The sequence below is a fragment of the Lactuca saligna genome, chromosome 2, assembly GCF_052625555.1.
Source record: "Lactuca saligna cultivar CGN05327 chromosome 2, ASM5262555v1, whole genome shotgun sequence".
NCBI classification, from domain to species: Eukaryota; Viridiplantae; Streptophyta; class Magnoliopsida; order Asterales; family Asteraceae; genus Lactuca; species Lactuca saligna.
The window spans coordinates 168616475-168688563 of record NC_136418.1 but is presented as its reverse complement, the minus strand read 5'-3'; the positions used below and the strand labels follow the sequence as shown (position 1 = coordinate 168688563).

The 72089-nt window shown below is 36.2% G+C and overlaps 5 protein-coding genes across 5 annotated transcripts; 3 read left to right on the top strand and 2 right to left on the bottom strand.

The window, feature by feature from the left end:
• Positions 1-7689: 7689 nt before the first annotated feature.
• Positions 7690-8616, top strand: LOC145032685 (protein S40-4-like). The gene has a single exon (XM_078981576.1). The coding sequence runs from the start codon at positions 7810-7812 to the stop codon at positions 8347-8349; it is 540 nt and encodes a 179-aa protein (XP_078837702.1). The 5' UTR covers positions 7690-7809; the 3' UTR covers positions 8350-8616.
• A 29972-nt stretch (positions 8617-38588) lies between these two features.
• LOC145032683 (acyl-CoA-binding domain protein) lies at positions 38589-40033 on the top strand. Its single transcript, XM_078981575.1, has 4 exons — positions 38589-38972; positions 39213-39324; positions 39449-39514; positions 39590-40033. The coding sequence occupies exons 1-4, from the start codon at positions 38848-38850 to the stop codon at positions 39674-39676; spliced, it is 390 nt and encodes a 129-aa protein (XP_078837701.1). The 5' UTR covers positions 38589-38847; the 3' UTR covers positions 39677-40033.
• Positions 40034-47561: 7528 nt separating this feature from the next.
• Positions 47562-49101, bottom strand: LOC145032682 (CASP-like protein 5A2). The gene is made up of 3 exons (XM_078981574.1): positions 48580-49101; positions 47935-48067; positions 47562-47849 (listed from the first exon to the last, which is right to left on the bottom strand). Exons 1-3 carry the CDS (start codon positions 48792-48794, stop codon positions 47658-47660), a joined length of 540 nt encoding a protein of 179 aa, XP_078837700.1. The 5' UTR covers positions 48795-49101; the 3' UTR covers positions 47562-47657.
• Positions 49102-51014: 1913 nt separating this feature from the next.
• On the top strand, positions 51015-53772 carry LOC145032681 (Phototropic-responsive NPH3 family protein). Its single transcript, XM_078981573.1, has 4 exons — positions 51015-51248; positions 51754-51823; positions 51887-53107; positions 53192-53772. Exons 1-4 carry the CDS (start codon positions 51190-51192, stop codon positions 53591-53593), a joined length of 1752 nt encoding a protein of 583 aa, XP_078837699.1. The 5' UTR covers positions 51015-51189; the 3' UTR covers positions 53594-53772.
• Positions 53773-55108: 1336 nt separating this feature from the next.
• LOC145030358 (uncharacterized) lies at positions 55109-56909 on the bottom strand. Its single transcript, XM_078978734.1, has 4 exons — positions 56667-56909; positions 55994-56156; positions 55362-55909; positions 55109-55291 (listed from the first exon to the last, which is right to left on the bottom strand). The coding sequence occupies exons 1-4, from the start codon at positions 56907-56909 to the stop codon at positions 55109-55111; spliced, it is 1137 nt and encodes a 378-aa protein (XP_078834860.1).
• Positions 56910-72089: the final 15180 nt, after the last annotated feature.

The window sequence follows — 72089 nt, the reverse complement described above, 5'->3', positions numbered from 1 at the left end:
TCTTCTCTTAAATTTTTATCGATTTGTGTAATTACGAACTCCTGCTTTTCATGGTCTCTAATAAGGCTATGGTTAGTAACCCATTCACATAATTTATCATGTGATTGTTGTACACACTCGCGTTATTGGCTAATTCACAAATTCTCTTTACATTGTCTACTACTTGAATTAGTGCAAAAATTGTGTTGGTTAATAAATGTATGATGAATGCATATAAAGCGCTTGATAAAATGCTTAAGTCATAAAATCCATGAAAAATAGAAATTTTAAGGTAGGTTTCTTAATGTTTTTACTTACCCTCATCTTCTTCTTCTATGGGTTTTCCTTCTTGATTATATTGTGACTTCTTTGTCTCAACCTCTACATGTTGACCATGATGTTTGATGTTATGGATATTTGTAAACTCAAACGGAAGAAGATAAACCAGGTGATCATCTTTGTAAGTTTCTTATTCAACCAAATATTGTCTGGAGTAGGCATGATATCCTTCAAATTTGCACCATTTTTTTCTCTGTAATCTTTGTTAACTTCATCTTCTCTACTTTATAAATCATATTCTTTATGGTACCATATACAATATAGTGGTGTTTTTAACTGTTATATGATGATGGAATTTCATTTTGATTGATAAAGTTCTTTTTTCATTGTTTGATTGTTAATATATACAATATGGAACTCTTGCTTTAACTAATATGATTATTGCTCAAATTTATTATTTCATTGGAAGTATATGGGAAGTTATGTATTTTTGTGGGTTTTTGGTTTGAGTCGGATCTAATTTTACCCTACTGGTAAAACTTTTCGTAATATATTTCAATTTATTTGGGCTAAATGCAAGAAAAAGCAATATACTTTCTGTTTGACTCTATTTTATATGTGGTTTAATATTTTATGTAATGCCTTGTTCCTGGTACGCATCAGTTCAATTAATTTTATTTTTGTAAAAGCTACTCGACACGTTGGTAGCCCTAACTCGTCAAGTAGATGCCATAAAAGACTATGCATGGGAGGAAAGCTCGGAACTTTATATATCCAACAGATGTTAGAACCCTAGATTTAGGGTTGTATTCCTGGGTTTGATATTCTATGGCCTTTTGGACAAGATCCATGTCTTATAGGAATTAGGGTTTTGTCTAAACCCTTTTAGAAGAGTTATGGACGGGTAAAGTTGGAAACTTTACCCTTAGAAAGGCCTTTTTAGTAGACAAACAAACTAAGAACCTTAGATCTAGAAGATAGGGGATTAATTTGTTAAGATGGCCAAACAGACAAAACGACTCGCCGAGTCCATAGGGGGACTCGACGAGTCGTATCGTGTTGTCCCGATTTCAGTTAATAGAACTCGATGAGTCTGTTGTGGGACTCGAGTGAGTGGATGAGCCAAGTTGCGACTGAATAGCTCGATAGAACTCGGCGAGTCAAAAGGTTGACTCGGTGAGTTGGTCAACCCAGAGTGTTGGCTTTGACCAGAGTGCTGACTTTTGACCATAATATGGACTTTGACCAGGGGTATAATGGTCATTTTACCCTAAGAAGAGTTATTAGTTTTTGATTATGTGTTATTATGGAATTTATAGTCGGAAAGTCGCTGGTGCAGCAGATAGGGATTCCTCACTTAGGTTTTCAGCAGTCATTCATAGTAGGTGAGTTTCCCTTCAGTAGGAACGGGTCGAAGGCACTAATGCCACCCCGTTTATGTATGTTAGTATATGCTGTAAACACGACGATCATTCGTCATCGAAACGATGTGACATTTTGCCACCCTTTAGCCTTGTTGGATGGGACTGTAGCTAACAGTCGGAGTGTGGGAGTGTCTGACCCGTATAGATTTATACACACAATGTCCGCTCTCCTTCGAGGAGACTCTGGTTACAAAAATGTGACACAGCAAGTGTATTGTTGTGTCATGAAGTAGGATCTCACATTATTGTTATCTTGTTTTATATATTATATACGGTCCTTTTGAAATTGTATATGTTCATTGTGAAATTGTATATGTTCCTTTTGTATAGTATTCTTCTTATACTTGTATGTGTATATATATATGTTCTCTAAACTATACCTATTATAGTTTACTAGTATGTTTGTTTAGTAATTGACTTGTAGAAAAGACGTAATTACTCAGTTTTGTATAATTAAGTTAAGTATAACTTTAAAGGAAAGGTTTAATAATCCTATATGTGTTTAGCATGTATAATTATGAGTTAATCGATAGTCGGACTAGTGTATCCTACCCTAATCCCACAACCAAACAAGGAACAAGAGTCAAGGTTATTAACAATAGTCCTAAGTCTATCAAGCATACTTATATATATATATATATATATATATATATATATATATATATATATATATATATATGAATATGAATTTGAAGGTAAAAGAGTTTTATAAGTAATTTAAAAACGGTTTCGAAATGAAGTTTAACAGTGTTTGAAAAAAAATAAAGTTCTTTTGTTTGTAAGAATTTAAATGTATAACAAAATACAATTCAATTGTATTTCACCTTATGTGGATGTTTTGTTTGAAAACCTGAATAGGAGTGCTATACACACGGATGAAGTCCCGTAGCACAAACGGAACCTAAACATCATATAATGATACATATAAGCATGATATTAGTGTATATAACAAGTAACATGCTAGGATAAACAACCCTTGGACTAGGAAACACTTGAAATGAAGTGTTACAATCACGTGTGATATGTTTAGGGGAGTTCACAGCCATAGAACATATGGTGTGTTCAAGGCCATGTATGCACTTATGAAGGTTTCACGGTCTTATGAAGGGATCACGACCGTGAACAATTAAAGCTCATGAAGATGGTGATGAAAGTGATGAATTTAGGGTGTAATCAAATGAGGTCTTAAGCATAAACAAGTATAGATGTGTTACTAACCTTTTTGGGGACGATATAAGAGTTTTTGGTGGATGGTACTTGAGAGAGTTTGAGAGAGTTTGCGGCTAAGGGGAAAGAGATGAAGAAAAATTTAGTGATCTTATATATATAAGGGAAGAGATCATGGCCATAAGAGAGTTCACGGCCGTGAACTAGGCTTGCGACTGTGAACCTCAAGTGTCTGGTTCTCTGTTCGGGTGCAACCTTCTGATCTCGAGCTAATACTCCCTAACACTCATTACTTAAGTGTACTAGTCTCAAAAGCCTAAGAATGATCCTTAACATAGCTAGATGGTAGCAGAAACAAGGCTGAACGTTTGATGGATTTTGTTGATTTACAGGATAGAAACATTCGGGTTGTCACAGGATGCCGTAATCTAACTACCAATAATTTGAAGGTAGGTAAATGGCGATTTACCTATTTACACCATGAAAAATGAAAAAGACAATTTAGTTTTAAATGACTTGGTATTAGAAAAAATATGGAAAACAATGATTATCAGTTTTCCAAAAAAATTCCAATTCTTTGTAATTTTAAAAAACGAAAATTTTTCATTATCATGAAAAAATTAGAAAAATAGACGAACTAAATGTGTTTTCAAAATTTTCATTTTTCTTGAAATTTTTTTCCGGAAAACGACCTATTTTCCGCAACTAAAAAAACCCTAAATTTTGTTAAGAAAAACATATTTTTTTTAAATAAATTCCAATATTTAAATTTCGTTAAGAAAAACAGATTTCGAACATATTTTTTGTTAGAAAAAACATGTTTTAAAATTGATATATTCAAACATGAAAGTAATTTTGGCTTTCTTGGGAAAAGATAGTTATTTTCGTGAGTTTATTTATAGAAAGTGGTAGTTTATGTTATTATACTTGCTGTATTTTGTGAGTCTAACATCAAACCTTTGTCAAAGTAATTTCAAAATAAAATTTAATACAAGGACGAACATATGATTTTATAATTTTAGTAGTGTCACAATAATAGAAAAATACTCAAAAAAATTTAAAAACTTTTACACTTGGTTTGGAAAAATCAAACATTGTCGGTGTCACTACGAAACACTATAGTAAAACCGCCACTGTATGGTACTTTTTTTGTGCTAAACTGCTAATGATCAATCATAAAGAAATATTACACAAAAATGTATTATACCATTTTGGTCATATGATTAACCCATAATTTGATATCAATGAATTTGGCTACTCTTACGTAAAATTTAGAAAGGTGCGAAGAACTCAGGCCTCTTTCTTTTTTCAATCGTTAGAAAAAGGAGCTAATTTGATATCAATGAATTTGGCTTATCTTATGTAAAATTTAGAAAAGAAAAAGTTTTTTTTTTTTTTTTTCGTTTATGTTAACTAATATTTAAAAATAAATAAATAAAATAAAAAAGAAAAAAAAAGAGATCCGGCTTCTCCGGTGCTCGTTTAACTCGTCGGTGAACCTAAGGGTTGGTGGAAGTGGATAAGATCTAAGTTGAATTTATTACGTCTCAATTTCAATTTCTATAAGAAAATAAATTAGATTAACCAGTCAAAAATATTAAACAAAAAAAATTGCAGCGCGTGTTTTGATTTTATCCTTCGAGTGCGAAAAATATTAGATCTGTATTAATTTTTATCCAGGAAATTCGCAATTTTGTAAGAGGATATTTAACCTCGCTTAATAAAAATATCACAATACTTTTATATAGTTTACAATTGTGAAAACAGAAAGATTTATAAAATATATGTTTATGCTTTATTAATCTTTTTTATTAGTTCATTATTATATATACTAATTACAATTGCAAAGATGAATAGTATATTATTTGGCTTTCAAACTTTGCAACAACACGTTTCTATATTAATAAGTTTGGTCCAGCATTTAACCATAAGACTTTTATATATTGGCAGGAGTCTTTCGTATATTGTCAGGTTTGATCCATAGAATTTTAGATTTCAACTTTGGTTAAAAAAAATTCACATAGATAGGTTTGACCTATTATAGACTTTCATATTTACACATTTTGCTCACATGCAAAGCGAAGGTAAGATCATTATAGGTGTATCTAATTTACATTAAATTACCTAAGATAATTAGATACGTTTGAACAAAAATGAGATATAATAACAAGTTAACAACCTGATAAAATCACATGAATCCTTCTTAAACTAAATTTGAATAAAAAATTATATAGTTTTTTTTATGAATTATGATAGTATAAGTATACTATTAAAAAATATTTTCATAAAATGTGATAGATAAAAATGCAAAGCTTTAAATGCAAATTTATTTATGTTGTCATGACAATATAATGAATTATAGTGATAATTATATATTTGTATTTTAGAGTATTATTAGTTTTTGTTGTTATCAAAGGATTTGTAGTGTATTTAGTACGTGTTGATGACATGTGCATTTCCTACCATAGGTTGTGGATACAAGTTTTGTTATAGATAAAAATGTAGTTTTGGAATAAAATTGTGTGGTGATTGTTAGCTATTCTAAAAAAATGAGTTTTTGTTATTAACAATAACTTCAAAGGGTGGAACTGTAATAACCTAAATGTTGAGGGTTTAAATTTCCATAAACATGGGATTATCAAGGAACTAATATATATAGTTCCTAATGTTTCATCCATGCAATCGTGGTTCATGTTTATTAATAAACTAGCTCAAAACATATGTATAATACAGCTATCACATTAAAATAATATAGATAATAATACTAATATAATCAATAATCATTAATTAACTATTAGCAACAAATTTTTTATACGAAAAATTCACATACAAATTAGTTTAAATTATTAGTATTTTTTATATTTATTAAATCAGTTATTTATATTATTTTAACTCATTTTATTATTCAATATATTTATTTTATTTAGTTAAATCATTAATATGCAATTTTCTTTTTAATTATTCAATGCTATTAAACTTATAGTTAATTCAAATCGTTGGAAGGCAATATTTACTAGTTTATAACTAACATGATAATATTTACGGATCAGTTGCACAAAACAACAAATTGATTTCATAATTCATATATTTTACAAAATAAACCATTATTTCATTATAGTTTTTATAAATTGTAAATTTCTGACACTGCAGTTCAAATTTTGGTTATTTTTTAGAGTAGCCCCACTTCTTTTCTTATTAATTGATTTGTGGTGAGAAATTGTTATTAGGTTTTGCATTAAGATATTAGATTTTATTGTACAAGTCAACAAAAGCATATTCCTTAATGTAGCAACTTCATCACTGAAGTTGGTTTAAGGATAAAATAGTGTACGCTTATATTTAAGAAGAGCGTAACAATAATTCTTTTTTCCCTCTTATCCAATTTCATCCCACACTCATTTGACCCATTCCACAACCTTTTTTTTTTTTTTTTTTTTTTTTTTTTTCAATTAAGATGTACAAATGTATAACAGAGAGAGGAGAAAGTGAAAGATGAGGGTTGAATACTCATTCATTTTTCTTGTTTTTTTACAGCACCACATTTTGTCATTGATTATTTTTATATAAACAAAAATCATTAATGCTATGAAAACTGGATAATTATTAAAAATTAATCAAAACAAAATTATCATTTATCCGACTAATCTGTTACTAATCCAGACCCTCTAAACGATACAGACCTTATATGGTCATACACCTCACACATCCTTAAAAACGGACCTGACCACAAACATAAAAGCAGTGTTCCCACCCACACCTCCCTCCTCACCTTACCCATTCAGTCGACTCGTAGAACACATACAACCCATAATTTGGTTTCATAAAATTAAAGTATCAGACAGACGGAATAATTTAAAGATAAGTGGGACCAATAATGATGTCACTTCCGATTTATAGCATAATTTAGTCGATCCAAGCTCTCCATTATTGATCACCATAAAGGGTCCACCGTAAGCTGAAGACACACGTCTACACTATTCCTCCCCACCATAACATCCAATCCTTCTATGTGATGTGAAAATAAAATGATACACAAATTTACTTATTTACATCAATTATGCATTTATGCAACTTCACCCCCCCTGTGGTTTAGTATAACTACATAATACCCACTTATAATCTCTTAACATTCCAGCCTCTATTTTTTTAAGAGACCAATATTCCTTTTAAAGTTCAAAGTTTACAACTCTCTTTTATTGAAATAGAAAACTTGTTTTTTCTTTTTTATATCCCATCATGTACTTTGGTTTTATAAGACAATATGAATGTAACATCACAACAAGGATGATGACACAATGTATAAGTATAGGCTCCACCATACCATACCATATGGATAAGATTTCATCATCCATCAACCATCTAAAAACCAAATATAAAATGGATGTTTTTAATTCTTTTATAGTCAGTATTCTTAATCAGTATTAATATTGCTAACAAAAAAGTACAAACAAACACAAGAATTAACGTACTAAAGAAAAAAAGTTTTGTTGTCATTTTCTCATAATATCCGCTCTTTTAGTTTGTAGAATTACATGTCAAAGTTGTTCATATAGGGCTTAAGTCAAAGTTGCATGTCATGAATTCCAATAGTGGTATTATATGTAACTATAACAAAACTATCAGGATGATTAATGTAAGTTCCAATATATATATATATATATATATATATATATATATATATATATATATATATATATATATATATATATATATATATATATATATATATATATATATATATATATATATATATATTTTCATATCAGCCCTCACAATATAGAATATTTACAAAACCAAACACAAGGCTTATCCATCACACCATTATATATATAGATTGGCTGACCCATCAACAACCACCTAAGGCCAACCAATCAATCTTTCATACCCACTATTTTTTCCCAGAAAACATAAAGAAACAACACCCTCTTTTAGATTAATTCTTCTAACAATTTTCTCTGAAATGGCAACAAGAAAATTCCACCACCACCACCATGATCAAAGGCCAAAATTCCTTTATCTCGGTGGTGGTGGTGGCGGTGGTGACCGGAGAATCAATGGAGTTGATGCCGAGGGTTTTGAGATGAACGAATCCGACCTGTGGAGCACCGGAGTTGAAGATCATGCAAACGAGCCTCAAAACCTCATCTCACGAAGATCGAAGTTTCCATTGAAAACTCATCATCAAAGAAAAGTACCCATGACGACAGCAAAGTCATTACCGGTCAATGTACCGGACTGGTCAAAGATTTTGAGAGATGAGTACAAGCATGATGATCATGGGAGGAGAGAGAATGATTATGATCATGATCATGTGGGGTTCGATGTTGATGATGATGATGATGAAGAAGAAGATGAAAGGTTGCCTCCCCATGAGTATTTAGCAAGAACTAGGATTGCTTCGTTTTCTGTTCATGAAGGTCTTGGAAGAACACTAAAAGGCAGAGATTTGAGTAGGGTTAGAAATGCGATTTGGAAGCAAACCGGTTTTGAACAAGATTAGTACGTACACTCTGACACATTTGGGTCCACTTAACCAAGTTATGATCGAGCTTAAACTACGTACACACGTGAAGAAGAAAAAAGATGTTTGTTCAGAACTTAATTGCTTAGAGTGTAAAAACGTTGAAGACGAATGTGTCATGTTTAGTGAAAAGAGGTATAAAATGACATCTAGTCAATAATCAGGTTAACATTAACCGATCATTTGTAAGTCTAACATTATGGATCTATCTTACTCGTAAATCACAAAGTCATATTTCATTTTGTATCTTGTTATCTTATTTTGTAATATTTAAGACCTAATAATTATATATATAGTTATTAGTTCCTTCATAAGGTTTTCGAACCCATGATCATACATTTGATTTTTTATTTATTTATTTATTTTTTCAAATTAGAAATAGAAATGCGTAGTTAGTTAACAAAACAGTCAAAAGCATTGGTCTAATCTCTAATATGTGTAGTCAATGAAAAACACGTATTTGTTGCATTTTGGTTAGCCGCATTTCGGATCCCCGTTACTAATGAACATACAAATTTAATTGCATAATATACAAGTCATATATACTTTATTTAATCTAGAAAATTATTCAATGACAATAAATGATTTACTTTATTTAATTCGTCTATATCGTTGAGAAAAAGCTTGATAAATAAGATGTCTATCCATTGTCAAATCAACTACTTTGAAACCAAAACGAGTAGCCAACTGTTTACCTTTTTTTTTTTTTAATTTTTATAAAACTTATGTGCTTATATTATAATTTTATTTAAATATATAAGGAAGTAAAAAATTTTTGAATTTTTATGGTAGTCCATTCGATTTCTGTTATCTTTAATAAAACTATTTTTATATTCAGATGTATATTATCAATTCATCATCTTGAACGTACTTTTCGTTTAGTATAAAAAGACAATGACTGTATAAATTCTAACAACAAAACTATTCAATGTATACACTTTAAGAAACTCTGTCGTGTAGTATACAGTATACTCATGAAATATGAAGTTGGAGTATCTATAAAACTACACTTCGTCTAATTTAATGCTCCAAAAACTATAAATTGTTTCTTATTATATATATATATATATATATATATATATATATATATATATATATATATATATATATATATATATATAAGTTGGTATATGATTGGCGAATAAGTAATTTTGACTTTAATGTACGCAATGGGGGGCTTTTAATTGATTTTGTGGAGTGGAACCCACCTTTTGGGATTTTTATAGGCTACTAACTAAAAAGATGGATAATTAATTCAAGAACAAAACAAGTTTTTTATATAGTCTTATCGTTATCATGTTGTATATATTATATTATTGTCTATGAGATGTCAACAAATGATAATAAAAGTGAAAAATGATGGATATGGGATGCCAACAAACGGTGGTAAAATTAATTGGGATGTGCTTTAAAAGTTTTTTTTAGTTGAAAACGATTTAAGATCAAAAGGGATATTGATGGGGTAATCGAAGTAAAATAAACAATGCATAGAAAGGAAGATCAATTAAAAAGATATAAAAAAGTCTGCGTCATGGAGAAATAAAATATTATTATTTAATAAAAAATTAATTATTACTTTTCTAAAAAAAATAAAAAGTTTTTTTATATACAATAATCGAAATATCTACATATACAATGTAAAAAAACATCCTGATTTTTTAGATAAGGTTTGTAGTGTTGGAGTTGATCAGGGAGGTGTTTGAAGTTAAGCTTCTTTGGGTGTGGTAGGTAAGAAAGATGCACTCCATCTAAATTAACCCTTCAAGTAAAAGTCATTTATACCCTTCATTTGCAAGTCTCTTTCCATTTATCTGCATTATTTTAAAATTAATTTTCTTCTTCTAGTTTTGTTTAATAGCAAGCATGTCTTTGTGTTTTAGTAAATTATTGCTTTACCTAAAATCACGAGTTTGGTTTAATTCGTGTGAAAATTTTCAGGAACTGTCACCAACTTTGCTTTTTTCGATATTGGTCCCTGTTAATACAACATGACATTGTTATTTTTATATGATTTTTCAAAATAAAAATCATTATCTATTTAATTTGATATAGCTATTTGTAGACCCACCACCCCAACCATTGTCGTACATTCACCATTCTACCATCTCACACCTTCCATCACCATTTTAAGTCATTATTGATAATACATTCAGTTTTATAAAGTTTGATGGGTTATAGGGTTGCCTAAACAATAGGTAGGCATAACGACTACCAAGACATCAAAATGGTAGGGGCATATTATGTTTACCACTTCTCATATTAACTTTTTTAGGATTAAAGAAATTATGATTGCGAAGCATCAAATATTTAGAGTGTAACACATCAAATATTTAGAGTGTAACACCCGTTTTCCCGTTTGGACTAGTCAAAGACTTAAGGATGTCACGAATAAGATTTTGAGGAAAAAGTGTTATGTCACGACGTGGCGGGTTGATTACTACGTCGTGACCAGAGCATTTAAACGAAGAGTCTGGCTGGCTAATGGTCACGATGTGGCGATGTGGGGGGCACGACGTGACAGTTGTTGCAGCTTAACCCCAAGATTTTAAGGATTTCTTTCATAGTTAAAGGCATTATCTCATGGATTTGGGCATTCTTTTCAGCCTCCACGCCACACCCCCCCCCCCCCCAACTCGAAATCCTATCCCTCACTTCAGTGCTCTTGATGTTTATGTGATCATCTTGATGTTTTAAGCTTTGAAATTCATCTTGAGAAAAAAGGCGGTGTGCTTGTTGGTTGAAAGGCAGTATCTACTTCAGATCTTGCATCTCCTGCTTCTTGTGGAGCTTTGGAAGGTATAAAGCTTCCACCTTTATCATTATTGCTACTCTTTTTCATGCCTTGAGGTCCTTTTAATCCTTTGAAGGGATGTTCTTGGAGTTTTAAGTAACTCCAGAACCTTAGACTTGCTTTGTGACCATTTCTAGGCTTAATCTGATGGAAAAGGTGTTAGTTCATGGTTTCCTTTGACCCATGCACTGGTTTTGGTCATTGTAAGGACTTAATGGACTTAGGGTTGTAGATCATGTTTTGTGGTGAGTTAATCAAACATTTTTTTTCCAAAACATCAAGACAAATCAGAGTATCAGTACATCTCTCAAAACATAAAAGTCCATGGGATGATGTAAATTATCATGCAATCGCTTTCACTCGAATTTTTTTTCCAAAACATCAAGACAAATCAGAGTATCAGTACATCTCTCAAAACATAAAAGTCCATGGGATGATGTGAATTATCATGCAATCGCTTACACTCGATCCTCAGAAGTACCTGAAACATTAAAATTCACAACTGTAAGCCAAAGCTTAGCGAGTTCCCCTAAAATATCACACACACTCACACACACAACAAATATAAACACAATGCATGTAAGCATGAGCATTAAGTGTGCCTAGACCGCCTCGCATGGCTTACAATATGCATGGACTGCTCTCCCGAGCCTAGAGTCTACTGGCCTGCCTTGCAAGGCCTACAGAAGTTGGACCGCTCACCTTGGGCCTACAATATCAACTGGACTGCCTACGCCCCTTGGCCTTCATCACACATCAGGACTGCCTTACCCAATCCCAACTTGTTGACATATACATATATAAAATTAGAGTCAAACGCAGGTAATTACGAAATTCTACACGCCTAACATATCGCTAAGGCATAAAAAATCTTATACACATGGATACATAACAAAATCAGGTGGGTCGGCCTTGGTGCCTTACACCCAAAAAGCATAGTAAGAAGACTCACCTCACAAACTAGCAGGAAGTATAACAGCTCCTCTGAGATCAAGATCGACACCACGAGTCACCTATAAGACAAAAGGAAACTCAACCTCAACCTAAAGTCCATACCATAAGTTGAACAAAAATTCAACTAAGTCAAAAATCCAACCCCCATAGTCAACGGTCAAGTCAAAGCCTAAATACTCATTTCAGAGAGTCGCCATGCCATGGCCTCGTAAGGACAAAATAACCGAGATCTCCCTAGTTTCCACGTTGTGGCTGCCTAAAGCTCATAACATAAGAACTGGTTTGAATAGCTTAATGAATTAAGTTGTTTTTTTTTTTTCAGATCCAAGAGCTCCTAAGCTCAGATTTAATCCTACCTAACATCTTGATGGATAAAGTTGGAACTTTATCCATTAAGACATCCTAATAAGTCAAGATCTCAAACCCTAAATCCTTATTGGGGCTTATCTAGGGTTTCCTTGGTGCACTATATAAAGGCCCTTAAGCCTTGCAAATTTTGATCACTCCTTCCTCAAGAGAAATCTGAAATTTCACTTCCCCTTTCTATTCCTCTTCTTTATTACGGTCTTGGGTGTGAACCACTAGAGGCATGACAATTATGGTGCTTACTTCCAAAAGATCAAAAGGTATGATTTTCTTTTTTCTATCTGAATTTTGAAAATACTTAGGTTACCTTAGGGTTCTTATTTGATGTTCATAGTTGTAGATTCAATTAGAGAAAACATAAATCCTTATTAGAGTTGCATGCACACTTAAGAGTTTAATTTTATTTGTTTTGCATAAAACCCATCAGTGGTATCATAGCATTAGGTTTGTTTTCTGTTGAATTGCAATAATACATGAATTGATCAAATTAGGGTTTATGGCAATTAAAACCTCTGGAGTAGGGTTTCGAAATTAGAGTTTCTTAGGTCCTATGTTTCGAAATTTTGGTAAGGGATGAAACCCTTACCTTGCCCCTACAAGTTTTTGATTTTAGAGAAGGGTTCCTTGTCCCTCAAGATTTCGAAAATAAGGTAAGGATTGAAATCCTTACCTTCCTCCCGAAGCATCAAATTTTTGAAAATTGGTTAGTATGGATAGGGTTTTCTTATTTTTGGTAATTATTAATTTATCTGATTAAATAGGATAATTATAAAATTGTATAATCCCTACCCATATTTTCGAAAATAATATACTAAAATGTTTAATTAATAGAAAATTATCAAATCATTTGGTTTATTTTTAAATTTAAAATGAATTTTTTTAATTTTTCAAAATTTGATATATAAACCTAGTATTTTGAAAAGTTTTAAAATACACATTATATTATATGTAAAATTAAAATTTTAATAATTGTTATATGTATAAGATTAACTCAGTTAAACAGCTAGTACGCCCCATTCACGAAGCTAGTCTATAATGAGTTTAAGGAAACTGCCTATAAAATGGTAGTTGAATGGGTGTCCACTCTCACCCAACGCTTCTTTAATTAGTGGAGGGTCGTTAGTGTAGCATCCCAACTTCCAAGTATGAGATTTATTCCTTGAAAGGAAAATTCCCCTTGGAACTTGTTGAGTTGATGGCCTCAACTCGACGTTTTGAAGACTCTTGGGTCGTGTATATTTTTGGACTAACTCAACGAGTTGGTGAGGGAAAACTCGACGAGTTGGTGGCTGATTAAGAAACCTTAATTTGTAGGGTGTTTCACCCTATTTAAAGGCCTTATACCCTACGGGTGGCCTCCTTACCCATCTCCCCTGTCCAGAAACCCTAGTCTCGTGCATTCTCTCCCATATTTGAGTGTGTGTGAGCTTGAAGAGTGTTTTCTTGGTGTTATTTTGAAGGATCTTGAGGTTGGAAGTGTCTAGATTGAAGGGAAGGTTTCAGATCCAGAAACTCTTGGAGTATTGCAGTCTTTTTGAGGTAAAAAGTTGTCAACTTGCTTATCTATTTCTTAGATTTCTTCCTTGGAAGTTTATTGTCATATTTGGCTCATTTGTGGGATTGTTCATGGGTTGAGTATTTCATGAAGTTGTCACTTCAGATCTGTACGTTTTGTGGCCTCTTTGGACTTAAAGTTTCAAGCTTTATCAAGTCCTAGGCCTCTTTCATGCTTTAGGTTCCTTATTAAGCCTTCTTTGAGTTTTGGAGCGTCTTTGTGTCATGCATGGATGTAAAGTTAGCAAATTTATGTGGGTTTCCAACCCTTGGGTATCAGATCTACATTTTTAAGCATTAGATTCGATAAGAAGGGGTTGAATGTGTTAAGACTGGGAAAACTTATCGATTTGTCCTGACAACTCGACGAGCTGGCTCGTGTTTTTCCGCTTCTCTGGATACTGTAGGAACTCGACGAATTGGGTCAACAGGGACTGTTGACCATGACTATTGACTTTGAATTTGACCATAGTTGACCAAGTTTGACTCTGAGGGCATTTTGGCTATTTTGTGGTATTTATAGAAATTGTCACATGGTGGTTGTAGGCATTTGATTCCGTAGCTGAGTTTTGGAGTTGGATTTTACCGGTTCAGCATTACTTGTGAGGTGAGTGTTCCTCACTGTACTTGTTGGGTCGAAGGCACCAAGACCGGCCCTTTTGGATTGTTATCTTGATTATTGCATGATTGAGTATTGTGGTGATCTGTTAGATCTGTATCCTGATAATAGGATGATGCTATACTTAGTGATCTATAAGATCTATCTATTTGTCTGACTGACTGGTTATATGTTTAATTGTTATGTATGTGTCGACATGTTATGTGTGATTGGGTTGAGGCGGGTTTGCTTTGTGTTGAAGGCCAACGAACCCAGGGCATTCCAGACAGAGTGAAGGCCAGTGGGGTGTACTAGTCAGGCCAAAGGCCCGAAGAACTTTCTAGATAGGCTGAAGGCCCGAGGTGGCATACCAGTCATGTTGTAGGTTCTCTGAACGTACCAGATAGACTGTAGGTCGGTGAGGCGTTCCAGTCAGATTGAAGGCTCTGAGTACATGTTGTTTGTGATATTATTATGGTTTTTGTATTGTGATTGGTATTTTAGGGGAACTCACTAAGCTTGGGGCTTATAGTTTTGGATTATGTTTCAGGTACTTCAGAGGATCACGGGAAGGTGAAGGCATGATCGTGCACCTCCTCATATTTGTTTCATGATTTCTGGGATTTCTTTGATGTTGAACTTATTTTGAAAACAATTTGTAATAAATGATGCTTTTGGATTTATTTAAAAGTTTTGAAATTTTCAAAAATTTCATGGATGTTACAGTTAGCCGAATGGGTTTGATATGACAAAATTAATTCTCATTAATATGTATAATGAATTAAAAAGTAACTAAACCTTTTATTAAAATTACAAATCTTAGTTACTTTAGGAAAATGTGAATTTGTATGCTAACCCATACAATTGCACATTGCACTTTGTAAGTCGTTAGTGGAGTGTGTGTGGTTAACCGACACACTAATGGGGACTAATAAAGAGTGGCAATGGGTGTTTCTAAAACTATCATTGATTAGCGGAACGCTTCTATCTAACCGGCACATTGAAACGAGATGATAAATACCATCAAGAGTGCCAAGATAATTTGCATGGTTATTCACATCTTTGTTTGTGATCCTCAGTATCCCAGTCACAAATGGAAGAGCATAACCAAGATGAAACATGTCATTGAATAGTTTCAACGATCTCAAAAGATCTAGGAATTTCATTAAAACTTAATTCATCCAATTTTCATTTTCTTATGGTGAAATTGGTAAATTGTCATTTACCTACCATTTCATAATTTACAATTACATTATTGCATCACTTTTATAAGTTGTGAATTATTTAGTTGGATCCTAGCCTTAATATTTCATTTTGGGTGTTATATTGAGCATTATTCTTATCTAAATAAACCTATCTTCTTTTATAGATTTCTACTCCAAATGATGCTTCTGGTTCCTCCTCCTCCAACCACAAATTTTCCTTGTTGAACATTGGTCCAATGTGCAATTGGATGACACCAACTACAATGAATGGATGTAGAACATAAAGAAGGCCCTTCATTTTTAGGACAAGGAATATGTCCTCGAGATACCATTGGATGAGATCGATGAAGAGAATGCCACTCCTGAAGAAATGGTCGCCTACAAGAAACACTACAACAATGCAACAAAAGTTGATTGCATCATGGTGGCCACAATGACTCTTGAATTGCAAAGATACTACGACTATTATTGGCCGTACGAGATGAGCAAGGATCTTATGGAAAAGTACCATAAGCGAGCTCGTCAGGCAAAGTATGAGGTGGTAAATCCCGTCATAGCTAGCAAGATGAAAGAGGGAGAATCTGTTAGCAACCATGTTCAGAGAATGTAATGATACGTGGACAAGCTTGTCATGCTAAATGTGAATTTTGGTTAAGAGTTAGCAATCGACATAGTGTTGAACTCCTTTCCAAGTTGTTATGATCACTTCATTTTGACCTATCATTTAAACAACAATGAAATTACTTTTTCTCAATTACACAACTTCATGTGAATAACTAAAGTAGGGATGAAAGGAAAAGGTGTTGCCTACACTCCTGCTTGTGCTCCCATTTTTATTGGATGAGGTGTTCAAGCCCATAACTATAATTGGGAAGTACTTGACCTGATAGTTGCATGGTCCTTTTAGGTTGCCTTCACCACAACAATATGATATGACGAGTTGTGGAGAAAGAGGTTAATTAATGATTTATTAATATATTATAAGAATAAAATATTAATTGAGAAATCATATTATTTAATTAGTATTGATCATAAATTAATTTGGAATTAATTTAGTGATCAAAAGAGACTGATTAAATGCACGGGGACTGATATTGCAAATCACTGATAGTTGCAATTGGGCAGGTGGATCACCTTGGAATAAGGTTGGACGAAATATATGGAAAGCCCATAGAGAATTCGTCTAAGGAATATTCTAGAAGGTATCCATGGACTGCTTAAGGCTTAAGCTGTCAAATTAGGGTTTCCACCTAAAACCCTAGCAACCACAAGTATAAATAGACCCCATGGCTATGCATTCGTAGAGATCCCTAGCCAATTTTAGTAGCCTCATTATCTCTCTCTTTTTCATCCATTGCAAGTTGGTGTTTGTGACTCCATTAGAGGTGTAACAATTGAGGCACTAAGCTCTTGAAGGTCAAGATCAACCAATCAACAAGGAAAAGATATTCTTCTAACTTTGGTTTAGTTATTGATTTCGAAAATATGTAGGCTAGATTAGGGTTTTGCTTTGGAAAATTATCATGCATGTATAACTTGAGAAAAACCTAGATCCAAAGCAATTAGGGTTGTATGTACACCATAGGAATGTTGTAATGCTCAAAACTCATCAGTGGTATCAGAGACTGGTTGTTTTTCTGTTATATTTGATGCACTTTTAATATTTTCAAAGCTGGAAAATTTTCGATTTTGGTCTCTGACTGGTGGACTCGACGAGTTGGTTTGTCAGATGGCAAAATTTTCAGATTTCAAACCTAAATTAGATTAAGATCATTACCTTAAGTTGTTTTAACTATTAAAATTCGAATTTTCTATTATGGTAATGATTATCCTGATCTAACTGAAAGATAGTTGTCAAACTTTAAGATAATTACAATATTATGTGATAAATTAATTATTTGTAAAATTTGATTTGAATTTTTTTACCACATAAATGAATTAGGTCAAATTTCATGATAAGGATAAAATTATATGATTTATTTGATTATTTTAAAATTTGATCTAGAAGTTTTGAAAAGTTTTAAAATTTGCCCTCAAGTTTTGGAATTTAAAATTTGATTAAAAATTTTAATTTTGAAAATATTAAATTCTAAAACCCTATTGTTTTTAAAAGTTTAAAAACAACCCGTATACTATTATAATATTAAATGATTAATATGTAAATATATGTATAGTATGAGTCAGTCTTACTGTTAGTAAGTCTCATTCACGAAGCTGGTCTATAAGGGGTGTTTAAGGAAGCGGTCTATAAAATGACTATCATTGGGTATCCAATCTTACCCACCACACTCTTGACTAATGGAGGGTCTTTAGCTGAATGGGTAGGATAGGACATTAATTCCTCATTAATGAGTATAATGAAAGATTATAAAGTAACTAAAGGATTTTTATAAATTCCCAATCTTGGTTACTTTAGGAAAAATGTGAAAATGATGTTATTCTATGAAATTGCACTTTGCACCTTGCCAAGTCGTTAGTAGAGTATGTGTGGTTAACCGGCACACTAACTTGGACTAACAAGGGTGGCAAAAGGTAGCTCGAGAATTATTATAGATCAATGGAGCTTGTGTGGTTAACTGACACATTGATTAGGTGGTAAAAGACTAGATAGTGCCAAGCTAATTTGCATGGTTATTCATACTTTGTTTGTGATCCTCGGTATCTCAGTCACAAACTTGAAGGGCATAATCAAGATTAAACATGCCATTGAAAAGTTCAATGAATCTCGAAAGAAACTAGGAATTTCATTTCATTTAAAACCTAATTCTTCATTTCATTTTTCGTGGTGGAATTGGTAAATTATCATTTACATACCTTCAAATAATTTTCAATCGGATTACGACATCCCTCTTCCGAATTGTGACTTATTGTGCTGGGTCCTAGCCTTAATATTTCATTTGGTTTTATATTAAGGATTCTCTATCTAATCTAAACTTTTTCTTTTTCTTTTTCAAATGTATGGCTCAAACAATGCTTCTGGATCGAACTCCAACTCCTCAAGCTCCTTCTCTCTCATGAACATTTGTGTGAGGATCACTTTCGATGGGTACAACTTCAATGATTGGATCTGCAACATTCGGATGGCCTTGCGTTTTGAAGAGAAGGAATACATTCTCGATAAACAACTTAACGAGATCGATGAATCAAAATCTACTCATGAAGAGATAGCTGAGTATAGGACTCACGAGAAAGACGCGACAAAGGTGTCGTGTATAATGGTAGCCACTATGACTCATGAGCTGTAGCGGTTCTACGAGGACTATTGGCTTTACAAAATGTGCCAGGATTTGATGGAAAAGTACCATCAAAGTGTCTATCAAGAAAGGTACAAGATTGTTGCCGCATTAGTCACAACCAAGATGAAAGATGGAGAGACCATCACGAGCCACTTGCAAAGGATGCAAAGGTATGTGGATCGATTGCTCAAGTTGAATGTCAACTTTGATGAAGAACTGGTGATTGATATCATTCTCCTCTCTTTACCTCCTTGTTATGATTAGTTAAAGATGACTTATCATATGAACAAGGAGGAAGTTACCTTGAGCAAGCTTCAAGGGTTGTTGAGAACTGCTAAAAGTGGGTTGAAAGGCAAAGTTGTCGCATCCAATCCTACTGTTGTTGCCCCAATCTTGGCCATTGGACATGAGAAGGGGGAAGAAGAGGAAATCTCCCTCTAAGAATCACAAGGGAAAGTCTCTTGATGGATCTTCTTCAAATGGATCCAAAGGAAAAGGTGTTTCTGCTGCTCCTTCATCTTATTCGAAAGAAGCAGAGTGCTTCTACTGTCACGACAAAGGGCATTGGAAATGAAGTTTTCCAAAATACTTGCAAAACATCAAGGATGGGAAGATAAAGCCCATATTCGCAGATATTTAAACTATTCAATCTAATAACTCATAACATGCTAATTCTTGGGTCCTTGATACAGGATGTGGTTTTCACCTTTGTTCTGATTTGCAGGGGCTAAAAAGTAGTAGGGATGTGGAGCATGGGAAGATGAATCTGATAATGGGGAATAGGAAATCGTCGCCTGTCACCAAGATCAATAATTATTCTTTAGTGCTTAGTAGTGGGTTAGGGATAGGTTTAAATGATTGTTGCTACTCGTTAGAAATGACGAGCAATATTATTTCTTTTCATGGTTTGTATAAACAAGGTTTTAGATTTTCGTTTAACAATGAAATTGGTTCTATTAATGCTTTCTATAATGTTACTTTTTATTTTGAAGCATTGCCTTGTAATGGTGTATATGAAATTGTGATGGTTGTTGATAACTTAGGAAATATTATGTTGCATATCGACTCATCTAATGGTTTAGACAAGTCATGCTTGTGGCGTTGTTGTCTTGGACATGTCAATAAGAAGCGCATATCCCAACTCCAAAAGGATGGAGTCTTGGAGTCATTTGACCTAAAGTAGGATGACACGTGCGAATGTTGTTTACTTGGAAAGATGACTAAATAACATTTCACTGTCACTTGTGAAAGAGGTGATGGATTGTTGGATCTCATACTCACAGATGTGTGTGGGCCTTTTAGATCCACCACAAGGGATGCTAACTGCTTCTTTGTGTCTTTTACCGATGATTATAGCATATATAGATATATCTACTTAATAAAGCACAAGTCAGAAACCTTTGAAAAGCTCAAAGAGTTTAAGCAAGACATGGAGAATCAATTGGAAAGGATATAAAGATGCTCAGATCTGATAGAGGTGGTAAGTATCTTAGTTTCGAGTTCCACGACTATCTTAAGGAATGTGGAATTGTTTCAAAATTGACGCCACCTTGGCCACCGCCACTCAATGGTGTGGATTAGAGGCGTAATTGAACCTTGTTGGACATGGTTCATTCCATGATCAGTCGAGCTCCGTTACCTATCTCATTTTGGGGGAATACCTTAGAGATTGCCACCCATATCCTTAATCTAGTCCCAACTAAGAAGGTTTCCAAAACACATCACGAGATGTGGACAGGGAAGGTTCCCTTAATGGAACATATAAAGCATTGGGGTTGTGAGGCTTTCATAATGCGAGAGACTCACAAAAAGCTTGAACCTTGCAGTGAGCGGTGTATTTTCATTGGCTACCCATAGAAGTCTTTTGGATATATTTTCTACAGACCTAGTGACAATGTGGTCTTTGTAGCGAGGATAAGGGTTTTCCGCGAAAGAGAACCCATATGCCAAGAGGATAGTGGGAGGCAAATTGATCTTGAAGAACTTCAAGAATCAAGCGATGAAGGAACCTATAACTCTAGGGCTCAACCTAAGGAAGATATTCCTGTTGAACAGATTGACGAGTCATTACCTTTAAGACGTTTCTCTTGAGTTAGGATGGCACCGGAGTTTTATGGTTTTCATATTACTACGGAAGGTGATAATGTAACGCACCGTTCCTGATACGTAATTAATCTATTTAAATATTTATTTTAGAGCTACTGGACGAGCTGGTAGCCCTAAATCGTCGAGTAGATTCCTAATTGGACGATGGTCTTAAGTGGTCTACTCGATGAGTCGCAAGCATGGACTCGATGAGTAGGTCCATCAGAAGGAAACCCTAATCTTTAGGGTTTTCACCCTATTTAAGCATCATAACAGGTCTCCACCCCAGCTTCCATCACCTCCACAGTCCACTCTCGAAACCCTAATCAGCCTTGTGTGTCATTGAGCTATTTCTTGCCATCTTTGTGATTTAAAGCTAGAAGAAGGAAGCAAAGGCTTGGAGTTGTAGAAGGAAGGTTGGAGATCCAGAGCTAAGGACTCATTTCCGTCTTCATAGAGGTATAAAGCTTATACCTTGGCTGTTGTTCACTTAGATCTCCTTCCTAGCTTGTATGTTGTCATTTTTGGGCAATTTCCAAGGTCATTCCGAGATTTGAACTCTTGGGGATGAAAGGACTTCAGATCTGGCCACTCTTGAGCTTCAGAAGCTCAAAGTTGCCACATTTATTCATCCATGACTCCATTCTATGACTTAGACCTTCATTTTGGCTTGTATTGGGTATTTTAGCTTCATAGCACCATGCATGCACGTAAAGTTAGCAACCTTACGTGTAATACTAGTCTAAGGAGTCTAGATCTATGAGTTAGAAGCATTGGAATGGATTAGAATCGACTGAAGGGATATGTCACATGGAGGACTCGACGATTTGTTTTTGGACTCGGCGAGTCGGGTCGTGAACACTAACCCCTTTTCTGGTTGTGAGTGAAACCATTGAGTTTAGGAGATGACTTAGTGATTTGGACAAGATTAGGACTCGGAAGCTGAAGAACTCGATGAGTCCAAAGAGGAACTCGACGAGTTAGAGTCGATATGTCCCGATGTTATGGCAGGAAGAACTCGATGAGTCTGGAAAGGGACTCGATGAGTTGACGTATTTGACTACGAGGCCGAGTAGTGCATGAACTCGCCGAGTTGGGAGATAACTCGACGAGTTAGGGTTGAATGAGAGTTGACCTTGACTTTGACCTAGATGTTGACTTTAACCAAGGGTAAAATGCTCATTTTACCCTGAGAAGGATTATCAGATTTTGATTAAGTGTATTATGTAGTTGATAGTCGGGGAGTCACCAGAGCAGTAGTCAGAGATTCTTCACTCGAGTTTCAACAATCAGCCTTACGAGGCGAGTTTTCCTCCATTAGGAACAGGTCGAAGGCACCAATGTCGGCCCGTTTATGTATTTAGAGTATGTCGGGCTTCGGCCTGATGTAGGAGTTCGCCCAATGCAGATTGTATGTTTTCAGATTTCCATCCGATGCTGGGGCGGTCCCGAGAAGAGTAGATGTATGCTTGATGTCTTTATGATTCATGCATGTTATGTATTATGTGTTCTGGGCCAATCCCGATGCATGTTAGTTAGATGTTATATGTTATGTGTTCCAGGGCAAGACTGATGCTTGTTAGTTATATGTTATATGTTATGATTATGTGTATATGATATGTGATATGTTGTGTATGTGCTGGGGTAAGCCCGATGTCGGGGTGATCCCGATGCCAGACGTGGTTTGTTGCCGGGGTGAGCCCGATGCCGGACAGGAGTCCGATGACGGGTAAGCCGATGTCAAGTTCGTCCCGATGCAGCTGTCCCATAGTTGTGTTATCTGTTATATGATATATTTTTATGGTATGTGGTGGTTTAGGGGAGCTCACTAAGCTTCGTGCTTACAATTTTCAGTTTGGTTTCAGGTACTTCAGCTAGCAAAGGGAAGGGCTCGGGATGATCACATGACACACACCACAGTTTTCTAGCGTGGGAGATTCACTCTGATATTTGATATGATGACATATATGACTTTATTTTGAGATACATGGTTTATAATTTTTATATGACGATGATGAAATTTATGGTTTTATTAATGATTTAAAAATGAAATTTTTGGGATGTTTCAAGTTGGTATAAGCGCCTTGGTTTGAGGGATTCGATCACACTATCGCGTGTGTCTAAACTCAAACTAAGGAATTGGTATATAAAATTTCAAAAGAAAAACCAGTTAAAAAAAGACTTTGAGAAAGAGAAAAGGGTGTGGTGCATGCAATCAACTGAGCTCATGTAAGTACTCCCAAATTACCCACACAAGTTTATGTTATGATATGATTATCAACTTTATGAGAACTACATGCTAGATTAGGACTAAGGATCTAGGAAGGATGCCTTATGTGTCTGTTATATGTGTATCAGCCTTATGAGAACTGCATGCTAGTACAGATTAGTCAGTATGATAGCCTGAGTAGCTATGCTTGATTATGTGTACTCAATGTCCGAATGTTGATTGCTTTGTGATTTTAGGAGTCTAGTTGTCTTTCACTAACTAGTAAACGAAATAGTTTCAGAAGTTTAGGTTTAGCTCTATTTCGCAACTCTTGTTTGAGTGCAATCGTTGTAGGGTAGGATCTTTCATTCGAAGAATTATCTAGTCTGAGTAATATATAATAGTATTCGCAGGCTAGTTAGGGGAAGAAATCAGGGACTTCTTATGTAGCTAATGGTGGAGAGTGGGATGGTGATTACCTTAGAGAAAGCCTGGGATGAGAGTAGTAGAGAGCAGTAGCATTAGAAGGGACTTGGGGGGTTAAGGTAGTTCTTGAGGAAAGTACGGATATATGTGGAAGGTAGTATGGGCCCGTACTACTGAGAGCAGAGGATCCGTACTCGAGTCAAGAAAGGTTGAGATGAATCTAGGGAACTGTAGTGTATATGATCCCTCGAGTTATGATATTATTCTGACGTTTGTTATGATGTTTTTCAGAATGTTGGTTTTACGCCCTAGACCAGCAGTTAGTAGTTATGGTGAGGGATTAGGCTTAGACTCTTGAGCTGAGAAGCTAGACGAGAAAACTAGGGAGTTCATCTCCTTGGAGATCATGCACAACATACTAGACCATACTCATGTGATCTTCGGCATGATCAAGGATGGCATTCTTGAGCTTTTGGATGAGAGATTGAGTGCCTTCCGTACTGAGGTAGCGGCCATGATGGGGTCGCGCACGTTGACTTTCAGGGAGTTTAGAGCTTGTGGAGCTCCCGACTACCATGGGGCTAGGGACCCCATTGCGAGCACCAGATGGTTGGTAGATGTCGCCAATGCATTCCGTACAAGCAGATGTCTCGAGGGGGGCAAGGTTAGCCTTGTGTCCTGTCTCTCGAAGGACAGAGCACGTGATTGGTGGGAGGAGGTCGGACATGCCATGGGTCATGATACAGCTCCTAATGCCATGACATGGAGCGACTTCATGACCCGGTTCAGGGCCGAGTTTGCACCTGTGATAGAGGTGTAGCATCTTGCCAAAGAGTTTCAGGACCTTGAGCAGACGATAGAGATAGTGGCAGAGATCACCGCCAAGTTTAGGGAGAGGGCTCTTCTTGTTCCGCAGTACATGGCAGACGAGGAGATGAAGAAGGCCCAATATCATGAGATGTTCTGGAGTGATATTCGCCAGTTTGTGAGCCTCTCCAGCTGCAAGATGCTGGAGGACATGATTTCTAAGGCTCGAGAGAGGGAGTTGGATTTAGATATGAAGAGGAAGAGGAAACCAGTGGAGGGTCAGTCAGGGAGTTCGGTCAAGAAGCCCAAGGTATCAGATCACAGATCTTGGAGCCAACAAAGCCATGGCTGTTGTGGCAAATGCAACAGGGTTCACGTGGGAACATGCAAGGCGGGGAGTTCAGGCTGCTACAAGTGTGGACGAACTAGTTATATGAGCCGAGATTGCACAACTACTACCAACACCACAACATCATCATATCTGATTTGCTTTTAGTGCAATCAGAGGGGACACAAGCGGTCCTAGTGCCTGAGTTTAGCAGTAGTAGGGAAGGTGGTAGCACCTTCTCCTGCCATGTTGAGGATTACAGATGGCCGTCATGGCCAGGCTGAGGTGCCTACGGCGCGGAGCAGGGCTTTTTAGCTTACTGCAGAGGAGGCACGAGCATCTCCTGATGTGGTGACGGGTATGTATCTTTCTGTTATCTCTTTATCATTGTTGTTTGTTACTTATGTTTGCATTTTTTGTTATAGGATTGTTCTTAGTGAACGGTATATCAGCTTTAGTACTATTTGACTTGGGTGCCACTCGATCTTTTGTATCGCTTGCGCTCAACAAGCGGTTTGTAGGAGATCCGGGGGAGATGGGTTATCCACTAGATAAGGAGATAGCATATGACAGGACCGTCAGGGTCACGAGGGTTCACGAAGTATGTACGCTACAACTATTCGATCAACAGTTTTTAGTAGACCTGCTTCCTATTCCCCTGCGTGGGAATAAGGTTATGGTGTATGGATTGGTTGAGCCCTAATGGGGAAGTAATTGATTGTAAGCAACAGTTAGTTAGGGTTTGCACTTCTAGTGGGGAAGAGTTAGTGATCTAGGGTGAGAGGCCACAACACAGACCGATTTTATGTTCAGCAACGAGGGCGAGGCGCCACCTTCTATAGGGTTGTGCAGGATACGTCTCCTATGTCATTGATACCCGAGAGAAGGGTAAGGTAATAGTTGATGATGTAACGGTAGTACGAGAGTACCCAAATGTATTCCCGGAGGATTTACCTGGGATACCTCCGGAGAGACAGGTTGGGTTTAGGATCAACCTGGTTTCTGGTGCGGCTCCGATAGCCAAGGCACCATAACGGTTGGCTCCTCCCGAGATGCAGGAGTTGTCTACACAGCTGCAAGAGCTGCTAGACAAGGGTTTTATCAGGCCGAGCAGTTCACCATGGGGATACTTGATCCTGTTAGTGAAGAAGAATGATGGATCACATCACACGTGCATAAACTACCGAGAACTGAACAAGGTAACGGTGAAGAACTGTTACCCACTTCCGAGGATTGATGATTTGTTTGAAAAGCTTCAGGGAGCATCTTGGTTCTCCAAGATTGATTTACGGTTAAGGTTGTAACACCCTGTTCTGAAAATATTCATTTAGGGATTTCAGGAGCCAAGGTTAGAGGCGTTCTGGTCATTTATGGGATTTGAGTTTTATTCGAGATGGTTTTTCACTGTCATGTGTTGCTACAAGCGTAGGGATTCTCGCCACCTTTTCGTGGATATAAAGTTCATCGGAAACGGACTTAGGACGAAGGAGTTATAACATTTTGAAGTTGTTGTCATTTATGGCCCCTCAATGGAAAAGTTGGCAAAGAAGGGCCATGCATGGAAAGTAGGAGGCGCGTGGGTACGCCCAGCGTATGAAAGGTGGTGGATGCGAGAGCTTTTTGGCGTACGCCCAACGTATGCTCAGTGTCTAGGAGCCCTAATTCCAGGGCATGCCACTATATAAGGAATGTTATACCCTCAAGTTTTAGCCTCCATTCCACCCTAGGGAGCTGAAGGAGGAGATATAGATCTGGGATATTTGCCATATCCCCAGGGTTGGCAGGGTGGCTTATAGGCTAGAGCTTCATGAGGAGCTTAGCCGGATCCACAACACATTTCATGTTTCGCAATTGCGAAAATGCATTATGGACCAGGAGGCAGTGGTATCGTTGGATGACATTCAGGTTGATGAGCGCCTGAACTATGTGGAAAGGCATGTGGTGATTTTGGGAAGGAAGAAGAAGATTCTACGGAACAAGGAAATACCTTTGGTAAAGGTACAATGAGAACATCGGAAGGGATCCGAGTGGACATGGGAGCCGGAGGCGGAGATGCGCAAGCATTACACAGCATTGTTTATTCCAGCAGACTTCGAGGGCGAATTCTAGTTCAAGTGGGGGAGAGTTGTAACGCCACGATTCTCAGGTATTGTTAATATGAGTTTTTCGATTAGGTTCTACTCGACGAGTTGGTTTACCTACTCGTCGAGTAGCAGTGAGAAGGATTGCGGGTTAAGTGACCTACTCGACGAGTCCATATTGGGACTCGACGAGTAGGAGCTGGAAAGTGAAACCCTGATTCCCGGGGTTTGCACCCCTAATTAAAGGGACCTTAGCCTCCTTTGGACCTCCTTACAGTTCCAAAGAATCCTTGAGAGCCTTATTCGTGTGTGTGTGTGTGTGCCTTGTGTGTGTGTGTGTGTGTTTGAAGCTTGAAAGAGAGTTCTTGGAGGGAGAAGACTTGGAGGAGAAGGAGATTGAAGTAATTGGAGTGTGGAAATCAACACTCATCTCAGATATCAACTTCAAAAGGTACCCAAACCGTCATTCTCCTTATAGATCTCCTTTATTAGGTGAGTTTTAGGGTTTTCATGGAATATCAAGTTGGTATGATAAGCTATGGGCTAGATCTGAAGTTGTAACTTCAGATCTGTACTCTCTTTGGATTCTAGAAGCAAAAAGTTGCAACTTTAGTCGTGATTGAGGTACCCTTTGTGTATAAAGACCCATCAATAGTTTAGATTTGCCATTTTGAGCCTTTAAAGCCATGCATGCACGTAAAGTTTGCAACTTTACGTGATAAGCATGCCCTAGAAGCTTGGATCTGTGATTTGGAGCCGCTGCATGACTTAAAATGGATCTGTATGGAAGAGGACTGAATGAACTCGGCGAGTCACAAGGTCGACTCGGCGAGTCGTATAAGGATGGCCATTGAACTCGACGAGTTGGTTGAACAACTCAGCGAGTCCGATGAAGATTGTCATGAGACTCGATGAGTTGAAGAACAACTCGGCAAGTCGGATGAGTTTTAACCAAGAATATGTTCGCGAGTATATCCATCGAGTCGCAGGGAGGGAACTCGACAGGTGGCCTTAAGGTCTGATTCGGATTCGAAGGAACTTGACGAGTCACCTCGATGACTCGGTGAGTTGGATTGTTCTTCAAGGGACTCGGCGAGTAGCTGGGTGTAATCGGCGAGTTGAGGTCAACATGGACTGTTGGCCTTGACTGAGGACTTTGACCTTGATCAGAGGTTGACTATTGGGTTATGGAGTACCTTATAAGGTTAAAGACTTATGCATATATTGAACTATAGTTATAGATGGAGGGGCTTGTGTCGAGTGATCCAAGAGTTGGAGTTTACCATCCGAGTCGACATCTGCGACGTGAGATATCCTCACTATATCGATAGGTTCTACAGCACCAAGGTCGGCCCTTTAGTTGTTATTGTTATGGTATGTTGCATGTGGTCATGATTTGTTAGTTTGGAATCGAGGTAGACAGTATGTTATGCTTTTATAATCCGTAGGGATTGGTGTGATAGTGACCTGCTAGGTCGGTACTCTAGCTACAGGAGAATTCTATGATTGTGATCAGTGAGATAGATATATTTGATGTTTGTATATGCCAGTATATGATAGCTATGCGTACATGGTTATTTGCTTGTTGGTTGGGTTGAGGCGGTCCTGCTTCGTGCTGAAGGCCATCATACCCTATGAGCGGTCCGGGGAGACTGTATGCCCACGTGGCAGATTAGTCTTGCCGAAGGCTCGGGATAGATCCAGACAGACTGTAGGAGCGGTAGGGCGGTCTAGTCTGGCTGATGGCCCAGTATGCATGTTGATTGATTGATTGATTATTACTGTTATGGTATTGTCAGTGTGGTGTTGGTATTTTAAGGGTAGCTCACTAAGCCCTCAGGCTTACAGTTTTTAGTTTACTGTTTTAGGTACTTCAGGAGATCGTGGAAAGGCGAATGCGTGACCGTATCGCTCCTCATCCTTATGTTATGAATTTTGGGACACTCTGATGGAAAATGATTTGAAAACATTTTGTAAACAATGCTATGTGGTTTTTATCTATGATTGAAAAAGTTTAAAATTTGGTGTGGATTTTATGGATGTTACATTAGGGTCCTTTAAATAGGACACGAACCCAGAAAATTAGGGTTTCCTCACTCATCTCCTACTCGTCGAGTCGGGTCCTCCGACTCGTCACGTAGACTCTAAAATCCCGCGACCATAATATTCTCTATTCAGCGGGTTGGTGCTCCCCAACTCGTTGAGTTGCCTAGTAAAAAATGAATAAAATAATTAAGTGTCATACTTGGTAGTCAGGATGTTACACTTCTGTTCTAGTGAATAGCCGAATAAGAGAATCCCACACCTGTTTTTTCCCCGCCAGCTCCTGGGGGAAGTACACTGATACCATCAGACAATTAAAAAATTTCACCCCCCAAACACCTTGAACTGCCATATAGTTATTGTGAACAAACCATTGTTCTTTAACAAACAAACTTGGTACCCAAATAAAAAGAATACCCCTAGATTGACCTCTAGCATTAGATTGAAGAAAATCAAATTGCATATTACCCCATAAAGATCTAACAGTAGCTAAACCAATAGAGGAAACCTTAGTTTCTTGAATAGCCACAAAATTAATTTTGAATTTATTACACATGTTTCTCAACCATGTGCCCTTATGCACATTCCCGATACCTTGCATATTAATGGATAAACAGTTCATTTGGAAACATTGTTTATCCCGATGCTAGAGACTTCCTCCAACTTATTGTGAGCACACCCTTTCATGCTAAAACTTATAACTATACCTTTTTCAATTAGCTTATCAAGACCATCAACCATGGACACTTAATTTGGAATTTACTGCATGCTCCCTGAAAAAGGATACCCACAAGAACCACCCCTCTCCACGGTTATGTATTGATCATCCTGTGGTCCCTCATCGGTGAAACCTGGAGGGTGAGTATGCGAATCTGAGAACTAGATTCCTTATTCTCGGCCTCCATATCAAATTGTCCCTCCAGGTCTTTATTATTCGTTGCCATTTTCTTCTATAATTTATCTTTTTCAGCCTCCTTGCGAATAAGATCATATAGACTAAATGGGTCAGAGTCTTGTAAATTGAGTATCCCTTCCTCATCATGTTCAGACTGTACACTTTCAACTTCTTCGTCTTCCATATAAAGTAAATCACCTTCGTCAGAATATTCTTTCTCGTGAGCAATGGTAACCGGTTCTTTAAAACTAGGCAACCATCCGGAGATCTCTCTAACCCTTACAACAAATTTGTATCCATCCACCAGTATAGGCAAGTCTTCAGTGATAATGCCCATATTTTCACTCTACACAGACCCGAGTAGCCGCTACATTCGGCCCCAATTTATTTTCCAAGAAAATCGCCTTACCCCATTTAGACACAAATGCTCTAACGGGCAACCCATCAATATCCACCCAGATCAGCCTCTTGTTAGAAACAAAATCACGTGACCAATCACACATTTGCGAGAACCAAGAGGAAGTGACTTCATGATTACGAAAGTTATTGCATGCTTCAGAAGACAAGAATTTTAGCATGATCCACATTCCACCCATGTAACATATTTACATATCACAAAAACCTTGTGCCATACACATATCGTTCATCACTTGAAAGTATGCGAAGTCTTTCACACAGGAAATGCACACCTTATAATATTCTTCCTTGCTCACCACAAAATCCCCAAACTCTAAACATATTTCATTCACCATCGGTTTGGATATGACGGATTCCAATTTAGGCATAACCACAACTGCATAGGACAATTTCTCGTTTCCTTTTTCAATCTGTTCCACTGGTTTTTTCACATACACAGCCTTAACAGTAGGTTTCGAGGCATGCTCTTATTGAATCACATTGCCAAAACAATCACAGATCACAAAAGCGGCAAACATCTTATACGAGCCAGTCCAGATGTTTCATAGATTGTCAATCAAGGTGGAGACATCGTCAACTTTGAGAAACCTAATAAAACCGAATCATTTTCCCTGCTCTGATAGGTATTTGTGGATATAGACATCTACAACTTTTCCATACTGCTCACACAACCTACGCATACCCCGTCTATCCACCGTGTACGGATAATTAGTAATGAAGATGCTAATGGAAATCTTACTTACATCTTGGAAACTCGAATTCTTCTGATTTGTAACCTGTAATCGAGCCAATCGTTCAAAAACATCAGCTTTTGGACGCTCCAATCTATGAAACGTTGGGTCCTTGTTGCGTCGCTTCACTTCCTGCCAATCTCCTGTCATTGATATCAATTATTGGCGTTTGATCCCGTCGGAAATCACAAGCCATCGATCAGGTTTGCAATTGCTGGAATTCTCGCTCGTCGTCGAAATCGTCGGAATTCTAATTTAACCTTTTTTTTCCATCAAATTACAATGTTAACTTTTTATTAATCTATCATGTATGTATATACTTTCACCATATCAAAAGATGACACTCAAGAGTGTTGTCATCTCGACACTGTATCATCAAAACTTCCATACAATTTATCTAGAAAATACTTATCACTTTATATCATCATATCACTTTTATTTTTTAATTACTTAAATACAAAACTTTATAAAATAACTATTGCATTCAGAAAATTTAAATACAAATTGCATTAAACTTAAATAAAATTTACATAATTTTTAATATTTTCATGAACTTCACTTTCACTGTTAAAATCATCTTGAGGTTCCCCGAGATAACATTATCAACGAACGTCTTAAAACTGACATATTAGTTAAGATTTGATATTCTTTTTAATCTCCACTTTTAGCATTATCAATACAAGATGTTCATCAAACTTTGCCGCAAGAGATTGCATGTTACTTGGTTCGGCTACGTTTTTTTCCCAAAGATGATGCCCCTTGTTTGCCTTTATTCATTCCAACGGCTCGTTGAAGGGGTTCTTCCGGTGGAATCTTTTCGACACTATCGCTGATGTCGATTCTTGTACCAACGTCCGACATTTGGTTGTAGTCATTTGATTCAGATGTTTTGGACCGTTTATTGGATCCGAGTGATAGCGAAAGGGCATCTGGCCTAAGCCTATTTCGGACCCACTTTCAAAATTATCCAAGTTTTGTGATGGTTAAATGCTTTACCGCCGTTGTAGTTCCGATATTGTGTTTGAGCGGTATTTATAACATCTAGAAAACTTGTTCCGGTTCCAATTTTATTCATATTGGTAAGATTGTTGAATTGGATGCAACTGACTCTCAATCGTACAATTTGACAGAAAGAACATTGTTGTCATGATAAGTTTGCTTATGATTAAATATTTTCTCATCGTTGTTTAGTTAGCTTGTTGGATGATACCCCAACTTTTTTTGTTGTTGCATATTTAATGGACATGAGTTTTTAATTTGTTCCTGTGTTCAACTATTGTATTTTTAGTGTAAATTAACTTAGGTGTGTACCCGTAGGATAAGGATTCCAAAAAAGAGAACAATCATAGTCGATTCCAATTTGATTTTATATATTTATATCTCTGAAAACCAATAGAAAAAACGTTTTATCTTATAATTAGAGTATGCTATTGTTTTGTCATCCACATACTCAAGGGGTCATCAACTTTGGTTAGATAGATAGGGTGCAAAGGATTGGACACGTGATTCCACGTGATGAAGAATACATGTCTTCTCGTCTTTTTAGAACAAACATGATGACTAATTCATGTGTGAATGCAAAATACATAAATCGGGTATGCCAAGTTGCTTACATGAATCTTGTGACACATATATTAATAGTTAAATAATCATATATTTTTGTAACCACTTTTTATTATTAAATTTAAATGTGAACACTTTGTAATGTTATGATTATGGTTTATTTTTGTAATGTTATTAAAATTCGTAGTCAAAATTACTCAATGAACAAAAAAAATTTATGTTATAGTTGATTACTTGCTTTTTAATTTCCTTGATTTCAAATTACATAATGTATTTAAAAACACAATTCCAAACATCTCTATAATCAGTTTTATACGATTTTTAATAGATATGTATATATAAAATACATATTTTATGGTTTTTATAATGTTTTCCGAAATAAAAGGAAATAAAACGAGTCTATAGGAGACCTTCACGTCATGTGTCAGAGGAGTGCGGAAATTTTGATTAGGTCGTTTGTTTGCCAAACATTTGATGAACCTAGATTTGCGTGCATCATGTGAGTTACTTTTAAGATAAGAGCAAAGCAATAAAAATATATTTCATGGGAAGTAATTCGTACACAACAATTTTTTGCTACACAACAATTTATGCATTATAAAGTTGTACAATACAGCACTTTAAAGCACAAATTGTTGTGTACGGAGAAAAAATGTTGTGTAAAAATCAGTTCCCATATTTTACTGGAGATAATGTTTTAATAAAAGAAATTGAAGATTTGTATTCAATAAAAAGTAAAAGAAAGGGTACATGCGTTTAATTAGACGATATGATTAAAAATTGCAAGTATCAGTTAATATGTCAAATAGTTTGTTTGGTTTTAAATTAATTATATCCCTATTCTAAGTATTTATCATCTAAATGCAAACGGATCTATTCATCTTAACATCATCTTGACCATGACATTTGATTTTTAGGAGAAAAGATAACAATACCCTTTTCGTTTTAGGATTTTTTACAATTTGGACAAAATTTAAGAAAACTCCTCCTATCTACTAATTTCACAATGTACCTTAGAAGAAGTATTAACAATTTGAAGTGCACAAATTCATAACATAGAAGTCGGCCTATTTAAGCAGGCCTAGGTATGGGTAACCCAAATACTAGCTGTGGCCCAAACACATTTGCCTATTTAACAAATAAATAATTATTTTCGTTTTAAAAAACAGTTTAGAAATAATTTAGATTTATCGTTAAAAAATATTTTATTAATAAATTTATAAAATATAATGACGAATAAAATATTTTATTATAAACCCTAGTAAGAATTAGTTAATTACCATAAGGATTAATACCTTAAAAACCATTATTTATACATATCCGTTTCGATTTAACCCTAATATTTTTATTTGTTACTTATTTGCCATTAATTGTGTTGACTGGTTATGAAAAGTCAATGGTAGCCGGTGTCGTTGGTTTAACAGGTTACCTTAACCTTTTACATACCCAAAATCCACTTTTTCCCCAAAACCTCTCATTCACTCGGTTTAACAGGCGTTCTTCCTCACACATCACGTCTTCTTCTTTTCCATGGCTTCGTCTTCAACAGCTTCTATCAGCAAATCGATTTATCGCACTAAGTGTGATTGTGGTGATCAACTGCAATACTCAGTTTCAAGAACTGATAAAAACCTAGGAAGAAAGTTCAAGGCATGCCCTAACTATAAGGTAAAATTGAGGGATTTTGTTTTCCCATTTTGTTATCTTTCAAAAGTTAGTAAATGAAGCTTTTGTTGGCAGGGTACCAAAAAAGGGTGTAAATATTTCAAGTGGCTTGACACGGAAGAGATGGAGTTTTATGCTAATGAAAGGGAGCCCTATAACGAAGTTGTTGCTAGTGGTGTTCTGCAGGTGATCAAGTTGTTGAAGTTTGTGTTGGTGATGTTAGTGGTTATTGGAGTAATTTTGTTAATTGGCATTGTATTTTAAGAACCAGTTGGTTAGGGCAGTTGTAATTTTTTTGTATTTGGTAGGGTTAAGGTTGTTGTAGGTTTGTTATTTTGGTTAGGGCAGGTGTTCAATGTAGTTATGGTAATGTTTGATGGAGAAGTGTATTAATAGTAATCCAATCTTATTTATGTCCCTGTGATTTGGTAATTGCATTATAGTGATTAATTACAATGTAGTTATGGTAATGTACTAAATCTTGTGTAAGCAAGTGAAATGTAGTAGAACTTGGTAAAACTTGGTAATAACTGAATGTACTAAAACAAGGAAGTAAAGGACATTAACTGGAATGACAATTAACATATGATTGTAAGCAGGTGATCAATGTAGTTATGGTAATGTTTGATGGAGAAGTGTATTGATAGTAATCCAATCTTATTTATGTCCCTGTGATTTGGTAATTGCATTATAGTGATTCATTACAATGTAGTTATGGTAATGTACTAAATCTTGTGTAAGCAAGTGAAATGTAGTAGAACTTGGTAAAACTTGGTAATAACTGAATGTACTAAAACAAGGAAGTAAAGGACATTAACTGGAATGACAATTAACATATGATTGTAAGCAAGTGAAATGACAAGCAAAGTGAAATGACATTAACTTCAAATACTTGCATTCATAATAACATAAAAGGGGGTGTTACAATCAGTACCAAACAACCAATTGCCCAACAATCTTTTAATGGCCATTAACTACCAATGTTCAAAAAGGACTAATTGAATACTACTAGATGTTGATATACAATTGGATGGTTGTTACCAAAAGCTGATGAAATGTTAACAAAAAGGGCAAGCAAAATACATAGTGCCCATGATACCCCCTCCTAAATAGTCCTACTCCAAATTAACTGGTTTCTTAATACTAGAACCCCTTCCATCCTTATCATAAACTGCTTTCTTCAGCTTGATCTTCACAATTCTCTCAGAAATCTTCCTTTTCCTAGGCCTCCCAACAACTTGTGTATCTTCAATGAAGTCAATATTCCCATCATCTTCACCAACCCAAGCATTAGCATCTAAACCTTGTATAGCAACTTCTTGCACGGGTGGCACAATCTCATTAACATTTACACCCTGTAAGACATGATGTATTTAAATACCCTATGTTAATCACATATTAGTTTTAAGAAATTTAAAGTAAAGGTTGGCATACCATTTCCAAGTTTTCTTCAAGCAAGTTATCTTCAATCTCATTAACATCCTCTTCTAAGTCTGCTTCCAAGTGATCTTCAATCTCATTAGCATCTACACCCTGTAAGACATGATCTAGTTAATTACCTTATGTAAATCACATATTAGTTTTAAGAAATTTAAAGTAAAGGTTGGCATACCATTTCCAAGTTTTCTTCAAGCAAGTTATCTTCAATCTCATTAACATCCTCTTCTAAGTCTGCTTCCAAGTGATCTTCAAACTCATTAGCATCTACACCCTTCATGTGAACTAGTTGCAGCAGCCCAGAATAAGTTTTTCAACTCTAAACCTGCATGCCTCTTCCTGAAGTTGGCATAAATGTGTCGTGCACACTGCCTGTGTTCAACATGTGGAAGGATAGCTTTCACAGATTCTAGAAGTCCCTGAAATAAGTAAATTCAACATTAATATGGGTTAGACAATATAAATGAATACATAAAAAAATTTGTAGTATTTATGTTTACCTTGTGTTGATCTGAAATAACAACTAGACCCCTTCCATCCTCAACACCCAAGTCATCAACCAACAACTGTAAAAACCAAGTCCAATTTTCTTTGTTCTCTACATTTACTACAGCCCATGCAATTGGATACACGTGGTTGTTAGCATCTCTTCCAATAGCAGTCAAAATCTCCTATTTGATTTGTCCCTTTAGGAAACATCCATCTAAGTCAATCATACGTCTGCACCCTGTATTCCATCCATCTTTCAATGCCTTAAAACATACATAAAAACGTTCAAAATAATTCACCCCATCTGGATTTACGGACACTCCTACTTTGCATGTACTTCCAGGGTTAGATCTAAGGATTTCGTTGGCATAATCCCATATCTTAGCATAGTGTTCCTCCAACTTACCTTCTATCATCTCCCTTGCCCTTACCCTTGCTCTATGACATTGCCCCTTTGACACTTTCACTGAATATTTTGTAAAGACATCCTCCATCATCTCAGGCAGTGTCATTTTGGGCTTCCTAATTATGTCCTTAATGTAGTGTTTTGCTAACCAATTACAACTAACCAAATGTCCAAAATTATAATTCCTTGCACAAAGATGTGTTTCCACCATAGATTTTATCTGAAAAGTACGTTCATTATACTTCCACGAAGCATGGATCCTAAAAGGACATGGTTTTTTTGCATTTTTTTCCCACACCTAACTAGCCCCGTCGAAATTACCCGATACCCGAATTACCCGTCCGATTTTTTCGGGTATCGGGTAAATCGGGTATCGGGTAAATTTTTCCGGGTAATCGGGTTACCCGATTTTTTTGGGTCGGGTAAATAGTACATTTTTTTGGTTTCGGGTATACCCGAATTACCCAAATTATTTTAATTTTTTTTTTGTAGAGCTTGTACTATATAGTAGGTATTTGATCACGCTTAAACTAATATCATTATTATAAAACATAAATATATTTATTATGACAATACGACACTAACAATATTAAAAGTAATTTTTATATATCATCACGTTCTTTAAAACTTAACTGTTTTCTATATTATAGTTTTTATTACAACTAACAAACTCATTATTTTGACGAAACTTTAGAACATGACAAAACTTATGACTACATTTATCTTAAACATTTTAAACTTTTAAATTAAGATCTTTAGTTATTTGTTTTTTTAACATCTTATTAGATTAGATTAAGTCGTTAAAAAAATACTTGATATCTCATGTATTATTGAGTAGAAAATCTCAATGTTCAAAGCTTGAGTAACTTCGTTTATGTCTCGTTTGTTTATATAAACAAGACTAATAAAGCACGACGTATTTATTTCATTAAATTTATTTTTAGGTGAAATTAAAAAAAAAATCATATATGTCGGGTGATACCCGAATTACCCAAACCCGACCCGATACCCGAATTACCCAAACCCGAATTTAGTTTGGGTAGGGTAACGGGTAATTTTTCTAACATGAAAAACCCGAATTACCCGAAACCCGAAAAAATTACCTGTTTAACACCCCTACCCTAACAATTACCCTGCCTTTATCACTTTTCATGAACCAAAGTTGGTATCCATTAGCTACAGCATAGTTAGTGAGTGCAAACCTTAACTGAGCAGGAGACTCATATAACTCACCAACTGTAGGCTTCATTTGGTTCCACTTGACGGTAGGATCGTGCACCCTAAACTCGACACCCACTTCCAAGCCATTTTCATCTTCAAGGTGTTCATGCTCAAGCTCTTCTTGGTGAATGTCTTCAACATCAGCTTCATCGTCCCCTTCAAACTGATTATTCTTTAACATTTTATCATCACATAAAATGTTAAGAAAAGGGTCGTCACACAAGTTAGATGTAGGATTGAAGTTATCTGGTTCAACATCCAACAATCCTAAGTCAAGACGATCATCATTAGACTCTTCTTCATCACGTACGTATCTCAACTTTGTCTTCTTTGTCGCCTTTGATTCTTTACTTTTCATTCTCCGTGATGATTCTGCCATCGAACCCTTGAAAACCTTCAGAAACCCTCTTTCAAAACCCTCTTTTGACGATGATGTTATCTGATAAGGGATACCCCGTTGTTAGTCAGACATGAGGGACAAAGGTGGTGGCTACTATGCACGTTCCCAAGAATTAGTAATCAAGTGAAGAGATGCAACCGGCAAGGAGTTGATTATCGGTTGTTAACCAGGTAAGGTGTAATAAATGGAACGTCATTTCATTAACGGTGGTAAATAAGTAACAAATAAAAATGATAGGGTTAAATCGAAACGGATATGTATAAATAATGGTTTTTAAGGTATTAACCCTTACCATAACTAAGAATAAGATGAAAAGTGGCTACGAAGGAGAAAACATAATTGTCTAAAAATAGAGAAAGGGTTTGCTGGTGGAATGTCGGCTTCTAGTTCTACTATCCTTACACGGCTGCTCCGCCGTGATGTTAATGTTATCATCCTCTTCCTGTGGCCTTTCGCCGTCATCGCACTAATGTTAGCATGATTACCATTACTATTACCAAATTCTGTTAGCGCTTGTTTAAAGCTGTGATTCAACTTTAATCCACAAACAAAAAGTAAAAGAAGATCCTGATGATGATGATGAGAGGGCCGTTATTGATCGGCGTAGTAATCGTTATGGTTCTTGGACTCGCAGTCTATATGAAGCTTTGGACCATTGATTACCAAATTTCCTCCAATGAAACCGAATTAATAAGGTATATACCGCAGATTTCATTAGTTTTCTTCCAAAATTTAACCGACGAACAACGGATTTCTGTAATATATATGTTTGATTCTTCAACAGTATTGAAATTATGAATGAAGATTGAGAGGGAATTTTAATGAGTTGTAAGATTAGGAAATTAGGGTTTAGAATGAAACGATATTTCATAATGTACATCAGCGGAAGTACAATATTGACATGAAATAGTGTAATCGTTGTTGATTTATTGCAGAAGGCAGTTTGATCTTGCAAACAGGGAAGCAATGGATGAATCTGCAGAGTGGAGACTGAAATTCGATGTTGCAGAAGAACGAGCAAATAAGTGTACGAAGGAGCTAAAAAGAGTATGTACATTTGCAATCAGAATTCACATGTTCATGAAAACATCGATTATAAAATCTTTTGAAATACTGCTAGATTGAAGTTTTAATCCTTTAACCTAATTAGTAAATGGGTTCTTGTTTGCAGGTTAAGGAGAGTCTTGGAGATAAGAGTGGTAACAGCATAACCAAAAGGCTAGATATGTTACAGAAGGTATGCTATAGTTTTTTCTTTTGTATCTGTTAAACTTTATAAGAGAGGGGAGTGATATTATAAACTTGTTATCAGGAAAATATAAACTTGTTGGAAAGAGTTGAGACATTAAAACAAGAGCTTGAAGCTGAGAAGATGAAGTGCAGTATGCAGAGGGTGTAATTGTCTGAAGTCTGAATGGATCTATGATTTTGACCAAAGATGGTGGAGTTTGACTTCAAGCTTACACTGTTGTTTTGAGACTATAGTCTGTAGATGTATTGTTATATCCAGGTAAAGGGTTAAATACAGAAGCTTTCATTACATCGACATGAAGTTATTCAAAAGACCATCATATTTAATTCTTTAGCAAACAACCGTTGCATTTTAAAGGTTGTTCACAAAAATGAATATTTGTATTTGTCACAATTTTTGCCATTTACCAAAAGATGACCTGTCTTTCTTTGATAAGTTTTGGTGATGTTACTTCTGTATGTTGAAAAGGTTGTAATTTCAGAGTCTGAATTGCTTCTTTTTAAAGTTTCTACTCTAAAGTAACATCATTTTTGTTTACCTACTTGTTATATTGCATTGGATTTACGCAAAAAGTCCATATTTAGCAGAATGTGTATGGAGTTTTACCATTTCGTACATAGTGTATTGTATTTTGTCTGTATTTTTTTTTTATGCATTATGTGTTTTTATTAAAAGAAAAGTATGATGTTTGAAAAAAAAAATAACAAAAACGTAAAATCCGATAACATAAAGTATTAAATTCGATAAAACATAGATTTTGTTACATGGTGTAACGCATATTACATAGATTTAAAATTGAGAAATTACATGAAATAACCTGTTCTTAAGGGGTGGTTTTACCTTTTAAACCATAAAATTTTGAAAAATTTAAAATGACCATCAGATCCGCAGCGGGTGCTCTGCGGATCCGTTTATCCTTCTGAGGATTTTAACATGCCTCTACAGAATTGAGGTGGCAGCATTAAAGGACAAAATTTTTCGGGGGGATTTTATGGTTCCGCAGAGGTGGCTCTAATGATCACTTAATGACTCTGATGATCGGTTAATGTCTCCGAGGATCTGTTCTTGAGCAAAACATAGTGTCAATATCAACAAGTCTATTTTTTCAACAATTTTTGTTACTTAATAATCATTTTTAATAATTTTTGTTACTTAATAATCATTTTTTCATATAAAATCAAAATAATAATAAAAATTAATAATTTCGTAGAGGTGAACATCGATCCTCAGAGGGGAGAGGGGGGTTTGTGTATCTCTTCTTGAGCAAAACACCTCTACGGATCTATTCTTCGTAGAAACGATATTTCCATGGCAAAATCGGGTAAAAATTTGGGATTTACTAATCACTAAACTATCATACACCCTAATAACATATAATTAACTCAAAAAACGTGTAATTATGTTTTCATACCTAAAAGTTTAGCACTATATTTTGCTCAAGAACAGATCCTCAGAGCCATTAAGCGATCCTCATCGTATGCGGATCTGATGGTCATTTTATAAATTTCAAATTTTATGGTTAAAAGGTGAAAACACCCCTTAAGATATGGTTATTTCATGAAATTTCTTTTTAAAATTATGGAAATTAAGATGAATACAACGATTTTCCCCCATCAATAAATCTGTCTAATTCTAGTATCATTTTCAATTTCATTCACCTCTTCCCAAAGTTCAAAATTCTGTATATTGGCATCTGATATCCGCTTTACCGCAAGTTTTATTTCTTTATCAATATCGTTATTAATATCAGTAACCAATAGCTTTTTTTTCCTGATCTTTTCCATGAAAGTGTCTCTATGTGACATATATAAGTTCACAAGATATTTTTGAATTCCTATCTTAGACTTCGTCACGACTCTACATATTTTAGCAAATATAATCGGACATCATTGGTGTAAGTGGTCCACCACAATAAAAATTCTAATGATCAAGGTCATCATCGGAAATAATTTAATTAAGTAATGAACAATAACATTCTTTGTCTTCACATTATAAGTTCGTTTGTTGGTATTGGAGGAGGTAGCGACTAATTTTCCATTCCTTAAGACTTTTTGGATGGCTTAGCAGACATTTGTTTTTCTTTACAAAGAGAGAAGTGAATATCTATGTTTAGATATTGTATGATCATGTTACGGTTTTAACATGTTCAACAGTAGTTTGAGGAGTTGGGTGAGATTTCGTAAAAAATCAAGTTAGGTGGAAGAGTTGAGTGGATTCGTAAATGTTATATGAAGCTTGGTGGATTTATAGTAGTAGTGTAAGGTGGGAGAGTTGGGTTGAATTTGTTGAAATCCTTAGATGACAAAGACTTGGAGACCAAACAATCTAATTTATGAAAAGTTTTGTTTATGACAAGTTGGTCATAAGTTTTCTAGTCTAATACAAGTTGGTTTGTTAGGCTATATATGCATGTTCATAATCGAGTTTATGATGATGAGAACACTTTGTAAAAACATTGGTTTTGAACAATTTTCCAATTAATCAAAGAGTTATTTTGGTTATTTTGTTTTGCATTCTTGTTTTTTAAACTTTAATTGGTATCAGAGTGAGGTGAAGACTGTGCCGGTTTGAGAATCGGTTTCAAAAAAAGTGTAGCCTTTCGTTGCGGGGTAGACGTAACATGAATCAGGTTCCGTTGAAGGGGGTGTGATTTCGTTTTGATCGCAAGCAACCTCGTTTTGTCTTTATCAGATTTGTTCTAAGGTAGAGAGAGACTAACCGGAGCGCGCGAAATAAACGGATGGTAAAACGTCAAAGCAGGTGACTCCGATTCGGTTCGTTTTACGGGCGACGATAAAGGTGGTCGTGACCTTGTCTTGTTCGGTGGAAAAGTACTCTCAGAACAAGCTTGATTAAAGAAGTCGGGTGGTGAAAAGAGATAATAGGATGTTGATCGGGTTGAAGAAGTCTCTAAAATGACTTAGAGATTCGGGGGGGGGGGGGGGGGGGGGGGGGATTGTTGGAATCCTAAGTCGATGAGGACTTGGAGACCAAACAATCTAATTTATGGAAAGTTTAGTTTATGACAAGTTGGTCATAAGTTTCCTAGTCTGATACAAATTGGTTTGTTAGGTTATATATGCATGTTCATAATCGAGTTTATGATTATGAGAACACTTTGTAAAAACATTGGTTTAGAGTGATTCCAATTAATCAAAAAGTTATTTTGGTTGTTTTGTTTTGCATTCTTGTTTTTTAAACTTTAGAATTTAGGTTGTAGAAGTGTGTTTAGTTAGAAGTAAATGAAAATGAAGGTATTTTGTTCTATATTTATTTGCGTTGTATTATGATTTCATAAAAGAAGCGTATGGAATGTTGAAGTGCTAAACCTCAAACTTAATAAAATAAACGTAAAACTCAATCTAATAAAAAATAAAAAATAAGTAACATGATAGTCTTGACATAAGAATTAAATACTTTGATTACATAAACAAAAATCCGTTCATTAATGTAGTCTTAACGACCATTTCTTCGTTAGACATTTCCCATCAAACAAGGGCCAAGCCACAATCTAAGAATAAATGGAGCCTGACGTCCGAAATTACCAATCAGAAATAATATAATAATTAAAAATACAAAAAATATTAAGAATACAATTAAATTTAAAATATACTTTATCTTATTAATAGAAACTAAAGAAGCGTCATAGTAGAAATCTTTTATCATATTTTTTTTAATTGTGGATTGATACGAATTGCCGTTTTATTTTAATGGGAATATGACTTATCAAAGTAATTAACTTTTCGGTATGTTCACATCTGGGTAACTATCTTTTTTTTTGTACATATGTAGGTAACAAACTTTTTGGGAGTGTTCACATATGACCATTATGACCTGCTATAGCAGGTTAAATCCTAAATGTGAACGCTTTTAATAAGTTTGTTACCTAGATGTGTACAAAAAAAATAGTTACCTAAATATGAACAAAACGAAAAGTAAAAATTAAATTACATGAATGGTCCCTGTAGTTTGGGGGAATTTGTGGTTTTGGTCTCTAAGTTATTTTTTTAAACTTAAATGGTTCCTATTGTTTATTTTTGTTGCGCGTTTGGTCCTCATATTACCTAAAAATACTATTGTGCTCTTATTAATTTATTTTTTAATTAATTTTCTTAACTATGTTTATTTTTTACATATTTATAAAAATTAATATACCACACATATTTGTATCTCCTCGGATGATCCCTACTATTTATTTTTTAATTAATTTAATTTTTTAACTCGGATGGTCCCTACTATTTAATTTTGTTACGAACTTCGTCTCTGTCTTACCTAAAAAGACTATTGTGCCCTTATTAATTTTTTTAATTAATTTTCTTGTTTATGTACTTATGCTTTATATGTTTAAGAAAAATTAGTAGACCTCACATATCTGTATCTCCTCACCATCCCATCTTTCATCATTCTCAACTTCTATTTATTTTTCATCTTTAGTGATATCGACGTCTTCATCATCACTTCTTTTTTCGGTCCTTCAACTCTGTCGAAACAACACTACAACCCACTAAATATGAAGAGACAGTAGGTTATGGTGTTGGTTCTCCAGAGTTGAAGTACCAAAAAAAAGGACGGTGAAGACGTTGATGTTACTAAAGATGGAAAAGAAATAGAAGATGGGGAGAATCAGAGATAAGATGGTGAATGGTAAGACTCAAATTAAATTTCTCAAATGTGATTTCAGGTTTACGGTGATAAGATACATATATGTGGGGTATATTAATTTTTTTATAAAAAATAAATACATAAATAAGAAAATTAATTTAAAAAATTAATAAGGGAAAAATAGTATTTTTAGATAAGACAGAGACCAAACGCGTAACAAAAATAAATAGTAAGGATCATCCAAGTTAAAAAAAAAAATTAATTAAAAATAAACAGTAGAGATCATCCGAGGAGATACAAATATGTGTGGTCTATTAATTTTTTTAAATATGTATAAAATAAACACATAGATAAGAAAATTAATTAAAAAAATAAATTAATAAGGGCACAATAGTATTTTTAGGTAAGACGGGGACCAAACGCGCAACAAAAATAAATAGTAGGGACCATTTAAGTTAAAAAAATAAATTAGGGATAAAAACCACAAATTCCCCCAAACCACAGGGACCATTCATGTAATTTAATTTTTAATTTTCATTTTGTTCATATTTGGGTAATTATTTTTTTTGTACACATCTAGGTAACAAACTTGTTGAAAGAGTTCACATCTAAGATTTAACCTGCTATAGCAGGTCATAATGGTCATATGTGAACACTTCCAAAAAGTTTGTTACCTACATATGTACAAAAAAAGATAGTTACCCAGATGTGAACATACCGAAAAGTTAATTACCTTGATAAGTTATATTCCCTATTTTATTTGAATATTACTATTTAGAGTGGGGCCATAAGTGAACATGCCCATAACATTATTTTAAGCTTAGGGGTCAACGGGCCTTTCTCAAACCTATTTGGACTGACTTTGTTATATAATTTATATGATTCGATGGGTATATTTCCACTTCAAGTAAAATGGTTGGAGGGGCGCTCCTAACTCCGCCTCTGCATCAAACAAAACTGGAAGAGGGTATCGATAAAATGCTGACATGAAAAAGAAATTAATGAAATGGTAAAAGTGTGTAGACCCGAGTGAATTCACGACAAATATCGCATTACCACATAGTATACAACACATTGACATTTTTGACATGTACAAGTAAGAGCATCCACAGCCGTAAAAAGTGCCACTTGTCAATATTAAAAGCCAACTCACCGACATGATTATCAATTCTTGTAAAACAAATTAGTGGGCCACTATTCTTTTGCAAAGCTTTCAAAATTTCACAATACGTAAAAAATTAATTATTGAGAAATGTGAGCCACAATTCTTTTGCAAGGCTTTCAAAAGTTGAAAGTGGCAAGTGGACGTGACAATTATTTTTTAGAACGACGGAAATATCATAAATGCTAGCAAGGAGCTAGAAAAAGAAAGCCATTACATCAAAGTTGTAGCAGAAGTTGGGTTGTGAAGCCAAGAACTCCAACATAACTTTTAGCTTTACAACACCTACTAGAAATCCATAAAAAAAAGCCCTATAAACAACATCATAAAAAAGAAACAATTTTTTAGGTGTGGTCGTTCCAAAAATAGTATTGCAAAGCATTTAAAAGAAGCGATGCAGATGGTCTAATATCATGTAGATTTCAAAAATATCAACAACATCCGCTGCAAAAGATATTAAGATTCACTTCATACATTGTGGCATTGTGCCACATAAAACCTCAATGAATGTTGTTGTACACTTTGTTCATCTCTCGATAATGTGTAGATGTCATCAACAATATTAGAGACCATAATATTATAATGCACGTTCGGAAAGCACATTCTTACCAATTGCTAATTTATGATATATCTATACTATATTATAATACATACATAATCAATGTCTTAATTACAAGTTATAATGCCTATTGTACAAGAAATAAGCTTGATATCTTAAAAACAAGAGGTACAATTTTTTTTCAACTACATGTGGATTGCCAACATGTCTCTTTTATCCTCTTCATTGTAAAACCCAAGATATAATATTCATTTCCTTTCTCCTCCTGCATAATTTTCCCCATTTTTCTCTCTTAGAACCAATGCCTCCATCCACCTCTGACTCTACTTCTCTCCTAGAACTGTCACCATCATCCTCGCTCACTTCCACCACCACCACCGCACTAAGCGCCGTCACCACCATGTTAGCTAGCTGTCGTCATCTTCTTCGGAGCCACAACTCCTCTCTATCCCTCTTTAAACAAAAACCATAATTAAGGCCACACTACCAATGAACCCTGTTCTAACCACCATCACACCAGAACTACACCACCACGTAACGTTCTACACCGCTCGTAACCGTATCCTCACTACCACCATGATCCCCTTTTTGTCTTTCTAAATTTATGTGTGTTTAGCAGTGTGTTTTGGTCCATTTTTCTAAGGATTTCTCGATCTGAATGTGTTTACGAACCCTATAAATGGTTTGGTTATTGATATTTATTCAGTTTTTGCATCTGGATTTATCGATATTTTTTTTTCGACTCCCACAGTTAACTCTCCAGCATAATCATTATTCATTTAATATAACATATTTACCTTTTAATTTCGAAATGAAACAAACAAAATGTAAATTTATCATCATCTTAACATTATTCGTTAAATGAAATCAATAGTCATCAGCCGCCGATTAAAAAGTAATAGACGAAAATTACTATTTTCTGCTCGTCTAGAGACAGATGATCGCCGAAAGAAACAAATCGTTGGAATGAAACAAATTGAAATCAAACAATCTGACGACCACCAAAATGACACTAACTTTCGATCCTAATTGCCAGAATGAAATAAATAATCGCCGCCGCATCGCGCAGATACACTATACTAGTGTGTGTGTGTATATATATATATCTCCAGATTAAATGTTAAATCCATTAAACTCATCAAGTGAAAAAGAAACATCTTTGTCATTATTGGTCGATTTACCAGAGATGAATCAAAGTATTGAATGGTGTAACCGAATGCAAGTACAATGGAAAATTGGAGGAATGGTCCAATACTTCATTCTACTTACCACTATAGGCATTATACTTCACTTTTTAACCATAATAGCAACATACTTACATTTCTATACACATAATAGCAATCTACATACTCTTTCATACCCATAATACCAACACACTTACATTTCTTTATCAATAATAGCATTATTCAAGATGAAACCTTTACGCATTTCATAAATTTCAAGTTATATATTTGCTATAATCGGTAACGAAATGTAAATATATCCAATTATGTGTAAAAAAGTATAAGCATGTTTCTATTATGAATAAAAAAAATAAAGCACATTGCTATTCCCCACAACTTTCTAAACATTTATCTTAAACAACAAAATTATAGAAGCTAATCTTGTCAGTTGTCACAACCAACCAATTTAAACCCAAGACACAAATACCCAAAACTTGACATCAAAAGTGTCAAAAACACTAATTAACTTCCAAATAACAAGCAAAATTTTGTACCTACAACCTCAAACAGATTGCATTTAATTAAAAATTAAAATGTTCACAAATGAAAACAGAAATTAGTGAGCATAGCTGCTTTTACTCCTCATGATGATGCTAAAGACCAAAAGTTCAAGAAAAAAGATGGAGAAACAGCAAACCAGCTTATAAAAGCCATAGCTGTTGCAGACATGAACCTTTTGCAATGGTTTATGTCACATCTATTAAGATCATTGCTGATAAGAACTGTGATTCCAGCACATGCACATGCAGCAGCAAAAGTAATAGTTGATGTAACCTATGCCACAATTATGTAAAAATAATTCAAGATTAGAATAACAAAAAATGTGTTTTTTTTGGTTAAAAGATTCAAGATATCTTACCCCATCTCCAATGGTGTATGCAGTAATAACTGCAGGGTTCCTCAAGCTTCTTTTGACACAAAGGGCGTAGATATCAATCAAGGCTAGTGTAAAGCTCCATAAGCTTTGCAACCCAACAGCAGCAACAAGGTATCTAATTATGTGTACATGGTTGATGATTAGTTTAACATAATAGAAAGTAGTAAAAACTAGTCATTTTAATCTAAAAACCTATCCATTCACATACACCAAGAGTCATTATTTATCACCATTGTTAGATCGGTTCTTTGTTGATTGCGTTTTCAGACGAGCGACAATGGAAGAGAAATCCCTAAATGACTCTTTGATCTTTTCTAGGTTTTTGGACCTGCCTCTTAGTTAAACCTCATCATTTAAATGGTTATCTAACTATATGAATTCTTCAAGTTCAATTCTGCAATTCTAGCTTATCCAAAACCTAATACTTATTAGATGCAAAATTGATATGGATGTTGTTGCAAATTAACAGCAATATTATCGTATTTGGAGAAATAGTCAGTAGCTTTTCAAGCGTTTAGCGATTATTCAAGTGAATTTCAGAATCCTTTTGTCAATTTTGAAGATGAAATATAATCCGTTTGACATGCAATGTAAGAAGGAGAATAGAATCGAAGTTAGAGACAGTACCGGAAGGCGGTGACGGAAGGAAAATCGGAGGTAGAAGCCATGACGGCGAGAGAAATGACGGTGAAGACGAACTGACAGAGACGGAGGGCGAGTCCAGTTGACGTACCAGGCATGCCTTGCACGTCTTTCATCCTCACTCTTCGAGGCGGCGCTGCATCGTTTCTTCCGTCAATCAAAGGCGGCGGCTCCACCGGATGCACCGCCGGCCGACTCATACTTATACCCTCTTTCCACTCGACTCGGTCGCTTAAAACTCAAATTCCGGAAACAAAAATCACATCACAACCATCAACGACGGCACATGGAATTGCATCAACACTACTAAAGAACACGATTCTCAACAGAGATTCTATGCGATTTGCAGATTGTCTGACGAACTTTTGGATTTTGGGGTTTTTCAAAGAGGAAATTGTATAGATTTCTTCCAAGAGATTGAGGGAAGTTGGTAGCAATCGGTGGACACCAATGCCTAGAGGGGAATGTTTTCCTAAAGTCTATAACTTTATGCTTGAATATTGTCTATTGATTTATTTATATTATTGATCACAACTTATTTTCTTCTTGCTTTAATAATTTATTTTGAAAGGAAAAAAAAGTTGCAATTTATATGCTTTTTGCTGTAGAACCTTCTTCCTTTTATGGTAAAGAACACTTTTTATTAAATAATAATTTATTTATGTTGCTTGTACTCTTGATAACAAATTCAAATTTAGGTATGCTAATGAATCATTTGGAAAGTAACAAATTTATAATAAATAAGTTTATAGAAGTTGTCAATATCATATGCCTCTTTTTCAAATATGACTCGGAAAATGAGTTTATAAAAGATTGTCGCTATCGCACGTCTCATTTTCTTTGAATATGACTTTCTTTTTGAACAAACCGTTCAATACTTAACGATGTTGTTAACGTTATTCAATATTGGATAGTGACAGATATACAGTATACTTAAACATTCCTCATTTCTATATGTTCTCTTTTAATACGTTCGTGTTTTTCATACATCGAAGGTCATAATTGTTAAACAATCTCTCTTGTTTTCCAGGGGGTCATAACCATCTATATTTATGTCTCCTTAGCACATTTGAATTGGGTCATGTGATATTTTGATGTGGCTTTTGTTTATTTCATTTAGAAATCTTACATTTGTCGGTAAATCATTTTAAACATCTTATATTTCTATATTTTGGATGAGATTGAGACTCACCAACCCAAAATCAGATTTTGTTAGAACAATAATGAAATTGAATATATGTTTTTTTTTTTTTTTTTTTTCTTATTTTCAGTGATTGTTGTTCTTATTATGCTTTTGATGGAAATTTTGGTTTCGTGCTTAAGGTATCACCAAAAATGACATCGGACATGAATCGGTTTATCTTTCATTGTTGGCTACCACATTGTCCCCTATTGCCTGTCACCACCACCACTATCTGCCACCACCAAATCCTACCACTGATTCATCTGGAAACCACCCCTAACTCTATTCCTTCATTCTCTTCCTCCCGTTGATTCCATATTTCTGGTCAATTTAAGCGGTTGTCATGGACCTTGTCATCAACCTTCAACCATAAGGGAACTGATTAAAGCTTTCCGATTATTTCCCATCATCTACCTATCTCCATTTTCTCCATCCTCCTCTTCCTCTGACTTCCGCCCAAACCTTCCATCGAGTGATAACACCTCTCCAAACGGGTTTGAGATATTCCCTAAAAGAGGGTGTATGTATAGACAAACTATCCATCATGTAGTCTAGTATAATGGTTTTACTAGTACCTAGTTTTTAGAATGTATAATAATTAGATAGTCATGTTCTAGCTATTGACGAGTCCATTTTTGTTAATCATCAATGAGAGTTTGAAAATGAGATTGACGTAGGTTTAAGGAATAGAAACATATGCATATGCACGTTTGTTTTGTTTGAATTATTCCATTTGATACATATTGATTTCTAGTCACTTGTTAACTTTTGCTAACAAATTCTTTGCCATTTTTGGATTGTAGAAGTATAATATATTGTACTATGAAATTTGGAATTTTTTGAATAATTATTTGTGGAGTTTCGATTTTGAGTTAGTCTATCATCCAAAACTCTAAAAGTGGTTCAAACAAAAAACAGTTATAAAATTGAAAATATAAAAAACATAATATTTTTAAAACAGAAAATTCATTAAAATTGATGACTCAAAAATTTGCTGATGTAACGTAAGATATATATGCTAGTGATATTAGTATTGATATCCTTTATGCATTATTTAATGCAATTGTTTATTTAAACCTATTAAAGAAATTTAATTATCCCATAATGTAACTATAAAATATACTTAGTTATTATTTTATAAAATCCTATTCACTTTTTAACTTTCATGTTAAGCAGAAGCCAACCAGTATATAAAAAAGAATAATAATAAAGAAAAATAAATAAAGAGTAACTGAACTCCCCCTCTCTTTGGTTACTCCCATAGACTCGGACACACACACACACTCGCTATCTAGATCTCAAAATTATGAAGATTATTTCCAGAAAAATCATCCTCCGTGATTCAATTCTTTCACTTGATCTATGTTTCTTCAAGTCCAGACGAAGAAGAAGAACACCATTGACATTTACAAATGGCTTGTATGAAGCTTGGTACAAAACCTGATATATTTCGCCTTGAAGACCATACATGGTAATCTACTCAACTATCCACAGATTTCCTCGATTTTCTTTTGATACATCGATTGATACGTGTTTCTGTATCAATTCTTACTATTTCCTGGTGTAAAAACCAGATTTGTTTAATTCGACCTCTTCTCGATCAGGTGTTTATGCTATTACCACCGAAAATTCGCAAATTCTCACGACATTGGTTAAGTTTCACCTATAGCCACTTAATGTATTCGTTAGAAGAATAGAACATCAGTTCGGTTTCTTTTATGTGAATCGCAGTACTTCTCCATACAAAATTGTTCCTGAATTTGTCGAAAATTGATAATATTCGCAGTATAATCTAGGAAACCCTAAACTCATGTATTCATCGTGTACCATTAAAGACGATCAATGAACTATCTGTCTTGATTGATTTGTTTAACATGCATGTCCACTAATACATTATCTCTTTCTTCTTACACTTCTATCATTTGTGTTATCAGTTAACAACAAATCATTTAAATTGTTCTTTCTTTCCTCTTCAGGCAGTGTACCAGTGGGCTTCCCAGTGATGTCATAATTGAGATTGGAGAAACATCATTTAATCTCCACAAGGTCTGTAATCAATTTAGACAGTAGTTGTTTCATATGTTTTAATTGACATTTTATTTTCTACAGTTTCCTCTGATTTCAAGAAGTGCGCTATTAGCAAAGCTAATAGGAGACAATCCTGATGAAGATGCTCCAGTTTGTAGTGTCCATCTGAATGACATACCTGGTGGATGCAAAGCATTTGAACTTATAGCCAAATTTTGTTATTGCATAAAGCTAGAACTCACTTCCCACAATGTCATCAGCCTTCGATGTGCTTCAGACTACCTCCAAATGACAGATGATTATGGAGAAGAAAACCTAATCACACAAACAGAGACCTTCCTACAACAAGTGTTCACCACCTGGTCAGACACCATGGATGCTCTCGAAAGCTGTGAAGAAGTTCTTTCAGATGCAGAAGACCTCAACCTCATCTCACGCTGCATAGATTCTTTAGCTATAAAAGCTTGTTCAGGTCAGAACCCATACAACCCCCCTCCCACTGCCACGTCACCAGTCAATAACATCACACAAACCTCTATAATCTGGAATGGAGTTCCCACCTCAAATAAACCACATACATTCGGTGATGACTGGTGGTATAAAGATGTCTCCTTTCTTGGTTTACATTTATACAAACGACTGATTCAAACCATGGAGTCTCAAGGCATGAAAGCTGAAACAATAGCGGGTTCTCTTGTGGGGTATGCGAAGAAATACATTCCATTAATGAACAGACAATCAAGTTTCAACGATGCAAGCCATTCAAAACCAGTTTCTGCTCCTTCAGCAGCCGATCAAAGGGCATTATTGGAAGAAATTGTTGAGTTGCTTCCGAACAGAAAACGGATTGTTGGCACTAAGTTTCTTATCAGACTCCTTCGCACTGCTTTGGTGTTACACGTGTCTCCATCTTGTAGGGAAAATCTTGAGAAACGGGTCGGAGCCCAGTTGGATTCAGCTGTTTTAGATGATATATTGATACCGAATCAAGGGTTTAACTCTGTTGATACTCTGTATGACATCGATTGTTTTCAAAGGATTCTTGATTACTTCATGTCCATGGCCATGGATACAACTAGCACACAGTGTTCTCCGTGTATAATCGAAGAAGGGTTAGAAGATGTTCCACAGTCTTTGACTTCGTTGACATCTGTAGCCAATCTTGTTGACTCGTTTCTTTCTGACGTGGCGGCTGACGTTAACATGAAGCTATCAAAGTTCCAATCGCTCGCGGTTGCTGTTCCAGATTACGCCCGCCCTCAATCCGATGGGATTTATCGCGCATTGGATATCTTTTTAAAGGTATGAATTCGAAAATTAGGTTAAGTTTTTGAATTAGGGTTTGTTTAATTGTTTGGAAGAGGAACGTTATTATTATTGTTACAGGCGCATCCATGGCTGACGGACTGTGAGCGAGAGCAGATCTGCAGACTGATGAACATTCAGAAACTGTCGTTGGATGCGAGTACTCATGCAGCTCAGAATGAGAGGCTTCCTCTTCGTGTTATTGTTCAGGTTCTGTTTTTTGAACAGTTACGGCTGCGGACGTCGATCGCCGGGTGGTTTTTTGTATCGGAAAACCTTGAGAACTCGCAGTCGCAGGATCAAATGAATAGTACCAAAAACGATGGTGAAGTTGTTAGATCGCAGGGGATCGGAGAGATGAGGGAGCGTGTTGTTGAGCTTGAAAGGGAGTGTGAGAATATGAAGTATGAAATGAGGAAAATGGTGAAGAAGAAGAGAAGTTGGAATTTTTTTTGCAAGCGAAGAAGACATCGACGTATGTAGGGTTTTTTTTTTTTTCTTCTTCTTCTTTCTTCTTCTAGTGTCGTGGTATTTGATACGTGAGTTTTAATTAGTTTACGTATGTTAATACAATACGTTTTTTTTTTTTTTTTATCACGTAACATAGACAAACTCATAAATATATCAAGAATTAAAATCATGGGTAAATTACACCGATCGTTCCATACAGGTATCAATACACGTTTAATTTTTATTTTCAAAAATTAACTTTTTTCCTTATATCCTAAAAAGGTGTTTCCGTCGTTGTTAGTTTACATTTGCATGTTGATCCTTTACTAAATATAAAATTACTATGTTGCTCTCATTATTTTCTTTTTAATATAATTATAATTTATTTTAGAACAAATTACGTGAATGGTACTTTAGGTTTTGGATTTTTCCCTAATATAGTCCCTACGGAACTTTTTTTCCCCTCTAATAGTATCTACGAACCATAAGTTGCACGCGTTTGGTCCCCGAGTTGGATGTCCGTCCATTCCAATGTTAAGCTGATCCCATGTGACTTGCACATGAGGGTATTTATGTCATTTTACCTTAAAGGATCGTTTCTGAACATATAAATTAACGCCTATATCACTTCTTCTTGTTCTTCCTCCCAATTCAATCGATCACTACTACTGTTAGAGAAAAAAAGCTGAGGAAAATGCTGATATGTGCTTGTGGAAATCGTGATCTAGCCATCGCCACATCCTGGTTAGATCGCAACCCTGGAAGGCGATTTTTGACTTGTCTTCGTAATGAGAGAAGGTGTGGTTGGATTGGGTGGTTTGATGAGCACATGTGCCCTAGATCGGTGGAAGTGATACCTGGGTTAATCAGGTCTATGGACAAGCTCCAATAATCTCTTCAACAAGCTACAATGCAAGCTAGGATGTATAATTTAATCATTTTCTTCAGTTGGGGTCTTTTTGCAATTTGTTACTTGAAGCATGGTTGAAGTTGCGTCTGAATGTGGTGTCTGAATGCAGGAAGTAGTGTCGTGGTCATAGGGTTAATGTACTGGTGGTCTTTTTGAGTCTGAAGACAGGAAATTGTAGCATGATTTATGTAGTGTTTGTGTTTGTTTTGAGTTTGACTGCAGGAAATTATGTTCTGGTTAATGTTGTCTTAATGTTATAGTCTTTGTGTAATCAAATGGTTTAATGGTTTAATTTAAGAACAAGGTTATTGTGTCATGGCTTTGTGTAATCAAATATTATTTGACAAGAACACCAATTCAACATGCATGACCATACACTTTAAATATCACAAATACAACTTGACAAGAGCAACATTATAACAAAAATGCTATTGTATGTCACAACAATAGTTGACATTGTTTCATAGTTTACCTATGTGTACAATGATTCAAGGTCAACATGCATGACCATACAAAATAAGGAGCCCAAAGTAAGTATTGTTTGGTACATAAACACAGGTGTTAACATAACCATAAAAGTAAAGTGCAAATTACATCAAAAGATCTAATGGTTCTCAACAAAACCCCCATAATCACTTCTATCCTCCTGCTTCTTCAGTTCTTTTGTCATTAGGGCCACCTTGACCTTTGCAAGTTCTTGAATTATGCCCTTTGTTGTTGCACTTTCCACATGTGACAATGGTCCACTTCTTGGATAGTTTATGCCCCTGTGTAGCAGGTTCATCATATGCCCTCTTCTTTTTCTTCTTGGGCCTACCCACCTACAAATGTACATAAGATTAAATTGTTGTTCTTCAGAAACTGTAGTTATATTGATATATGAAAACATACATGAACAACATGTTTGGGTGGAAGCAACTTGGTTGGGCATTGTGATTTGGGCCACATTAATCTACCATTTATAGGTTCAATTTTGTGTTTGTACACTTCTACCCATGTAACTAGCCAGTAGCATGGGTGAACCCAATTCTCCAACTCGAGAACATTCTTTGCTCCATGTTTAATCTTGTCCCATATTGCACTTATTGCATGTGAGCATAACATGTTTGTAATTTCCCAATGTCTACATGTGCATGTTTTTTCATCCAAATTCACAATAAACCGATCACCCCAATGAGTAGTGACTTGAGTTTTAACCCCATTGAAAATACATTTGTGATTTTGTACTTGTATTTTCATTTGCTCAAGAAGACTAGTGGCAGTTGGTGTGAGAGGACCATGACATCTATCAATCTCTCTTTGGACATTGCAAATTCTCTTCATCAAATACTCTCTAATATACTCTAAACAATAAATGGTAGGTTTATCCCTACCACATTGTATTTTTCCATTCAGTACCTCACATAGGTTATTCAACAAGATGTTAGTATGTGCCCTCCCTGTTTAGTCATATAATACAAAATGAGAATAAATCCTACCAATGACAAGTAAATGTTAACATAATTGAAAGATGAAGTGCTAACCTGAGAAATGAGATCTTGCCCAATGAGCTGGAGGAATCTGTATTAGCCAATCATGAGCTTCAGCTTTGAATTTCTTTAGATCTTCTAATGCTTTCTCAAAATGCCTTACAGTAGTAGCAGTTGCACATGCCCACGCCCAATCTTTGAGCTCTTTATCCGTCCACTGTCTTTTCATATTTTAAAAAAATATGCTTTAAACAGAACCTATGCTCAGCTTAAGGGAAAAGTTTGGCAATTGTAGGAATGATACCCTATTTAAATATATCAGTACTTAGTTGACTAAATAACGACAATAACAAATTAAATTGAAGTAAATGTACCTTCTGCCCATTTGAGATGAAAGTGAAGTTTGAATTAGCATAAAGTTCCAGATCATCACCAAGTTGTTCCAAAAACCATGTCCATGAATTTGTGGTTTCATGAAAGTACCATCCAACCCTATGAAATCCCTTAGATTAGCCTTAAATCCTTCCTTTAATGCTCCTAAACAAATGTAAATTCTCCTAAACGTCCTTGTATCAAAATTTAAATTTGGCTCAATATGACAATCAATCTTCACATTAGTACCTGGGTTTCGTTCCATCAACTCTAGTCCATAGTCCCTCAATATAGCATATTGTTTATGAAAATCCCCAAAAACATGCTTCTAAGCCAATGCCTTTGCCCGATGTACCTTCATTCTTGACATGTTCATCTCAAATTTTTGGATGAGATCTTCTTGAAGTGCATTGACTGGAATGGTTGGATTACTCTCAATTTGCTTCACAGTGTTTGTTGCAATGTATTTGTAGTTGCAAGCTTTAATGGTTCTTGATTGCAAACACCGATGTTCACTAACTAGGGTGTTTACCACCGAGTCATCTGTCTCTTTAGGTCTAGACACTAGTACAACCGAAGGACATTTACCCTCTTTCATATTTACTGTTTTGTACTTGAATTCAGTCCTTGACTTTCTCTATGGCCCACCACTCATATCTGGGACCACTCTTCTACACTTAGCCCTAATCCTTGTTTTGTCATTTTTTTTCAAAATGTAAATCCCTTTTGGTTTCTACTGCATGTTTGTTTATCTATTCTTTCACATTTTTCTTTGTTTTGAACTTATGTCCTAATGTGAAAGCCTTTGGATGAACTACACCCTCTAAACAACTTTTTGCATTTCTTATGTCCCTCAACATCTTCTCTCTGTTGTTATCTTCACCTACAATAGGTGACTCAAATGATTCTGGGCCTATGACCTCCAAATCTTCACCTTCAGTAAAGTCAACACCACTACCACGTGCTTCTTTGGTCATTTTTTGAACTCGCTCAACATCCTCATCAACATGTATATGAAATTCTTTCATATCAACATCCACGTCATCTACAATATTTTCTAAATCCACAAAGAAGTCTTCATCCTTACTCTCATCATCTGTCATATTACCCTCACTCCTACTACACTCATTCCAAGGACCCTCACTAACACTTTCCTTACTTCCACTGTATTCATCCTCACGAAACTCAACATCATGTAGATTTTTTCCCCACCATATTCTACATCTACATCCCCCATTACCTCATAATCATCCACTAGATCAACATCCCCTTTTGGTTGGTGATCATCCCCTGTGTCAACAACTTTTTTACCATGTTTATCCTCAAACACTACCCCATAAAGGGATCACTCTCTCGATCAACTGATTGTTTTTTTTGTTGATCACAGGTTCATAGGGTACAATCAACTTTGAAAAATCAGTGGGCTCATTCAAATCCAACTTTTTACTACATGAACCAACTGATTTCCTTTTCATTCTAACCCTATTCATTTCAAGAGAATGATCCCCTTCATCTTCCTCAATATGAACCTTAAATGGGGACTTAAATTAAGGGACTACTCTAGGATTCCCATGCTCAATGTATAAATTAATTTCCTTATGATTAGGCACATACCTTGCCAGTTGAATGACTTCCTGATCGGTGCCAAGGGGTAACAATCCACACTCCAAGTCTGTCTCTGGGATCATGAAATGGTAAAACATTATACCTCCATCATTGTACCCTAAAACTACCATCATATCATCTAACTCGTGGACTGAAAACACATCCATGTCCACAAAATCAAAGTGATCCACAAGCCCATCTATGTATGACCTTCCAGATACCGTATTTGTGAACGAACCCCATGATATATCTTGAATGTGCAAAAGCTTGAAATAGAACCTGCTGTGAAAATTCAAGAACAATAAAATGTTAATGATGGAGGAAAGCAAAATTACATTTCGTCAAAACCTAGCATCACAAGGTCTGTGCTTACTATATTCTTTACGTAGGTCAGGTGGTTGGGTGTCGCGTGGACGTAAAGACCACAATGTGAGCACCATTTTCCTCGATACATCCTTCAATCAATTGAACTATTTTTTCAGACGACGATAAGAACTCACGATTGAAGAAGATGGGATGATCAAAAGGTTTTCTTGGGGAAAGAGATAAAGTGTAAAGTCAATGTCTGAAACTAAACCCCGCCACCTTAATAGATATAGCTATTAATTTATATGTTTAGAAAAGGTCCTTTACGGTAAAATGACATAATTACCCTCATCTGCAAGTCACATGGGGTAGCTTAATGTTGGAATGGACGGCCATCCAACTCGGGGACGAAACGCATGTAACTTATGGTCCGTAGGTACTATCTGAGGGAAAAAAGGACCGTGGGGACAACATTAGGGAAAAATCCAAAACCTAAAGGACCATTCACATAATTTGTTCTTTATTTTATATTGTCCAGCTACCAAAAAACTTAATAACTCCACCACTACATTACCACCACCACCATAGAGGTGGTCAGAAGTCCGTTGACGTTGTCGTGTTTTCTGGTGCGATAGAACTAGGGCCAACAACAGTTTGTCGGAGTTGAGAGAAAAGATGAAAAGAGTGTGTGACAGTTTGATGGTGTTGTCAGGAGTATCTTGGAGTGGTGGATTTCAGTGGAGCGGCAGTGATAAGTGGTAGGTGGTGGTTGGGTGTAGGTTTTAGATATACAAAAGAATATATATAGATGGTTAATTGATAGTCTAAAAGGGGTGGGCCCAAATAATTTATTATATAACTTTTAAGGGTAATTACACGAATGGTCCTTATGGTTTAGATAATTTGCATGTTTGGTTCCTAACTTGTTTTTGTAACTCGGAAGGTCCCTACTGTTTGTTTCTTTTACGCGTTTGGTCCCTTTCTTACCTAAAAAACTATTTTTCCCTTGATTTTTCAATTTATTTAAATAAACACACCCCTAGTCCCACCCCACCCCTCACCTTACCTTACCTACTTCACCATTTTTCCCTAATTAAATAATAGTCTTTTTAGGTAAGACATGAACCAAGCATGTAACAAAAACAAATACTAGGGACTTTCCGAGTTAAAAAAAATAAGTTAGGGACCAAGCGTGCAAATTACCCCAAACCATAGAGACCATTCATGTAATTTACTCAATTTTTAATAGATTAATAAGAAATACATAATAAATAAATGAAAACCAGAAAATGATAAGCTAAAACAATCTTTTTATGACATCAGGGACGAAGCATGCAACTTTTTACGATATAAGGGACGGTTTGAGTTAATTTTTGAAAATATGGATCAAATGTGCATTTTGGTACATGTACGAGGGATGATTGGTGTAATTTACCCTAAAATCATATTGAACAAAGAGTTGGTTGCAACCAATATATGTAGTAGCATTAGTATCAAACGATTTGCCTCTTTAAACTTCCCTTTGTCTATGATATTAAGAGCACCATTGATGAACTCAAACCCATACAATTTCAATTTAGTAGATGTATATTTTCCCACCTTCAAACCTATTAGAGTAGTATTTTGATTTGCAAAGTCCTTAATTTTTTATAAGTTTATTCTAATTGTCTTGTTAGAGCTCTACACAAATTGTTGATGAAAACCAGACCTAGTAGATACATGTCCATTTGGACTAATCATATTAATCAAAGTTAGTTAATCACAAATGATGTCGATGCTAAATGCAAAGGATAGATGTGTATATTCTCTTCAAATCCCCGAGTAGTCAAATTTGGTGATTTTATGGTAAAGAGCAAAGAAGTGATCAATAAATACAATGTGGTTGTTGTGTATTCTTGTGAAGCTATCAAGGTACAATCATAGAATATTTTCATTTTTGGAGTGCATGATTTCATACCATAACAACCAACAAGTTCCTAGAGTTTGGAAACTATTCATTCTAACATCCCAAAAATCAAGGTAAAAATTTTCATTTTTGAAACCAATCTAAAACCATAAGTGTTTACAAAAGAAGTTTCCAAAAATCATTATCATGAATCAGGGTATCCCGAGTAAAGTTATGTTTGAGTAAGATGGCTTCATTCCTTCGTGGTTACACGTAAAATTAGCAACTTTACGTGTTCAGATGGTTCCAAGATTTCAGATCTGCGAGTTAGGAACCATAGAGCGGATTCAAATGTAGTTGTATGGAATCTGCTAGACAGAATTCAGCGAGTAGTTCCTCAGACTCGGCGAGTCCGGTCAACTGGAGGTTGACTTTGACCAGGGGTAAAATGGTCATTTTACCCTCAGTACAGTTATCAGTAATTGATTGAGCGTATTTATGGAAATTGTAGTTGGGGAGATAGCAGAGCAGCAGTAGTCGGTTCCCAGAGCAGTTTATTTAGCAGCCAATGTACGAGGTGAGTTTTCCTTTCCAGTAGGAACGGGTCTAAGGCCACAATGCCGGCCTGTTTAGCTAGCAGTAGTTTCCGGACTTCGGTCCGATGCAGTAGTTAGTATGTTTGATGCCTTCGTGGCTCAGGTAGGATTTATGTGTTATGTGTTCCGGGCTACGGCCCGATGCAGTATGCAGTTTAAGTGTTCACGCTAGTTGATATGTTTATGCTATGCTATGCTCAGTCAGTTCCGGACTTTGGTTCGATACAGTTAGTTCCAGACTTCGGTCTGATGCAGGGGACAAGGTCCTAGTCAGTTCTGGACTTTGGTCCGATGCATTTAGTTCCGGACTTCAGTCCAATGCAGGGGACAAGGTCCTAGTCAGTTTCGGACTTCGGTCCGATGCAGTTTCCGGACTTCGGTCTGATGCAGTGGGCAAGGCCCAACATGTGTTTATATGTTATTGTATGGTATGTGGTAGTTTGGGGGAGCTCACTAAGCTTTGTGCTTACAGTTTCAGTTTTGGTTTCAGGTACTTCCTAAAATAAAGAGAAGAGCTCGGGTTGATGGCATCGCACACACCACAACTTCAGTTTATCCTGGGAATTGTTTTAGCTTGTCATAGATATGATTTGATACAGTCTTGATATAGTTTTCTTGTAATACTTTGCTATGGTTTTGAGATATTGACGTACGAGTTTTATTTGATGAAATTGACATGATGTATTTAGTAATTATTAAACAAAAATTTTTGGGTCGTGTTTTGGGTCGTTACACCAAGAGTGTGTTCAAATCCCTCAAACCAAGGCTCTTATACCAACTTGTAACAACCCAAAATTTCAAAAGAAAATTTTCATTTTTTAATTAATAAAACACATTTCCATAAATCATGAAATCCCAACATAATTGTTTTCAAATCCACAATCATTACATCTTTATTGAAAACTATCAGAGTATCCCACAAAATATCAATGAGAGAGTGTATGTCGCACCATTACGCCTTGCCCTTTCCCTTGGGCTCAGAAGTACTTGAAACAAATCCACAAACTGTAAGCTAATGCTTAGTAAGTCCCCCAGAGCAAACCCCACACACAATCCACAACCCACATATCATATTAGCTGTGAAAGCTATCTCTACCACATAACATATCATATTAGCCATAAAGCTATCTCTACCATATAACATATCATACTAGCCATAAAGCTATCTTTACCACGTAACGTTAGTTATAAAACCTATCTTTACCAGATATCCCTCTATAAGGATGCCATGGACTCCCCCACATGGTCTTATACCTAAGCGCCATGGGCTCCCCCCATGGTCTTTCCCTGTCGGACAACCATGGGCTCCCCCACATGGTCTTACATCCAAGTGTCATGGGTTCCCCCATGGTCTTTCATGAAAAAAATCACATAGTCACTAACATACAGCTTAACACAAACCTAACTATCATACCACATATCTATACTACAACTATTGTACCACATATCATAAAATGGGCCGACCTTGTTGCCTTAGACTCATTGGTATGGTGAGAAGAGTCACCTCTCTCGAATGCTGAACTGACAATGCTAGAACTAAATATGTCACACGTGTTGCTCCAACTCAAATGCATGTAAGCATCATAAGATAGACTTTTCATTAACACAAAATTACTCCCAAACTCAACCATGGTCAACCTTGGTCAAAACTAAGGTCATCAGTCCAAGTCAACGGTCTATGTTGACTCCAACTCGTCGAGTGCATCTAGTGACTCTTCGAGTTCCTTCCATGTTCAGAAGACCTGATCAAACCCTAGCCAACTCGCTGAGTTGCTTCATCAACTCGCTGAGTTCACATGATATATAGAAAAAATGGGGAAACCCAACCCACCTCGTTGCGTTGCTTGGGGAACTCGCCGAGTCCCCCTTCCTGTTTGCTTGTTGTAATTATACACCGAATACAGGGATTCTAGGGCTTAGATCTGAAGCCCTAATGTGCCTAGAAGCATGAAGTTTCCAAGTTTATCTTCTGTAACCATTTCAAATGCTCTAAGGTCCTTAGTAAAGGTTGGAAATCTCCAAAGCTTTGCCATATGGTCCAAAACCTAGGGATCTGAAATCCCTCCTTTCTAGAAAGGTTTCTAGTCCTCAAAACGCTCCAAAGTTGGAGGCTTTATGGACATGTATGTCCAATGCATGCCCCTACATCAAAATGGCCAAAAAGAAGGAATTATGCCCTAAAACCCTTCCATAGTGTCCTTACTCGACCAAAGGCCAGATCTAGCCCACCTTGGGACCATTTTTCCCTGGAGATTCATAAAGTTGCAAACTTTCTGAACCTCATGCATGCAATCAACAAAAAGGGTAGAAAATGAAGAGTATTCTCAAGATCTAGCCATAATCTGTGATAAAACCGAGTCTTGAAGACTTACAACAGTCCACAAGTAGGTCAAGCTCAAGGATGGGTGCTTGGTTTGCTAGATCTTCACACTATCTCCTTCTTCTTAAGCTTCAAAACCACACCAGCTCACAAAATGGAAGAGAATGGGAATAGGGTTAGCACAGGTGTTCTTAGGGTTTAGAGGCTGATGGGAGGTCAGCCTCAAGGCCCTTAAGGAGATTATATTGGGGGAAAACCATAAAATTAGGGTTTTATCATGACAACGCCTACTCGCCGAGTCGTCCTTCCGAGTCGTCGAGTAGAGTGTAGATCCCACGTCCTTGAAATTCCCTCTACTCGACAAGTTGGAGTCCCAACTCGCCGAGTCCACACACCCTAGATTTTAAATAAATTAAGTAATACCTGGGATAGATGTTACATCGAATCCAAAAATATTTCATGAAGTCGATTTTGAAACCATGTTCGGACCCTCAGAAACTGCTCTTGACTCGGAATCTCGATCAAGACAACGCTCATATGTTATATCTTTGATTAGAATAAAACTTAAATGATCGATTAGATCCAAACAGGTAAAAGAATCAAAACACAAAATGAAGATCAAGTTATGTCGAATGATTAATAATCACAGCCTTAGAAGAGCTCGATGAATAATTGCTACTATAAAGCATGTGTAGGTTTTGCAACTTAGACGATTACAAGATACGGTGCATGCATGCACCTTAAATAGGTAAACCCTAATAATAAATAACCGGTTGGATAGGACCAACCTGCTATACTAAATGGACTAATTAATAAAATAATTGATGCAATTGTATGACCCAACAATCTCCCGCTCTGCGTAAATTGGGACGGAGACCTCCACGGTTAGGTACGCTTCTGAAATTTAAAAAGTTTTGGTATAATACTCAACAAGACCTTGAAAACCTAGATATACCAAAGGATCATATTGGAGAAACACTTCTTATCCCCTTTTCGATTCGCTTTGCACTTATCCATAAACTCTAAAACGTATTGTAAGCAAGAAGTGGTGTAAAGATGCTTATCAGCAAGATGGAAGCAAACTTTATGAAAATCAACATCTGTTTGCTCTTTCATTTGAAAGGCCATGCACCATCCTTCCTTTCGTATTTTCCCCAACTTCATTTTGTCAAAATCTTCTGGATTTGCCTTGGGGAATACAACGGACTTCTGTCTAAAAACGGAAGCAATCTCAATATCCATTTTGCCAACCTCTTGAATGTACGAAACTGACATTCTCTTGAGATGAGAAACAACGGGTTCATAATTTTATTCATCATTGAGCAATAGATTAAACATCAAAATCCAGTCATACGGGTTCAGGAAAGGTAGATTAGCAAGTGTAAACTCACATACCTGACTTGCAGCTCATCTAGCAACCTTAAAACGAGCGTTTGGGAAGCTATCGGTTTCAATCGGCCCTGAAACCTTCACAACTGTTATATTTTCGCACTCCAGATTTGATATTGAGTCTTCATGTGTTTTAAGTAGAATGAGAAGTGAAAATGATCAGCACCGTTGTCAGTTGGAGGCATATTCGCAACTTTGACGAAGCTTCAAAACTTGAAGGCTTTTGGTGTGATTCGAAGATCTAGTTCTGAATCTTGTGTGTTCTGCAAGTCAAAAGATACAACTAACTTTAACCAATATTGGCTTGGATTGTCAACTGCCTCATTCATAATTCACTCTAAAGTCCACAATGGAAATAAAAGCTTGCTGCTTTCCAAAGGGACTTGAACTTCATGTTCAACTTTCTCTTTCTCTTTCGCCTCTCTTACGATTCACAAGTTTTCATCAAGAACTTCATCCTGATATTTTTACTTAAGTTTCTCGGGTTCATCTTCTTCTTCATCATCGACGAGTTTTTCTTTGCCTTTTATATGCGAAGCTTCATTATCCTTCGGTTTATTTGACTTGGGTGGTTGCTTAGTTTCTTCATCATCGCCAGCTGGCTTAGCAGAAGATTTACCTCGTTCTTGTTCTCCCCCTTGTTTTGGAGGTACCACTGGCTCTAAAACACCTTCCAACCGGTTACGCATGGTGAACATCGACCTTAGTTTTTTAGGCAAATGCTTCCGGATAGTGATCGAGATTAGAGAATCACGAGTCTCAATGATGTCTGAAAGTAAGGAGATCACATCAGCAATGCAGTTTTTCATGTCTGCCTTCTCAGATTCGAGTTCATTGATTTTGCGAATTGGCAGCAGCGAGCTGAACAGTTAACACCTTGACCTTCGACGTCTTGCTAGCAAGAGCATCCATTATTTTGCTTTCTGTGGCCAAGTCATCCTGAAGCTTCTGAAGTTTGGATGAGATGGAGGTGTTGAGCTATGAATTTTCATATTAGATGTTGGTGCGAACCTTTTCTAGAGCCTCCTTCTCTATTCGAAGTGAAGTGCTAAGGCTGGTTATTGCTTTATTCGCTTTCACAATATTTGATTTGAAAGATGCCTGGAAGGTGATCATGATGGATTGAGCTTCAGAGATTAGTTTATCGACTTTTTCAGTCGTTTGCTTGCATATAGATGTTGAAGCCCCAACTGCTTGATTCGTTTTGTCAAGGTTCACAGAGTGTTCCTTTGTCAGTGTGTCAAAGAATGCCTTGGCAGTTTCTTGAGAATAATCACCAAGAGAGGATGATTTAGTGGATTCAATTAAGGAATCCAACTTTTCAGTCAATGCCTTGAACTGCCCTTGGGTGACTGGAGCATCATCATCACTCTCTGTCCGAATGATGAATGGACTGTAAGTGAACTCTCCAAAATCTTCTTCATCATCACCATAAATAGTATCTGGATCGTCTTGGCATAGAGGTGATATGGGTGGAGTAGAAATACCAAGAGTGAAACATGAAGCACCTGCCCCCATATTAGATGCGTTGACAGAAACTAGAGGTTCACTAGTAGATTGTGCGAGAAAAGTTTGGGTATGCGAAACTCCCATAGATACAGGTCTGCAAGGAACAATAGTAATCGGAGTGGACACAGTAGAGGTTGGTGATTGAATGGAGAAATCCTGGAACAAATCATCACTAATCGGAACAGAAGTAGGTATTTGAAAAGTTAACTCAGAATTAGAAGTGACTTGTTGTGAGACTTGGCGTTGTGAAGTTGCAGAAGTATCATCATGTTCATGGTGTTGAACTGGAATGTCTGATACTGTTGGACTGCGAATCTTCGTGGTCACTTGGCGTTGGGGTTTATGGCTTGCGAGCCTTTCACTTGACCTTCTTCTTGGGGGTCCGGGCAGTTTCATAGGTCCCAACTTTCACAATTCGTTTCTTTTCACCCTTCTTTGGTTTTTCGGCCTCTTTGAGAATCTTGCTAATAACATCTGTCATTGTTCGAAAACCATAGGCCGGTAGACTACGATAGGTTCGCATAACTTTACTCATCGCCGGAACATTACGAAGCATCGCCTTACAGACGACGGTCAAATCCTCCGTATAACCCATTTGATAAAACATTTCCAAGATCGCAGAGTTAGGGATGGATTATGGATCGAAAAAGGAAGGACCCCGAGGAAGCCCTAGCAGGCTGCAAAACCGGGCTTTGGTGATGTTGGTTTTCTTGTTAAAGATTGAATTTGTGATGGAATCCTACCATGGAATACACGACAGAATACCATCTACCACATATTTCATTCCGTTGTCACAATTGCGACAAAATGATTGTTTCCCTAGAAAACGCTGCTATGGGGTTTTTTTGGGATGGAAAACGGTTGTCGCGAATTCCATCGTTATTCGTCTTTTGCAATGGAATTTCAGCTTTTCGCAACAGATTCCTTCCGTAACAAAATCTCGTTTTTCTTGTAGTGATTTGTTTTCCTCACAAAATATCCAAATTCTAACAAAAGTGTCCTCTACAAAGAATGTTCCAAGTCGACATCACCTTAATAGAATTCCTTCAGTCTGTGCCAGATTCCTTTCGCAGTGTCATATGAACTGACAAGACGGAATGTGTCAGGAGGAAGAGCAAAACGAATGATTCCCATTGCTTTAATATTACAAAACAGCTTGTCCTTCTCACCATTTGTAATGTCAGTATGTTCAGCAATGATTGAATCATATTCAGCCTTAGTACTGACTTCTTTTTTGGTACCCGAATACGTATATGTTTCTACGGTCATTACATGCTAAATAGTAGATCCATGCGTTTCGATACCTAGCACATAGTCTTCAAAGTGAAGAGCCCAAACTTCATAATCTTCTGGAAAAAGCATAGGAAACCTTGTAGTTGAACCGATGCTGCTTGGGAGATTGAATGAAAGAGAGTGAAATCGTCTTTAGGCATTTTAACGATAATTCAATGAAACAAAAAAAATATAGAATCAGATGTGTAAACTTGAATCGTTCAAGGGAAAACGATGGATCTAGATCTGAGATCTACAATCAATTGAGACGATTGAGGTAACAAGAAAAGATATGAGAAAACGAAAAACCCTAATGAAAAACCCTTTACTCAACAAAAGAATATCAAATTGATTACACTATCTCCTCCTCTGATACCAATTGTGAGAAACAATGAAAGATTGATAGATTCTATATTATGAAATAAAGTAATATTAAGACACGATGTTAATCAAAAGGATGTCAAATGGTTATTAATCACATCATTATAACAATTCTTGAGGCGGAACTATTTTGTACTTTCTGCAAAAGTTGTAATCCTAGTTGTTACAAGCACGCTATATATAGACAAACTAATACATCAATTCCTAACAAGGACAAAACCATTTCAGAATCCGAGTAAAATCATAAATCTAAAACTAAACATTCGACACAACACTAAAATATACTTAACAATCACCACTACTACCATCACCCAACACCACTATCATTATAGCCACCACCACCGCCGCCATCGCCACCACCACCATTGTTACTGCTACTGCTGCCACCACCAATACCATCACACACCACCACTACTACGATTTCCACCACCACCACCACATCTGCCGCCACCACCATTACCATCACCCACCACCACTACCATCATCGTCACCACCACCACATCCACCTCCACCGCCACCCCCTCCCCCTACTACTGAGATTTTACTATTATTATAATTTATATAATGTATATTTTCATATAAGTTAGAAAATAAAATAAAATTAAGCAAGACAAAAAGGGTAATTCTATCATTTTACATGGATTCCAGTTCCATTTCTTACGAACCAAACAGAATCTGGAATTAATTCTAATTCCATTTCCTACCAACCAAAGAAGATAGGGAAGTAGATTCAAGTTCCTGACAGATTTCGATTGCAATTCCTTTATAAACTTTGTGCGAACCAAAGAACACCTTAGAGTTTTGATATTTTGAAACTATCATTTGTGTTCAAAATGTTGTAATTTACTGGGATTTTCTACAAGTAAAGATATTATGATTTTGAAAGCGTAAAGAGATTTTTTTTTTCATTTTTTGGAAAATAGGGGATGTCACAGTATATAATATAGTTTCCTCAAATTGTTGATATAGTCTCTAAGAAAGTGGCTGATCTTTGCATTATTAGACTTATAAAGGTTCTAAAAAGGGTTTGTAAGAATCCTATAGATCTGGTTTTCAACCATTATTTATTCGAGGTAGTTGCTACACTTGGCCTAAGAGCATGTGAGACAAATCCTTCAATTCTTCCCTCTTTTGAAATATTACTAGAACCCAACATCGAGATTATAATATGTATGTATAAAATAAGCTTGTTTCCTTATGCTTTCCGGTTGTTAACGAAATACATTTCTCCACATAATATCTTTTCAAGCTATGCATGATTTACGATCTATCTATAGTCTAAAGGCAAAGTTTTTTTTGTTGTGTATCTCTTTGCTTTGCTCGGGAGCATATATGGTACTTGTCATTTTATTTTTTTAGGTTTTTTTATCCAACTTTATATTTCGATATGTTTTTGTCTTACAGCTCTCTAAATTCATTATATCTGTATTGGTTTCTTTTTCAACCTTCAACGTTGGTAGCTTCAATCTCCGATCTTCCTTACTTCGTTTTTCCGTCTTGCGGTCACTGCCTACTTTTGTCATTTCATTGATATCAGGTACAACCCCATAACATAAAGTTGTGGGTTCGGTTGCTCATTTCCATTATGACTATGAAAAACTGATAAGCCTAAATCGGTTCCCCTGCTAGCTCGCTGCAAAAGTGTGGAACTGAATTTCTTGTTTGAAATTATAGTGTTGGAATGTCAATTTCTTTCAACATAAAAAGATGAAATCAGTCACAAACATGATCCATTTATGACCATAACAAGGTTTAATTATATGGTAACATGGTTTAGGTTTGGTAAACAGAGTATACTATTTGGAAAATCCACTCTTACCACCTTACAGATCTAGCCTAGACATCACTCCTATAAGTAAATCGATAAGTATAACGGCTAGAATTAGCGATGAATTTTATTTATAATATCATAATAATGACTATAAACCTAAATATAAGTTATACTTAAATCACATTAAAGTATAACTCAACTTCGAAACTGAAAGTTCTATTTCGCTGGGATCTTTGATACTCCATGTAACGACCCGTTCCCGGTATGTTAATTTATTAGTAATTGTTTTAAAGATTTGCAAGAGGGACTCGGCGAGTTCATAGCCTGACTCGCCGAGTAGGGTCGCGACTTCGAGCACGTGTTAGCTGGAGACTCGGCGAGTCCATATCCCGGACTCGGCGAGTCCATCCGTCTGGGTGAAACCCTAACTCCCCGGGTTGCCCACTATTTAAGTCACCTTATAGCCCCATTCTTGCCTCCTTCACCCTGAGAACACTGTGAGAAAAAAACCTAGTTCATCCTTGAGAGTTTATAAGTGATTTTGTGTGATTTGTGAAGGCTTGAAGAAGGAGAAGAAGAAAGGGCAAGGAGAAGAAGAGTTGTGCAAGATCCAAGGGCAAATCTGAGTTATTTGGAGGTATTTTCGGATTCCCCTCTTGTTTTATGCTTTAAACCTCCATTAGAACTCTTCTAAGATCTATTTGATGCTTGTTCCAAGCCTTATGATTGCATGAATGCCCTAACAAGCCGAGATATCCTTAGATCTATTCATTGAGAAGTCCCATAGTCCAGATCTATTGCCTTTATGGGGATACTTTGCATATTAACCCTAGATCTTTCCCTTTTATGCATCTTTTAGCCTTATTTCCCTTGTTCATGTGTTTGTACACGTAAAGTTGGAAACTTTACGTGGCAAATCAGTTTATTGGACTCAGATCTATCATTTGTATGTTCTGGATTCAAGCTAAATCAAGTGAAAAACAGTTGCATGGCGGCAACTCGGCGAGTCGGGAAGAACGACTCGGCGAGTCGAGTCGCGAGTCCCCGATTCCTTCATTTTTAGCGGTGTCGAGTGGAACCAGTGAGTTAGAGAGTGAACTCAGCGAGTTGAGGGTAGACTCAGTGATGGAGGGACTCGACGAGTTGTTCATACAACTCGGTGAGTCCAAGGCAATCTTCTTAAGCTCAAGAACAACTCGTCGAGTTGTTCATACGACTCGACGAGTCGGATGAAGATTGTCTGAGTTCTTGGATCAAGAGGGTACTCGTCGAGTCGATGCCATACTCGACGAGTAGCAGCAAGTAGGATTGAAAAGTGAGAGTAGGACTCGGCGAGTTGGGAGGCCCAACTCGGCGAGTCAGTCCAAATGAGAGTAACTTTGACCAAGGGTAAAAGAGTCATTTTACCCAAGTGCAGTGTTTAGTATTTGATTGAGTGTGTTTATGGACTTGTAGCCGGGGAGATACAGGAGCAGCAGCCGTTAGCTTCTAGAGCCACACACTCAACAGCTAGTTTACGAGGTGAGTTTCCTTCCAGTAGGGACGGGTCTAAGGCCACAATGCCGGCCCGTTCAGTTAGCAATAGTTTCCGGACTTTGATCCGATGCAGTAGCTAGTATGTTTGATGCCTTCGTGGCTCAGACAGGATTCGTGTGCTATGTTTTATGTGTTATGTATTATGTGTTCCGGGATACGGCCCGATGTAGTATGCAGTATATGTGTTCATGCTAGTTGTTATGTTATGCTACGCTATGCTCAGTCAGTTAGTTCCGGACTTCAGTCCGATGCAGGGGACAAGGTCCCAGTCGGTTCCGGACTTTGGTCCGATGCAGTTAGTTCCGGACTTCGGTCCGATGCAGTTAGTTCCGGACTTCGGTCCGATGCAGATAGTTCCGGACTTTGGTCCGATGCAGGGGACAAGGTCCCAGTCAGTTCCGGACTTCGGTCCGATGCAGTTGCCGGGCTTCGTCCCGATGCAGTGGGCAAGGCCCAATATATGTTTATATGTTATTGTATGGTATGTGGTAGTTTGGGGGAGCTCACTAAGCTTCGTGCTTACAGTTTCAGTTTTGGTTTCAGGTACTTCCGCAAGCAAAGGGAAGAGCTCGGGGTGACGGCATCGCACACACCACAGCTTTAGCTTTTAGCCTGGGATTGATTTAGTTTGTTTTGATTTGATGTAGTATGATACAGTTTTCCGCACAGTGTTTTCTATTATGTTGGAATACATCACGTATGGTTTTATTATATGACACTCTGATTATGGTTTTGATTATATCAAAAAACGAAATTTTTGGGTCGTATTTTTGGGTTGTTTCAAGTTGGTATCAGAGCCCTGGTTTGAGGGATTCGGATACACTTCCGGGTGTATCTGAACTCAAACTAAGGGAAATAAAAGATTTTATTTTTTTAAAAAAAAATAATAAATAAAAACGTTTTACAAAAAGAATTTTGAAAGCACTTAGAAGGAAAGAAATCGTTTTTTTTACGAGATAGAGGTGTGTGCAAGCGATCAGCCGAGCTCAAGTAAGTACTCCCAAATTACCCATACAAGTTATTTGTTCAGTTTCAGTTTCAGTAGAACAGCATGCTAATATAGGACTAAGGATCTAGGAGAATGCCTTATGTGCCTGCTTATGTGTTACAGCTTTATGAGTATTGCATGCTAGTACTGAGTAGACAGCAGTAGGATAGCCTGTTTAGGTTATGCCTGATAGTATGAGCTTAGCATCCTTTGCTAGTGC

Excerpts from the sequence above, each read along its gene's own strand:
- LOC145032685 (XM_078981576.1), top strand. The coding sequence starts at position 7,810 with ATGGCAACAAGAAAATTCCACCACCACCACCATGATCAAAGGCCAAAA.
- LOC145032683 (XM_078981575.1), top strand. The coding sequence starts at position 38,848 with ATGATGATGATGAGAGGGCCGTTATTGATCGGCGTAGTAATCGTTATG. Across the intron at positions 38,973-39,212 it reads AATGAAACCGAATTAATAAG|AAGGCAGTTTGATCTTGCAA; the intron begins GTATATACCGCA and ends GATTTATTGCAG. Across the intron at positions 39,515-39,589 it reads GGCTAGATATGTTACAGAAG|GAAAATATAAACTTGTTGGA; the intron begins GTATGCTATAGT and ends ACTTGTTATCAG.
- LOC145032682 (XM_078981574.1), bottom strand. The coding sequence starts at position 48,794 with ATGAGTCGGCCGGCGGTGCATCCGGTGGAGCCGCCGCCTTTGATTGAC. Across the intron at positions 48,068-48,579 it reads CCTTCCGTCACCGCCTTCCG|ATACCTTGTTGCTGCTGTTG; the intron begins GTACTGTCTCTA and ends ACACATAATTAG. Across the intron at positions 47,850-47,934 it reads CATACACCATTGGAGATGGG|GTTACATCAACTATTACTTT; the intron begins GTAAGATATCTT and ends ATTGTGGCATAG.
- LOC145032681 (XM_078981573.1), top strand. The coding sequence starts at position 51,190 with ATGGCTTGTATGAAGCTTGGTACAAAACCTGATATATTTCGCCTTGAA. Across the intron at positions 51,824-51,886 it reads CATCATTTAATCTCCACAAG|TTTCCTCTGATTTCAAGAAG; the intron begins GTCTGTAATCAA and ends TATTTTCTACAG. Across the intron at positions 53,108-53,191 it reads CATTGGATATCTTTTTAAAG|GCGCATCCATGGCTGACGGA; the intron begins GTATGAATTCGA and ends TTATTGTTACAG.
- LOC145030358 (XM_078978734.1), bottom strand. The coding sequence starts at position 56,909 with ATGAAAGAGGGTAAATGTCCTTCGGTTGTACTAGTGTCTAGACCTAAA. Across the intron at positions 56,157-56,666 it reads TGAACATGTCAAGAATGAAG|TGGACGGATAAAGAGCTCAA; the intron begins GTACATCGGGCA and ends ATGAAAAGACAG. Across the intron at positions 55,292-55,361 it reads CACCCAAACATGTTGTTCAT|GTGGGTAGGCCCAAGAAGAA; the intron begins GTATGTTTTCAT and ends GTACATTTGTAG.